Genomic DNA, 60,948 nt, shown 5'->3' with positions numbered 1-60,948 from the left:
TAATTACATTCATCAAATTAATTAAAATTCCTAGTTATAAAAATCAACAAGTACAACTAAGATCAGCTGTAATCATTTAGAACAAAATCCTAACTCTTGTCGGTTTAGTTAATTAGCCACATAATGAAAAAACAATCAAATACTTAAATAATCACAATGATTATAATAACTCAAACTTCTTGTTAACCCCAAATATGTAATAAACAAATAAACAAAACCCATTAACCTTGAACTTCTTCATGGATTGGCATGCATGACTGTATACTATATAAAGCTATAAAAATATTTAGGCAACAAACACTAATTAAATCAATAATTAGCTAAGATTAATTTATTGATTAACAAAATTTGATTAATCATTTCCTAATCTTTATACCAAAAAGCCTAAACCCTTTACTCTCATGAACATCCAAATTTGAAACTTTATTCTCCTTCTTCTTCTTCTTCTTCTTCTTCTCATGATGATCATCTCTCAGTTCTATCTTCGAATTATAGCTGACATTATTATTTTGCTCCAATTGTAGTTGAGTTTCAAGCCCTAATTCACTGTGTTTTATCACATCAATTAACAAGAAATACTGCCCTTCTTTTTCCTTTGTATTATTTGTGCATTCACAATGATAAAATGTAATTATATCTTTTTCCTTCACAAATCTATTCCACCCTTTGTAAATACAACTCTTGCTGCTCCTCCAAAAACAATACCTGAAATTCCATGGCCTCATCTGTTTATCAAAAACCATAATTCCACATCATCAACTCCTCCATTTAGGGCATTATTTTCTTCTAAATTTTCATTAATATATGGGAAATATTTCACTGCATATTGCTTTGGAATCACCAGTCTATTTAGCTTACCAACATCACTTGGAGTCAATTCCTTCTGAAATAATTTTCTACAAGAGAATTGTTCATCTCCATGTGCCATTATTTGGCTGAGACTTGTATTTCCACCAGCACTGTAATTTTTATCTTCTCTTTGAGATTGAATTAGGAGAGAATCCGAAAATTTCTGCTGGTATGTTCCATCTTTAATCATGTTTAAAACTTCTTCAGTGGTGAACTGGTTTTGGAAATTCGTCTCCTGATTGTTGCTCTCTGCCCACGGGAAATTTCGGTGCGAATCGCCGCCGTGGATCTTGATTACTGCACTATCATATGCCATTGCTGCTTCTGTCTCTGATTTGTATGTTCCTAGCCAAATTCTTTGGTTTTTCGCATATATTTGTGCTCCCCAATTTCCATTTTGCTGTGGCACAACTCCTTTAAATTTCACCATTGATACTCTATTATTATTATTATTATTATTCCTGTCAGGGTCATACTTCATGCGCTTGCAAGGAGGCAAAGTTACATATGAGGTGCTGTTTGAATCCGAAGTTTCACCATTTATGTACATTTTTGCGTTTGAAACCATGCTCGATGCATCTTCTTCCATCGAAAAATATTTAAATTTATGTAAGAATAGTAGAGAGATGCAGAGTTGAAGTGAAGCGAAGGACAAGACGATTTTATATGAAGAGGAAGAAATTGAAAGAAATATAAAACTATTTGAAATCTGGTTATTAGAAGATTGATTTTTGTTGCATGAAAATGGTAATGTGTTTCTTTTTGGGAGGTGGAGAGTTCAATGCAACAAAGAAAATTAATTAAACTGACAACAAAAATTGAAACGAAAAATTAGTATTCAAAATTGCTTTCATTCAGTTAATAAGAGAAAAAAGTTCAGAAATGTTGTCGTATCGTTAACGGAAAATTACAAATCCTTTTTTTAATAAATAAAAATTTCTCATATAACTCCTAAAATTTTCTTTTAATAAAAAAGGGGATTTATGCATAAAAAAAATATAAGTTTAAATATTTTCTAAAGACATATTATGATCAAACTTTTGATTTACCTATTCAATAGTTATGGAGTTGGTTACTTAATCTAGAATTTGTCTTACGCGGTGTTGGCTTGGCCTAATGTGGCGGTCCGACTTAGATGAAGTTTCCCATTAATTTTTTTTCTCATATATTTTTACAGTTAAGTGTATAAAATTGTAATTTTATAAATTTCTTTTATTTATTTTCTTCTTTAAATTAGGTATTTTTTTCTTTTGGTTTAAGAAAATTTTAAATATAATCTAGTACATGTTAGGGATACAGGGAATAGAGTGGCATTTATAAGTTCAAAACTTTATTAAATTGAAATAAATTAGTCTATATTATAAAAAAAAGTCTATAATAATTGAACGAGATTTGGATAACCAAATCTAGGATTTGAACGAAAGTCAAAAAGGGAGAAGGGAGGAGACAAACGGAGAGAATTATGAGAAAACTATTTAGGATAATTTTCAGGCTAAAGGACTTATTCCCACCCAAGTTTTGATGTGTCCTCAAAGTCATACTCACGGGAGTTTGAAAAACCCAAAGTGCAACCTATAGGCCAACTGTCATTAAAATTTTTGGTTAGAGATAAAAGTAAAATCATCATTTTACTAATAATATTAAAAATATAAAATTTATTACATTTTTCCTATAATTTTTAAAAATTAACAACTTCACTTATGCCTAAAGTTTTTTAGCTTTGGAAAGTCACAATTTCTCCCCTAAATCTTAGGTTTTTTCCTTTACCCCTTCGACCACCATCTCCGACATTGATAACCTCCCCTCTCCACCCTAAAACATTGGCTAATGTATGATGGGACACGAAGACCTCACCTTCCCAGATCTCTTCATCTCGACAAAGTCTCTTCGTCTCTTTATCGAGATAAAGAGACTAGTTTCTTTATTGGAGATGAAAAGATCTCCAGATCTCTTCGTCTTTGATAAAGAGACTGTCTCTTCGTCGAAACAAAGACATGAAGAGACTGTCTTTTTGTTAGAGATAAAGAGATCTAGAGAGGAGAGACATTGACCAATATTTTAGGGTAGAGAGAAAAGGTCGTTGGTGTCCGAGGGGAAAAGAAAAAACCGTCGATTTGAGAGAGAAAGTGTGACTTTTCAAAATTAGAAAACTTTAAAAGAAAAATGTAATGAAATTTATATTTTTTTAATATTATTAATAAAATAACGATTTTACCTCTATCTATAATAGAAAATTTTAACCTTAGTTGACCCATGGATATAACTTTGGGAACGCATCAAAACTTGGGGTGAGAGATAGTCCTTTGGCCTATTTTTTATTGAAATTGAATGAATGGAATACACGTGTGGCAAGGCTTCTTTGTATAGTTAGCGGAACTGTTACAAGCTGTTAAATGAATACGAAAAACTAACGGAATAAGCAAAGTACAATAGTTTCCGTTAATGTCATCTTAACATCTCCTCTCCTATTAAGCCAAACACTGTCTGCTTCCATTAATTTCATCTCAACATCTCCCGTTAAGTGAACCCGGGCTCAGACATTATCAACTCTTATTTTTTACCCCAAAAAAAAAGATATCTCACTCTGTGGTCATCACTTGCTATATTGCTTAGCATTTGCATAATCCACAAATTAACAAATTAACACTTTAGCAAGTTGTTCTAAAACTCCTACAATTACGTTCCAAGAGCATTTTGGTCTTTTTGCATGTATTTTAGTTTATGTTTAATTGTGAAATGAGTTAGGATTTGAATTGGATTAATGATTAAATTTTTAAGTAAATGTATGATTATGCGTAAAATGTACATGCTCGACATATGTGTCATGTTACCTGAGACAATTCTTTTAATGCTGATCCATCGATTGGACAGAGATGAGTTGTCTTTGTCAAGCTGAAGAGACAAAGAGACTCTTCGTCTTTTTGTTGAATGAAGATAGTTCGTCTTTGTTCAAGAAACCTACTTCGGTGGAAAGGTCGACAATTGGAGAAGAAGATGTTAGGGTGGTTGGCCGGCAATGGTGGTTGATTTCTATCACTAGAGAATGAAGAAAAAACTTTAGGGAGAAGTGAATTTTTCAAACTTTTTGGTGAAAAAAAGTATTAGTTTTTTAAACTATTGGGGGAAAATGATATAAAATTTTAAGTTTTAGGATTTAGTAATAAAATGATGATTTTACCCTCTGTTTTGGTTAAGGTTAATAGCCTATGAATGAGTATTTAAGTTTTTGAAATCCTATAAATAAGACTTTAAAAACGCATCAAAACTTGGGTGGGAGTAAATCCTTTGGCCTTAAAAAATAAGAAGCTTGAAAGAATGCTTGGAAAGAGTGACAAAAAAATTCAACAGAAGGAGATATTTTAGTTTGTTAAACAGAACTAAATTATGTAGATAGAAGAACTTAATTCCTAATTAACTAATATTATTAATTGGCTATTCTTGTAGCAATTCCTAAAAATTGATATCCTAAATAATCAAGAAATAAATTCAATACTGAAGTATATCATAAAACATGAGGATTGGGTTGATTTTAAATAATCAAATCAGGATGCTAACTTTAAGTTTAAATTTAAAATTAAAAAAATGTTCTTTAATTCATCAAATCATTGGCTCTTCGAGAAATGACAATCTGGGCCCTAGTCATTAAGGAAAAAGGGTAGTAACAATTTCAATCATCATCTCTCCGAAATCAGGTGCTTATTGAATAATTTTTCTAACATTAGGGGTGACCGTGATTAATTAGAACTCAAATTAGGGTCTAAATAAAACTTTTTATTTGTTAACCTGACGGAACCCTTATGGTACATCCTCGAGAGTCTTAGACCCACAACTATGAATTGGATAAATTAAAGGGATAAACTTTATTGTGGTATATCACGTTGAGGTTATTCAAATCCTGAATATTTTACAAATGACCCTCGTAACCCTTCACCACTTAGGGTGGCCAACCCCTGGGGTCTACATAAACTTTCTAAAAACAATAGGTTACACTTATTCAATGATAATTATCAATAACATTAATAAAAAGAGTACAATAAAAGTATATGTACATATTTTTAATACACAATTTATATGTATAAATGATATGTCATCATGTGATTGTATAATTTTGAATGAAAGATAAACTAACATTTAATCATATGATGACATATTATTTGTATACCTAAATTGTGCATAAAAAATATGTATCTATAATATTACTCAAAAGAATAAAACTAAATACAATTAAAAAATAATTATATGTATTAATTATATAAATAATTAATACATATAATTATTTTTTAATTATAAAAGTAATCCCCTGCCTTTTGGTTAATTATATAAATAATTTTGTGAGTTAAAATAAAGACCAAATAAATGGTCAAAATCCCCCACTTTTCGGTGGAGTAAGACTAGCCTGGCGACTTTCACTGGTGTGGAGCTTATCATCGTAACAAACTGCTTATAATGCTCACCATCTTTATATATATATATATATATAAAATCCATGCAACTTACTTTTTCTCAAGCTCTATTTTTCACTTACCCTTGTTCTCTCAATCAAATCTATTTTCTGAAATTTTCACAATTATATTTTCAGAAGTTTATTGTGTTTCATATATTTGAGTGATGAGATCGCTTGTTTTTATCAGCTTCTTGCAGTGAGAATTTAGGGCACATTCTTTACTTGCTGTTTAGGGCGAATTTCTTGACCAAATTTTCAACAATAAATGACAAAAGTATTTCATTTGTTTTCTTGTCATTTTCCGGCGACGCTAGAGATTCTCGGGCCTAGTTTGCCTATTGAAATCGCTAACACTTGGTCTTCGCCTTCCCCAGAGACTCAAAACCCTAGTTTTGCCGTCACCAAGCTTTATCAAAGGCTAGTAACACTTGCAAATCAGTTCGCGTTTTGTTTAATTTGCTTTCACAATTTTCTTCACTGTTCGTTGTTACTATATATCTGTTTTTTGTTAGTTTAGTTTGTATTATTTTTGTGCATTTTTTGTGGGGGTTCAGTTTCTATTGATACTTTCGGGTTCAGTGATTGCAATTTCTTTTGACTGAATAAAAGGATGAAATGAAGACACTAATTTCTTCACTGTTTGAACAAATACTGTTTCATACTGTTCATAATGCTTAGTGATGAAATTGTAAGAGCTTGCAAAAGGGTGATATTTAAGAGAGATTATCAGAATCAGAAAAAGGTGCCAAATTTGGGTCAAGGGAGAGAGAAATTATAATATTAGAAAAAAAGGCATTATTTTCATATGAAAGGTAGCCCCACTCCACTTCCACTAAGATAAATGCAAGAAATGACGGAATTTGTGGTTAGAAAATTTTCTTCAATGACCAGTATACAATTTTTTTGAAAATGACCCCCCTTCCCTCTCCTATATATTTGAACTCTCACTCTCCATTTTTCATCACCCACAAAGCAAAACTCATATTATTCATCTCTTTGTAAGTTTATTTCTTAATAATTTCCTCGCTCTGACGAGGTTATTAAAAAATTACATAAGCCTAGTATTTGTCCTTTTGATCTAATTTAGTTATTTGTCATCTTGGTTATTAATATGCTTTATGTTATGTTCCCTTTCTTATTTTCTTATATTATTTTAACCTCTTTTATTTTTTTTTAAATAAAGAGCTAAATGTTATTGCAGCTATAATTTGTTTGGATTTTGATTGATTTTAGCAGATTTTCTGCTATTTGAATGTGATGGTTAATTTAAAGTTGTATTGGCTATTTCTATTTAAATCAACAAAACTAGATAGTTTTTTGACATTGGTTAATTAATATTTAATTTATTTGCAGAAAACAACTCCAATGGCTTCTATGGATTCCACCGGTGTCGCCAACCTTCAAGATGCCCTAAGGGTTAGTAATTAATTAATTTATTACTAATCAGAAAATTAGCAAAAAATTGTTTAAAATTTAATTATCTTCCAAATTAGTGAACTATTTTTTTAATTATTTTTAGCTGATAAAAATAGGTGACAGAAGAAAAAGTTGACTTTGTGGACGTAACTTCTGGCACAAGTAAGGAAACCCTTATCAAGAAGAGAAGAGGAGGGTGGAAATACGCAATCCTTTTGCTTGGTAAGCACTTGAAAGATAAGCACTTTCCCATTAGAATCGCTTAATTTCTTCATGTTCGCACTGTAGAAACTCATTTCATTTGATTGAATTTTACTTTGTGCAGCTAATCAAGGCTTGGCAACTCTAGCCTTCTTTGGCGTTGGTGTCAACTTGGTCCTCTTCTTGACCAGAGTTCTCGGGCAAGATAATGCTGATGCTGCAAATAATGTCAGCAAATGGACTGGAACTGTTTATATGTGCTCCCTTATTGGTGCATTTTTAAGCGATTCTTATTGGGGTCGTTACTTAACTTGCACAATCTTTCAGATCATTTTTGTTTTGGTATGTTTGCATCTAGAATTGTGAAGCTTTATCGTTTAAAATGAATATCTGTTCATTTACAAATAAATTTATATGTATCTTAATCAGGGTCTTGCTTTGCTATCGGCATCCTCTTTTTTCTTGCTCAAGCCACGCGGTTGCGGCGACGGCAAGATAGCTTGCGAGCCAGTTTCATCAATCTTTGCTGGTGTTTTCTATTTTTCAATATATATGGTGGCTTTTGGCTATGGTGGACATCAACCCACAATAGCAACTTTCGGTGCTGACCAATTTGATGAATCAAGCCCTAAAGGAAAGGAATCAAAGGCCGTTTTCTTTTGCTACTTTTACTTTGCATTGAATGTTGGCTCTTTATTTTCAAACACTATTTTGGTGTATTATGAAGATTCAGGGAAGTGGACTCTTGGGTTCATTGCTTCCTCGGCTTCTGCAGTCATAGGCCTTGTTTCATACTTGATGGGGAGTTCCGGTTACCGGTATCTCAAGGCCTGTGGCAATCCATTGCCACGTGTCGCACAGGTGTTCGTCGCTGCGGCGAGGAAATGGCATCTTCCTGCTGCTAATCCTAGTGAATTGTATGAACTTGAAGGATCAGAATCCGCCATCCAAGGAAGTAGAAAAATTCTTCACAGTGAAGACTTTGAGTAAGTACAAAAATTTCACTTTGCATAAATGCTTAGATTGTATTTTCGTGATTTTAACCAACAATTATTTGTATTCTTTTAAAACTAAATAATTTATGATTTTAAGGAAGGATGGTCCTCAAAATCATGTTCATCTCTATCAATTTGTTCAAAAGATCTTCGATCGAATTAATGTTAATGTTTGTTTGTGAAAACTGTGGTCAGGTTTTTAGACAGGGCAGCAACAAGAACAGAGAATGATCTCCAAGGACCACACAATCCATGGAGACTCTGCACTGTAACTCAAGTTGAAGAAGCCAAATGTATATTGAAGATGTTACCTATTTGGCTTTGCACCATAATTTACTCTGTAGTTTTCACCCAAATGGCTTCCCTCTTTGTTGAACAAGGAGATGTGATGAAATCCAACATCGGAAACTTCCACCTCCCTGCTGCTAGCATGTCTGCCTTTGATATCTGTAGTGTCCTCATCTGCACCGGGATCTACCGCCATATTTTAGTCCCCGTCGCCGGAAAACTCAGCGGAAACCCTCGAGGACTCACCGAGCTTCAAAGAATGGGAATAGGACTCGTCATTGGGATGTTGGCGATGCTTGCAGCCGGCGTCACCGAAATGCGAAGGCTCAAATATGTGACTCCTGGAGAAAGAACAAGTTCATTGAGCATTTTCTGGCAAATTCCTCAGTATATTCTTGTTGGTGCATCAGAAGTTTTCATGTATGTGGGGCAGTTGGAATTCTTCAATGGACAAGCCCCAGATGGGATCAAATCCTTCGGGAGTTCGCTGTGCATGGCATCGATTTCGCTCGGGAATTTCGTAAGCAGCCTGCTGGTGAACATGGTGATGGGGATCACCGCCAGGGGCAGCAACCCCGGGTGGATTCCGGATGATTTGAACTCCGGCCATATGGATAGATTTTACTTCCTCATTGCGGCGCTTACGGCTGTTGATTTTGTGATTTACTTGTTCTCTGCTAGATGGTACAAGCCAATAAATCTTGAAGGGGATGAGAAGGAATTGATTCAGATGAAGGAAGCTCAAGAGGATGATGTGATCGGGAAAGTTTAGAATAATTAATGTTTGCTTGTTTAATTACTTGGTTTTAATTATTTCTAGAAGTACGGCTAATAGTAAAAAGCTTTAGAATATGATCGAGAAAGCCAGACCTGTTCTTTGTGAGAGTTGCAGTTCAGGGAAATAATTAACGTAAAAAGGGATGACTGCTTTCTTGTAATGAAGTTTTCAAGATTTGGTAGTTTCTTCTCTTCTTAATTTAAGCGTCCAGTAATTGTTCGTTATCAAGATATTTCATATGAATAATATTATATATATAATTAAGTTGTGTAAATTTGTACAGATGAAATTAATAATTTAGTGATTCGGTAATTTGATTTTTCTTTTTTCACTTCAAAATTTCCTCATGGCCAAACGACTATTTCCCACTTAAACTATGTTAAACTCTCAAAATTCCCCCCATTAATTATGAAAATATCGTTTACCCATCTATGAGCAGTTAAAATTAACGGTGGTAAGGGTAAAATTATTATTTTTTCTATAATATTAAAAATAAACTAAAATATAATCTATTTTTACCCTCCTAAACTTTAAAAACTAAAATTTTCCCCCAGCTTAAGTTTTAAAAAATGGTAGTTTCATCCTAGGGTTTCGTTTTGAAATCTCTGACGACATCTTCGGCTCCATTGCGGACGACCTCTCCCTCCCGAAGCATCCTCTCCTTCCGACGATCTTTTTCCTCCCATTTAGATGCCCAATCGACGTCAGAGAACCCTTAGGAAATGAAGTTCTTCGTCTTCCCAGACGAAGACGAAGCTGTCATTTTCCTAGAAGAAGACGAAGTTTTCGTCTTCCTAGAAGAAGACCTCTGGGAAGACGATCGTCTTCCCAGACGAAGACGACAACTTCGTCTTCGTCTCCCAAGACTTCTCCAACACCAATCGGACGTCCAAATGGGAGGAAAGAGATCGCTGGAATGAGAGGATGTTTCGAGAGAGAGAGGCCGTCGGCAATAGAGCTGAAGATGTCGTCAGAGATTTCAAAACAAAACCCTAGAGTGAAACTGTCATTTTTTAAAACTTAGGCTGGGAAAAATTTTTAGTTTTTAAAGTTTAGGGGGGCAAAAAGAGATAAAATTTTTAAGCTTTAGGGTTCTATAAAATTTAACCAGTCATGGGTGGGTAAACAGTATTTTCATAGTTAATGAGGAGAATTTTGAGAATTCAGTATAGTTTGGGTGGGAAATAGTCCTTTGGCCTTTCCTCATCTATAGTTTTTAGGAGGATGTTGTAATCTTCCCCACCTAAATTTTATAACCATGCATCCACTTGCTTATTAACCTAGTTAACAAAAGTACAGATTATTCGTGTTCCTAATTAATTCACATTTTAAATATATTATTCTGAATTTTTGAATCTAACACATATTAATCATATATTTTTGTCTTTTTTATATTTTATGTTCTTTTATGAAATTTTAAAATATAAAAATATCTCTAATAATTTTAATTAATTATTGTAATACCGTAACAACATAAAATAAAAAACCCAGTTTTTTGTCATCTAAAACCTGAACACATATTTTATATTTTCAATGGCTTATGAATGTATTCTATGAATCTCTTATACACATTTAATTTTCTTAACTCAAACATCAATAAATCATAATATTTTAATAATAATTTGATAAAAAAATTCATAAAATGATAATTTAAAGTCTGCGTAATAGTCAATTAGATACTTTATATTTGATAAAAAAATTCATGGACAGATGATTTTTTGTAATGATTGAATCTTGATTATATATTATATTAGGTTTAATAATCAATTGTATACTTTACATTTAAACTATTATATTGATTTTAACCAAGCGATCTATGAAAAATGTTAAAATTATTATTGATATTTTCGTATTTTTAGAAACGTATTATTGATAATATGTTATATTAAACTCGTATATACATGTTTCATATATTTTTAGTATCTGAATTTTTTGATTATTTTTTTACAAATGTATTTTTCACCATTTGTCACATTATACTCGTATAATTCTCATATTATTTTTTTCGTTTCTGTATTTACTAATTAAGTTTATTAATTCATAATTTTTTTAGGAGGCGTTTTGTTAAAGATTATCAAAAATTACTTCATTAATCAATAAAATAGGGGTTAACCAAACATACTCTTAAAGGGTAATCTTGATTTTATTATAATTATATTTTTATTTATCAATTTTTTAAATAAAAATATTATCATTTTAGTTAATGTAACAAAAATATATTAAATAATTATATCTAAAAATATTTTAATAAAATAATATATTAATAATTTTATTATTATTTTTAATTAATTATAATAATTATTTATATAATTTTTTAAAATATAATAATAATTTTTTTTTATGATTTTTTTTTTAAATAAAACACGAGTCAAACCAAATGCAGCCTTAATGTATTAACATCAATGGGTAGCCTTACAAACAAAAAGTGGCGAAAAAAGTGGTAAGATACATCAACCCTCCCGAAATTCTGAGCAAAAGATCGTCATAAGTCAGTGTCCTTCTCAAAGGGCCTTTCAGATTCCACATCAACAGTGTTCGTTGTCGATATGCTGGCACTAATAGAGTCCAGTAAAATATTTTCATGTTTTGATCCAAAAATATTGGTCGTTTTATTAATCATTAATTTCGTGATTTCCACCATTACATAATTAACTATTTATTTTCAATATTATCATCTGGCGATGGGTCATATTTTTCTTCTTAGTGTTTTCATATCAATGGGGAACCTTGTACACAAACAGTGAAGAAGAGAGCCATAAGACACAACAACCCACTTGAAATTCAAAGCAAAAGGTCATGGTAATTGAGTCACCTTTTAAATGAGCCTTCAAGATTCACATCAACAATGTTTGTTGCTGATATGCTGGCGCTAATTGAGTCCCCCACATAATTAATTGTTTTCTTATAATACGAAAGTCTTTGCATTTGTCTAAAACAATCCTTAAAATTCTAATATAATGACGTCTATGGTATAAAATAAGCCATTGAAGGAGTTCTAAATTATCCAAAGCAAGTAAACCTTAGGTTTTGCATATTTTATCTGGACAGGTAACAATATATTTTTTTTTTTTGTTAATTGGAGAACTTGTCTGGTGTCATCGAATAAATAAACTCTGGGATATAGTAATCAGACCCATAATTACTATACTAGAGAAGTTAGAGTTTCACAAATACGATAAATGTTCAAATTCAAATATTTTTCTTAAAAGTTTTAATGTTTTTCAAATTGTGCTAACCCTTGGAGTTAGCAACTGTATATCCTGACCGGATGAGAACAAGTGTTTGGTGCAAAAGGTCCCAAGGAATTTTAGATTACATAGCTCAAGTTGGCAAATCAAGTAATGATATCCGGTTGGCTACATATAAGCCTCCTTATCCCACAAATGAATGGCTTCCCTCTTTGTGGAGAAGGGAGTTGACACGTAAATTCCAAGTAACACTGTTATTTATGCTAACTTTTCAGTTTTTGGTATGCAGTACTACTGTTATTGCAATGGAATATATGCCACCAATTCTTGGTTGCTTAGCTTGGACCCAATTGAATAAATATTTTCTGATTCCATTAAGGCGGATTCCATTTCCATGAATTAAATCAACACTATTCTTTTTCTACTTTGTCGGCCTTAATTTTTGGCGGTATGCAGGAGTTCTAATAATTTGCATTGCAATATACTAAGAATTTAGACGTGATCTAAATCTACATGTGATACTTAATGGGTTTTGAATGGAGCTGCCAAGAATGCAAATTAACACCGTAGTTTGTCCACCTTTTGTACTACTTGTCTTAGAATGCGTCATTTAATTTAGACCCAAACCCAAGTGAATCAACCCATGACACTGAAAAATTTCGAAAAGACTTGTCTACCTTTGATATGCTTGATAGTACTAATTATTTTGCACTAGAATATTCTTACTAATTTTAAGGCCATTTACTTTAACCCAAATCAATCCAACACTGACACTTAAATGATTCAAATTTTAAGACATTTCGTTATGATACCATGTGTTAAAGAAATTAATTAACTCAAAAGCTTAAACTAGTTTCATAACAGGAATAATAAAATATGAAGGTATTCAATTATCACTTTTTTTTTTTTTTTAATTGAAGAGATTAAATATATATTTTTATTAAAGAGACAAATTATTTAATTTTCTTATAAAAAGAACCGAAATTTCAAATTTTATTATAAAAAAGATTATACTTTCAATATTTTTTTTAAAGAGCCGAACACAAATATGATTATTTGTTTTGTTTTATTTTGAAAACAAAATGATTAATTTAATATATTTAATAAAAATATAATAAAAGTTTAGTTTCTTTAAGTAAAAAAAATATGAAAGTTTAGTAAAAAATTTTGAAAGTTTAATCTCTTTAATAAAAAAATAAAATAAAATTTCTTTCTTCAAATATAATAAAAATAATAGTTTGATGCGTTAAGTGTTGTTATCAATTATTTTAAAATCAAAATTCTCCTTCTAGTTTTTACTTCCCCCCATTTACATATATATTGCAAAATAGATTCTAATCAAATTAAATAGTGGTCAAGTCTTTTCTCTTGATATAATCAATTCAAGAATGAACGAATATTATGTGACAACACTGACAAATTTAGTCAATTTCTACCTTTGAAATCGTCACCATCATCTCTCATTTTACTAGGAAAAAATAGCACAACATACTTTAACATGAAATAATTCAAACCAGAAGATTGTAAATTAGAGGTTTTCAAGCACGAGACGGCTTTTCCAAAAGCAACGAGAAGTCTCAGTTTGCATATCAAATTATCATGAAAACTTGGTAGCAGATCTTTATTGACTTAATGTTTGGTACTATTTTCATTGCGCTGTAGGGACTCAAAATATTCCTATTTCTAAGTAGTCCAAAACCATGATGTGAGATAAGAGATTTGTTTCATGTATTTTTTTTTTATCACAGGCCAGCTAGCTACCTTAGAAAGTTGACCAATTGGCTTATCAATCATGAATTAACACATATAAACCCACCTAGCCAAGACAGAATATTACTGCTGTATGATTCTAATTCTCTAGTGATCAGGCTATGAATTTGGTCAATGAAGCTCTTGGCTGGAAATTCAGTGGACTTGTGATGCACTTTGGAAGGTGTTTTATCCACTGTGTATCTAATCCTAGATATCTTATCGGTAAGATGATCTTATCGTATTATTGAAAAGAAAAAAAAAAAAAAAAAACAGAAAAACTTCCGTCTATCTGATACACGCATGATCAACTTGTGAAGATGCATGTGCATGTTATATGCTTCAAAGTAATATATCCTCATAGACTAGCTAGTTGTAAGTGCAATGGATGTCAGATCCATTTACATGAACAAACAAAATCAATTCCAATCCATAAGATTTATGCACATGTTATAAAATATAAATTGAAAACTTTTGGGTTATAGGTGAATAATTATTATTAACAAAATGTTATATAATATATAGTATTTACAATATAGTCTAAAGAGAAATCTCAATCCTATAAGGAATCATAATCTTATGAAATAGAAAAAATAATGTACAATAAATCATGTGCATATCAAATCAGAGTTAGATCGAATCAAATCAATTAGAATTGGATCAAATCAGAATTAGACTTAATAGGGAATTAAAATTTATTGACACTCGCCCACAATTGTAGTAAGAGCTCTCAGAGTTGCAATTGGAGGCAAAAGTTGATAAGTCAATGACATTATAGTATTAGCAAGAGATGATGTCATTACCGAAAAACCAAGAGGAGGGTTCCCAGAAGTAGAGGTAGTGGTGATGACAACAGTGGAGAAAGAATCAACGGTACATAAGGAAAACCATTGACGAGAGAGAGACGAAAGTAGGTGCTCAATCTTGTGATAGACGAGATAAAAGGTTCAATTATGTGAGAAACGAGAGTAGGGGCTCAATTGTGTAAGAGACGATAGCAATGGCTTAATTGTGTGAGAGACAAAAGCAATGACTCAATCGTGTGAGAGAGAGTGCTAAAAAGAAAAAATATACAGAGGCCATTATTGCTGCGATTAGAGAGAAGAGTCTGTCCCATTTGTTTGGCCAGTATCAAGTTGGGGAGATAACAATATGCAGGCATTAGGTGGCATACAAAGTGTAGCACCAGAGTTTAAAACCCAATTCACGTCAAATGGAGCATACACGAGCATAACAACAAAAGAAGTGGTTACGACATCTACTGTATAGGCAAGAATGCTTTGTTGTGGACAAACATGAGTGAAGTGCCAATGGTTATCACAAATTTGACAAGCAATTGGAGGAAGAACACCAATTGGAGAGGGGAGCAGAAGAGGCTGGTGTGAGAGTTCTGGTTGTTGTCGATGAGTAGATTGTAGTGAGGATCGAGTGGCTACCATAGTAGTAACTACAAAATACATACCCAAGTGTTTTTGTTGAAAGTGATCCTTTCGAAGGAGAAAAATCATACAATTCATTTAAGGTAATGGATGGGTGAAAATGCAAGGAAGTGATGAAAGACTGATACTCTGGACCTAAACCATCAATGACATACTCCACAAAATTAGCATATGAATTGGAAAGTGGTTCCAACAAGGGAGTCAGATATAGACTTGACATCAATGAGGTAATAAACCATTGTCTAATCAGAAGCATTTCATAGAGTGCACAATTTATCATAGATAGATCGAGGTTGAATACTAGAAATTGGATTTAGATGTCGATCAAGAAAAGACCATGCTTCAGTAGCGGTAACACAAGGCAACATGAAAGATTGAACAATTATGGGCGGTACTATCAGTTTAATCCAAATCAAGACAAAATTGTCAGCTCACAATCAATGAGAATGAGTTGGATTAGGAGTACAATCAGGAAGGAAAGATAGTGGAGGTCACACATCACTGATAATGAAATTTTGTATATTGTTAATGGCGAGAACATTAAGAAATATTGATTTTCATGCAGGATAAGTATTGCGTACTATGAAAGGAGAAAAATAGCTTACAATGTTAACTATTGTAAGCAGTGGGGGCAATGGTAGTAAAACTAGTAGTAGTGGAATTAGCGACAACAGATGGAAAATAAAGTTGTCATATTAGGGTTTCGAAAAGGTAACCTAACCAATTTATAGTAGGTTATTGGAAATCTTCTCTCCCTCCCCCTCAAAGGTCTAATAAGTCTTAAAGTACGCACTGATGTTCTATACTTAGATAATAACTTTTAAGTTTATTGAGTTTATCTTAATTGATCACTTAAATTTATTTATAAATTGTTATTGAATTATTTAGTTACCTGATTTTATTAAACCAAAATTATAATTAATGTTAGACAACATTAGAAAAATTTCTAACAATGGATGCATTGAAGTATGTCTCCAATCCATGTAGTTATCAAGTAAATGCAAAAGAAGGCAAGCCAATCTATCCAAATATTAAATGGAGTTATATATATGATCCACATTGTTATGTCAAGAAAGCATTATGTTAACATACATCCTAAAGAGAATTACCAAAAAAACAAAAAAATCCTAAAGACATATTAAAAAGGAATTTTAGTTGGAAAATTGTATTAAGGAGAAGAGTTGTCCATAAAGCACCTTGGAGTGAATATTCTCTCACTCTTATAAGAGAGAAACGAAATTCTTTGTATTAATTTGGGAGGTTAAGGTTCATCTAAATTGGGAAAAAAAAAAAAGTGCATTTCAAAGAATCAAGTCGGACCTATTGGGCCAGGACTATGGTTTAGGATTGGCTCATGAAGCACAATCTTTTGAGGCCCTAAGGAGTTGGAATGAAAATGATGGCTTGAATTGTGCTTCAGTTTGTTTTATATCTTGAAGTAAGTCGGTAAGAAATAAACACTTGGACAATATGACCCATCAAATATAAAATGACCTGTTCGATGATAGAGTTGGACCTTTTTTCCAGACTGACCGTGGGCCAATTTTAGGCCTAGATCAGCTAAATGTGAAACATTTATGCAAACCCATCGGTAAAGGTTGACCACCTTGTAGATGGGCGGGTGAAGTCTCGGACCATATGTAGCAGGCTCAAAATATTAAGAATTTAGGCCTCTATTGACTTTTTTGTCCAAGGAATTTGACCCAAATAAGCAAGCTCTACCGGGTTTAGAGTAGCCTCTAATTGAATTTAAACAAAAACTAATTTAAGTTTTTCTCGAATCTACTGGTTTGAATATTTTTGTAACTTTTTAATTTATTAATAAATAAAATCATGAGTAAATAAAACACAAATAAACAAAAAAAGATATTATAATCATATTTGTAGTCATAATTATGATCCCAACAACTTCTCTTAAAAATTAATGGTAATTCAATAAATTGTGACCATAAAATAGTACATAACACACCTTTCATGATGCCATTGAATTATAAATGAATGCACACACAAGTTACAACAATATTCAATAACCATATATCAAATTATTTCAATCAATTAAAGATATCTTTATTTATTTATATTTATAATATAGATAATAATATACTTTTAAAATTGAATTACAATTTTATTTTTCTCCTTTTATATATTAAAACCTTTTAAATTATTTTTGCTTCTAGTATTACTAAAAATTGTCATCACTCTTTTCACCACAATAAACTATTTTCACAATATAAAGTTATTAATTAAAATGATTTTGAGAGATTATAATAAATGAAATTCTTGAAGTAATAAATAATTACGATCAAACAGCTTCAATAAATATCATTTTACCCTTATTCTTAAGGTCTCTTAAAAAACCTTAGAAACAAAAAACTTTCAATCCTAGCTATAATTTTTTTTTCAATTTATTTCAAAATATATTATAATTTAATTCTATGTTAAATTTTTCGGGAGAAATCTTTTCATAAAAAAACATTCAAAAATTTATAATATGCAAACCGAAAATTAGTTAATATCACTAGTCTAATAATTTTGTAGAAATCACCGTCCGCCTTAATCCATAGATTAAAAGAAAAAAAAATCATTTACTGGATCAATTAAAAAAAGAAAAATCTTGAACCTCCTTTGATGATAATGAACGTTGTCTTGCACTTTGTGATGGGAATGACAGGGTATGGATGAATATCTTGTCCCCGTTCTCCTCCCATTCTCAAATAATTAAACATTTCCCTATCATAGATTTATCCCCACGTTGAAGATGATATGAAATTCTTTTTTCGTCCTGTGAGGAAATAATCATTCACTTCTTTCTTTGTCCTTTTTACATTGCTCGCCCTTAATACATAAAACCAATCATCCCATAACTAACATAATTTTGCTTAAACAAAAATAAAATTCATTGGGGATGCAATACTCAGTGGAGATTGTGTGTTACTTTAACATCACTCGATGCAATTTTAATGTTACAACTGATAAGCCTGACTCTAAGAGATGATTTGGATAAAAATAAACAACTTAGAAGAATCTAAAAACTTCTCAACTCAAAACTATTAACAACAATAATAACTACATATAAAATCTTTTATACATTCTTAGGAAGATCATTTGGGTATGTTCCTAAAAAGCTGACTAATGTGAAAATTAAAGATTTTACTATTGATTTTTCAACCGTTATATGTAAAAAAAGAAAGTTTGGTTATGTTTTGATCTTTTGGTGGGTTGTTTTGACTGCTTAGGGGTTATAGTTAGTCTTTGGTCTCGTTGAACTTTAAAAAATGGAGGGATGATGGGAGAGAGGTGTGAAGGATTTTATGCCTGCTTATAGTTATTATGGGTAAATTTTATATATTAATCTCATTTTTGATAATTATTTAAAAATACAATAAATAATTTAGTAAATTTAGTAGGGTAATTGGTACCTGATGAGATGAGGAGATCTATATCTCTGATCATATTTACGTAGGTTTTGTTTATCTTTATCCATACATATTTTCGGGTGGGATTCGTCTAGACAATTAGATATAATATAATTGCCATCCTTACTTTGTGACGTTACATTATAGGACTTACATTATAATAAATATTTCTTGAGGGTCTTTATAATGTAGACATTAAGGAAGGAAAATGAATTCACTAATCACACGCTCACACGTGACGTGGCCTCGAATATCCCTCAGCATTTAACAGTAGCCAGCAGACACAACATCCAAAAATTGCTGACATCGCCAATAGCCACACAATCACAGACTCGCGCACACTTAAATATGACGTGGCTTACAATATCCCTACTCAACATTCGACACCAGCAAATAAAAGGTAAACTGGCGTTACCGCCCTAAAAATATTCATCGAAAGTATGACACAACAGCCACCAACTCACACCAGCACACGTGACGTTGCCTTGATTATAGCTCACATTATCAACCGCATTTAAACCTCAGTTTCGATTCCGACTCTCTCTTTCAATTTACCGAAATTTAATTTAAAAAATGTTCTCTCTCTTCTTCATTCGAGCCCTACCTTTCTCTCTCTAGGGTTCTTCTTCGTCGCCTGCGATATTTTCCCTCCTTCGATTCTTTTCTCTCAGCCTTCGGATCTAGGCGCGTCCCACACGTGCGTTGATAATGGACCTCGGTGGTGGCCGTAAGCGAGGAAGGCAAGACCATGCGCTGAACGGCAATGGTGGGATCAAGAAATTTAAGCAAGGTTAGGGTTCGTTGCGTTTTTTTTTTTTTTGTTTCCGTTAGTTTTACGTCCTCGTTTTGTGGATTTATTTTTGAATTTCGTTGTGCGAAGTTTTGCTGTACTTAGTAAGTGTCCGGTTAAGTAGAAAAGGGGTGAAATTATTAAAGTTTAAAACCTTTTTATTTGCCGAGATAGTGAATTGAAGGTTGAAGTTGAAGTCTGGATTTGTTAGTTCGGTTGAGAATGTAGGGGGTTGGATTGTATTTTTGAATTGTTAGATTGATTTGATTGTTAGATCTTGGTAATGTCATGGATGCCTTTTTTGTAATGCGCAACGTCATATTTCTAGCACTCTTGGCATTTGTTAGGTTTAGTATTCGTTGTGACAAAATCATTTAGAAGCTGCTCGCGATACATATTATTCTAAGCTTATTTTAAAAACTTACCTTTCTGTTGTATGACCAAAGATTTAATGGCTTGAGTTTTGACTAAGAAATTATATTTTTCTCAAATGAACCTATGGGGTACGCTATGTTTTATGCAAGTGCTGTGGTTAGCACTTTGTGCTGACATATATGGGGGATAGGTTCTGTTTATAATGCATACATGGTCTGAGTCTTGCCCTTTTGAGTTAGTGACTGAGCACTTTAATGATTGAAGCCTAATTTTGTAATCCATGGAAATTTTTATGTAGATGGTCTGAGTCCTGTCCTTTGAGTGAGTGATCGAGTACGTAAATGATTAAAGGCAAATTTTGTAATGGGAGAATGACTATGAGCCACCCGAACTATGTCAAAATGACAAGTTTCCACCCTTAAAATTAAAGAAAGACTAATTACCACCTCCCGTTAGATTCTAATAATAAATAATGTTACATTTTAGGGTAAAAACAAGAAAAATATGAAAATACCCTTATGATAATTAATAATAATATCAAAATGTCAAAATTATTCTTTTGTTATTTATTTCACAAATCTGCATCTTCTTCCTTCCAATACACTTTTTATAAAAATTTAATTAATTTCTTTTACATTTTCTTTCCATTCCAACATTTTTCATCAGACATTACCAACAAACTCCATAAAATCTTAACACAAACCTATAGAAATTCAATATATTTCTTTTAAATTTTCTTTCAATTGCAGCAGTTTTCATGGCCAACGCTTCCAACAATGCATCACCGACAAACTCCATAAAATCTCCTCCTCAATGGAAAACCTTTGTCTTCTACAAATCCATTTTCTTTTCTACTTCTATGTAGAAATATCAATCAATTCCCTTCAAAGTCACTAACAACCTTAACCTTATTGCTTTCAAATTCAATCTTTTTAGGGAAAAAAATTGGAATAAGAGATGCCGGTGTTGGTGTTGGTGTAGGTGTAGGTGTAGGTGTAGGTGTTGGTGACTTTGATGGTTGTGGCACTAGAGTTGGTGGTTTTACTGTTTCCGGTAAACATGTGGTTTTGCTGTTTCCAATGAAGATGTGATTTTACTGTTTTCGGTTCGTGCTGATGTTGGTGTAGGTGTAGGTGTTGGTGACTTTGATGGTTGTGGCCCCTGGAGCTGGCAATTTTATTGTTATCGGTGAAGATGAGATTTTACTTTTTCTGATTGGTGCCAGTGTTGGCGACTTTGATGGTTGTTGCAGTGACATTGGCACTGGCTGTTTTAATGATGTAGGTGCCAAAGGTTTTGATGGATTTAGTGTTGCTGGTGCCTGTGAAGAGGAAGAAGGGAGAGAGGAAAAAAAAATAAGAAAAAAAGAAAATTTTGAATGGAGGGTGGTATTCTGTTGTTTTTCGACTTTAAGGGTGGAAACTTCTTATTTTGATATGGCGCTGATGGGAAATAGTCATTCTTCTCTTTGTAATCTATGGAATTATTATGGTAGATGTTCCAAGTCTTGTCATTTTGAGTGATTGGCTGAGCAAGTAAACGATTAAAACCTAATTTTGTAATCCATGGAAATTGAGACCATGGGAAACTGGGTTCTTAATATGCTGTCTTTGTTTTGTTTAAAAAAAATGTGGGGACAAAGCTCTTTCTTTGGAGTAATTTCATTCACCTGAAAAAATGTAGCTAGTGCAACCTTTCTGTGATGGAATAGAGTAACTAAATGTTTTTTGTGTTATTTGAAATTTATATGCTTACTGTTTGTGAGTTTAAGCAAGAAGAAACATAAGATTTGAAAGGTCTTTTGTCTTCACTTTTTTTCCTTGAAATCTGTTCTTTGCCATGTTCCATCACTGTTGCTATATGGTTTATATCACTGTGAGATGCTAATTTTGCTGAAGGTAAATTTTAGGTATCATCACATGGCAGAAGTGTCTTGTTTGTGATCGATTATGGTCGATTTCTTTCCTTTGGTATTTCAATTTTCTGTACTTATCTCATCTTCTAGGTTGCAAGCTTTGAGTTCTCAATACTATGCTTACTTTTAAGTTGAGTGGGAAGCTAAGTCTTTTAGTTGCATCCTTTCTAGGTGAACTTTTAGCAGTGTTAATGGTGTGTGGTTTCTCTGGCTTTTAGTTGGATTGTTTTCTTCCTTATCTTGTTCTTCTTATTCTCATGGTTTTCTCTGTTAATGTTGGAATTCATTTCTTAAATGTTGAAATCATTGATGTTCAATTTTATTTGATATCCTGTAATCTATGGTACTATATTGTACTTTATGTTACTTGTTGAAGTTTGATACTGTAGTTTGCACGGAGATGATGTAAACCGATTTTACTCTGAGCAGATTATTGAGAAGTAAAAGAATGTGCAATTTTTTAACCACCTGCAATTAGTTTCTTTGAAAGCTGAAAACTTAACACAGCCAAGTTACTATGTATAAGTTAGTTGGGTGGTTTTAAATTTGTTTCCTTGGGAACCAAAAGAATAAAAAACATATAATTTAAATATTCTTTTTTATTAGTCCCTTAAACTACCTGCAGTGAAACACAGGCAATTTGTAAGAGGCCCATAATCTCTTAAAAAGCTCATTCCCTCTAGGACTTATTATGTAATTGTTCTTTTAATCTTTTAATTCTAATGAAATCAGTGGTATATTTAATATAATATTGACTGATTATTAAATTTTAGAGAGCATTACTTTGTCAGTAAGTTTGAGAAATTTTGACATGATATTAGATATTTATTAAATTCCAAGATTAATAACTCACTGAAATTGTAACTGAGAGAATTAATTAATGTTCTGCAACAGAAATGGAGTCCACTCCAACTGGTATAGGAAGCAAATCGAAGCCATGCACAAAGTTTTTCAGGTTCAAATCTTAACCTATCTAAAATGAGTAATGCGAATGCAGTTCTGTTTGTAATATTTATAATTTGTAAAGAAAAATTTCTTACACAATCTTTGCAAGTAAAATTAATGTGATTTGGACTAATGAATTGGGAACTCAAGTTGTGGTACAGGTCATACTTTTGTTCTAATCACGAAAACAAAGACTATTGAACACAGAAATGGTTGATTTCCGAGACTACCATTGGATTAACTACTTGCAGGGCTTTATGTAAACTGAAAGCTGTTGTTTGGGATGCTAAATTTGCCCACTGTATCATGATAATATATGGTTTATTGCAATCTTTTGCAAGTAAAAGCCATGAGATCTGGACCAATGAATTGGCATCTAGAGTTCAGGAAAAAGGCTATTAAATTTGTTTGTGGTAACACTTTTTGAGTGAATGTGGTTATTGTTGTTACTGTGTCTTCATTTTTTTTTTTTACAAGGGCTTGATTGACTTGCTTGGCGCACAGAGTTTGTTTGCCATGCTTTTTGGGTCACTGTGTATTGTTTTTGTATTTTTCTTCTCTTTTTGTCTTTCTCTCAATTACTTTGCGTGTTTTTACTCTTTCTCAGCCACACTATGCTGCAAAACTTGATATAAATCACAATGTTTGGACTACATTGAAACTGTGTATCAAACAAAGATTTATTTCATATCTTGTTTTCAGTTGGAATAGTTCATTTGTAAAATTGCTCTGCCCGTTGAAACGTATTCAGGTTCTATTTATTGGGTCATGAGATTATTGTTATGATGCAATCACAATTCCATTTGGAAAATTTGTACCCTATTGATTACTATAATATCATCTTGTTTTTGTTTTTGAATTTAAGATAATCTTCATGTACAATGATCCAGGGTAGTGTTAATGAAATATTCACATCTCTTGCCTTAGCTACTATGATAATTTTTAGCCCTTTATAATATGTGTACATTTTAAGGTTTTCTCCTATAAATATATTCCTTGTTCAGTACCTCTTTATTTGAAAATTCTATACCTTATCATTGATTAATGGATTCCCTTGTGAAGAGCAAAAGTTATGGTTTGATTTGTCAATTGCCTTTCAAGGTTTTGCCAGCACTTTTTGTGATGAAAACCCGTTTTAGCACAATTTCTTTTTTTCCTTAGTCTTGGCTGAATCTTTTCTTAATCTGTGCTTATATGATCATTTGTTTTGAGCAATGTCATGAGATATGGATTTCATTACTTTTGGGCTGTCTAGGGAGAATTATTCTTTGCCTTCTATAAAAAAAACCCAAAAAAATTAAAAATGTTTGCCTTGTCTCTATTCACCCTTGGAGATCATTTAGACAAGAGGGGATGAATTGATAGGTTTTCATTTGTGGTTTGATGATTTTTCAAACTGAAGGAAGTTTCTTTCATTTGTTTGGCTAATATTCTGTTAGTCTACTTATATTATGGACGGTATATTCCAGCTAAAAAGAAAATGTGACTGCTTCATTGTTTCACTTTTTATTCCAACAAGGTTCTCTATGCCATCAATGTAAAAGCTTTAGTAGTAAATTGTTGATGGCTTACAGGTTCCACAAGGTGTAGAGTGAAGTTTGGCATTGGATTAATATCAGTGTATTGGCTGTCTGGAGTTTTGAGTTTATTTATATTTTGTTTCTTTCTTGGGAATTTCTATATGCATCTGTCTCATATGGGCTCTAATGCACTGCTTTTGTATGTTTTGCAGTACTTCTGGGTGCCCTTTTGGAGAGGGATGCCATTTCTTGCATTATGTTCCAGGTGGTTTCAAAGCTGTGTCTCAAATGCTGAACGTAGGTGGAACTCCTGCTCGTCCTCCAGCTGCTAGAAATTCTCAAGTCCCACCATCCTTTCCGGATGGCTCATCGCCTCCAGCTGTGAAAACTCGATTGTGCAACAAATACAAAACGGCTGAAGGTTGCAAGTTTGGTGATAAATGCCATTTTGCCCATGGTGAGTGGGAGCTTGGCAGGCCAACTGTTCCATCCCATGAAGATCCTCGTGCCACAGGACCAATGGGCGCCAGGATGGGAGGTCGGGCTGAGCCTCCTCCACAAAGTCTTGGAGCTGCAGCTAGTTTTGGAGCCTCAGCCACCGCTAAGATTAGCATTGATGCAAAGCTTGCTGGAGCTATCATCGGCAAAAATGGTGTGAACTCCAAACAAATCTGTCGCCTTACAGGAGCCAAACTTTCAATCAGAGACCATGAAGCTGATACCAGCTTGAGGAACATTGAGCTTGAGGGAACATTTGACCAGATCAAGCAAGCCAGTGCCATGGTTCGTGAGCTAATTGTAAATATTGGTTCTGGCTCTGGACTTCCAATGAAGTCGAACTCCTCGTCTCAATCAAACAACTTCAAAACAAAGCTGTGTGAGAACTTCGCGAAAGGTTCCTGTACCTTTGGCTACAGATGCCACTTTGCTCATGGAGCGGAAGAATTACGCAAATCAGTGATATGAATGGTTTAGGGTTGGATGATGGGCATGGCCGGTTTTCTCCTTGTTCCCTCTTAGGACCATTAATTGTTGTTATAGCTTTTGTATTCGGCGTGTTTATTATTAAGTTCTTTTTATTATTATTATTATTATTATTTTTTTTTTCGGGTGCAGAGAGACAAAATTGCATATGCATGGGAGTTAGATTTTTCATTTAAATTTATTAGCGAGGTCATATTTATGGCTATGGTTCTGGGCTTATCTATTCAGAACCTTTTGAAATGGCTGCCTTTGTTAGTGAGACCTGTACAACCTTTATAATGTCCAATATTTCATATTTGGGAAATTATAGGAATATTATGGTTGATTCAAGTGGCAGAAAATAGTAGCATACCAAGTAACATGATATATATTCTTAGAGTGTATGGAATCAATAAAACTGTATATTTATTTTTAGTATAATTTAAATATATAGATAATATGTAAAATAATATTTAATTATATAATGATATTATTTGTGTATAAAAAATACATCAAAGGATTTATTTTCACTCATGGTTTGATGCTTTTTTAAAATTTTACCTGGGAAGCTTGTAAAACCTAAAATCCCACACTTTGTGTTATATTAGGCGAAAATTGTTAGTAAAAAGGGGGTAATTAATTAAAATAAGCAAAATTTTAAACGTTTATACGTTTTTAGGCCATCCTAGAAAAGTTTTACCAAAATAAGCAAATCATATTTTTTTTACCCTTTTTACCCTTATATTGAAAAACCAAGTAAAAATATTTTTTTCTGAGAATGTGCGTCGGTTTATGATGGTTAGGGGTTTTACAGTGAAACCCTAAATATGTCGAATTATTTATATGAATGTTTTTGAATGTTTTTGAATGTTTCGAACGCTTAAAATGATGTAGTTTCGGTGTTAATGGATGTTTGGAAGTGTAGCCGTTGAGAGACAAAAGCGCATAAATTTACAGTGTCGCGCAAACTGCGTAAATGTACAGTGCTGCGCAAACACTGTTCACACCGTGCAAATACTGTTCATACCGCGCAAAAGTAGATATTATAATCTGTGAACAGGATTTTTGCGCGATTTTGGAAGCGGTTTGCTCAGTTGAACAGTGTTTGAGAGGCATTGTAAATTTGCGCAGTTTGCGCGACACTGTAAATTTGTGTGCTTTTGTCTTTCAACGGCTATACTTCCAAACATCCATTAACATCGAAACTACATCATTTTAAGCGTTTTAAACATTCAAAAACATCCATATACATAATTCAACATATTTAGGATTTCACTATAAAATCCCTGCCCACCATCGTAACCATCATAAACCGATGCACATTCTCAAAAAAAATATTTTTATTTGATTTTTCAACATAAGGGTAAAAAAAGTAAAAAAAATACGATTTGCTTATTATAGTAAAACTTTTCTAGAGTGACTTAAAAACGTATAAACACTTAAAATTTTACTTATTTTAATTAATTACCCGTAAAAAGGATAATAAAGTAATTACATTTCTTGTAGAAAGTTTAAAACGACTAAAGAAGTTGTTGGACTTACAAAGTGCAGATAGTGCTTTTCAGAGAGTTTATTTACGTAATTTTTTGGCCGTCAGACACCTGGGCGTTTGTTTTAAGAAACTATTTTTTTGGCACTTTGTGATGAATGGGTCGGCGATTAATGGGAAAATCTTGGCGTGGTTGAATGTGTTTTTGAATATGTGTATCGCAAAACTTTCACAAAAACTCGTTTAAAAAAAATGGTGGTGCCAAATTTCCCCCAGATGCAGTTTATGTCAGGTGGCTTTAATGCGACATAATGTATGTGATCAATGGCTGGAAAATTTTAGCGAAAATCAACGGTTGTGGATCATTTATGAATGCTTTAGCTAATAGAGTTGTGACATCTGAAGTGTTCTTTTCTCATTTAACGCTCAAATTTCAAAAATTTGGACGAATTTTTAATTGGTTATTGATTTGATAACAAATGAGAATGTGCCACGTATTCCGAAAATTTAAACGAAGGGTGAAACAATAAGAAAGTATTTGGCCTTCATTATCGTTTCAATAGCCGAAAATGAGAGAGCTTTTTCCGTAATTTTTTCTTCATAAAGTTATGCAAAAATCAGTGAATCATCTGTGGCAATAACAATGACGATGAAGACAATAGTATTGACAACGTTGGAGAATTTTTTAATGTGCTTCATTTGTTGTTTAAACAGTTTATATAAACTTTAAAAGCATTGACGACAATGATAATAGTTTCATTGTGTGGGTTTTAATAACAACGATAACGAATTTTTTTTTTTTTTGGATGATATGATGGAGTTGGGTTTACATGAATGAATTTTTTGGAGTTTGCCTTACATAAATGTTTTGGGGTTGCATGTTGTCCGTTTGAGATTTAATATTTATACTGTTTTAGTTTCAATTTTTCAGATTATTTATTGGAGTTAATTGACATGTATAAATTTGTTGGAATTGGTTTACATGTATAAATAATTATAATTATACAAAGATATAATTATATACAATCAATTAAAATTTTAAATTCTTACTATAAAAATATAACATATAATTATAATATTAGTAAAAACTTTAAAAAAAGTTTATAATTTAATTAATCAAATCAAATTCTTATTACTTAACAATAAAATAAAATATTTAAATTAAAAAAATAATAATTAAAATAATTATAATTATATAAAAATATAATTATATACAATTTATAAAAATTTTAATTACTATTGATATTGTCTTTTAACATTTCTCAAATAAATTCTATTAAAATTAAATTTTCAAAAATATTCGAATCGATTCGAATTATATCAGGTTACTTTTGTATGGACCCTAACACTATCTGATTTAATTTCAAGTCATATCGGATTACCCTAAAATAAATTTTATGTTAACAAACTCAACTTTAACCTAATATTTTTGTGTCATATGTTAAGAGGTGGTGTTGAAAATTATCAACTCTCTAAATAGAGAATGTTGTTGGAATATTTTGCTGTCTAAGCAGCTATGCAACATTTACCACCTCAAACTCACGGCAAATTCTGAGAGGTGATTGAGTTGAAACTGGCCTCTCTTCGGACCACAGCTCCAAATTAACTGTTCCCGTTGCCCAGTCAATGAAACACTTGTAAACCTCCTCGGTGTTGAACTGATTCACAAGCCCCACAACAGCGCACTCATCAACAAGAATTCATTGCCTGGAATAAAACCAAATGAATCAACAAGGACATAAATGGATCCGGTTTAGTGCCAGTTTCAAATTTCTCCAAGGTATGTCTAAAATATCTTGAGAAGCACATCCTAATCCTAACACACAGGGAAAACAAGAATTTTCAATGTTGATCCTTCTGTGGTCTCAGTTAATCCAAATATATTTTCTTCTAGCTGATTATTTACGCAAATTATGTTAATGAAAACAATGATAATAATAATTATAATAGGTATAGGTGAAAAAAAAATATCAGCACTAGGCAGAAGGTCTCCAAAAAACTGCTCCCCGGATTCTGGCCAAACCTCATGCTTTGACTCATCGACGGAGGTGAATGAGACAAAAGATTCTGTGGGATGCAGAAGGCTGAATGTTGGAAGGACTCTTATGCAAATCCGCCTGTAAAGTAAATACATCCAAATGAGTCAAAAATACATTGAAAACCCACCAGAACCGGCACCAGCTTTGTTAGCTTTAAAACTAGAATCAATTTGAAAGATCTTCGGATTATTTTTAGGGATGGTTAGCTTCAGCTCAAGAACCAACTCACCACCAATATCAAGTTCTAACCGAAGTACTTCCTCCTCTCCAGGAAAATGCGCAAGATCCCGCCTATATAAACATATAACAATAGAAAAACAAACATTGGAGAAAGTATCTACTGCTATTGGTTTAACTTTCTCCATTGCCAATCTAAAACAAAATCAACACGCCTTAGATCTACATGTTAACAACTGATACAAGTGTAAGATTTAATTTCGTATAAAGTAAGTAAAATCATGCAAGCTTAATTTAATAGGATCTATATACAAACTATAAAATATTGAATTAAACTACTTTAGGGTTGTAGGAATACCTAGATCACTATGTAATTTCAATCCGTAAAGCTGCCAAAATAACTTGTCAAGATTACCTCTCGATGTGAGACCCGACTTGTCTTCCACTTCAAAGTGCTCCTTGAATGATAGTTTTCAATGGGGCAATTTATACTTCAGGTTTTGAAGTGAGGACTAGCCAATATATATTAAGTTAATTAACTCTCATCAAAGGTCTAATAAATCTTAAGACCCACACTAATATTGTCCACTAGATTATAATCTTTATATGTATCAGATTTATCTTTATTGATTTTTTTAAAGTGCATCTGTAAACTGTCATTACACTATTTCATTATCCAATTTTATTAAATTAAAATTGTAATTAATGTTAATTCACATAAACAAATTTTCTAACATTTTTCTACTTGGGAAATATTAATTATTTTTATTTTATTTTATTAAAAAAAGAAAACAATTTTTGACTTCCAAGTAATCAACTTTTTAACTTTAAGTGGTTAATATTTTAGAAAATAAACTAGTTTAAAGATAAATTATATTATAATAATCAATCAGTTAATATGATCATCAATAATAAACTAAGACATTACTTATGTTCTTTAGCGACATAGGATTGTCATGATCACAATTACTAATAATTAAATCAATATGGATCAGATTTGGAAGTGTGACAGAAATAACACCTAACAAAGTGATCACAAACAGTGTTATATCTCTGTTAGCTCTCTTTATATTTCAAAAGAAATAAAAAAAATTCTTTCACTTCCAATGAAGCTTGTATGTTTTAACCTTATTGGACACTTATAAAACGTACATATACAACTTTCATATTCAAGAGAAACCTTATCTTGAGACACATATTGTACCATAACTCTCTCTCTCTCTCTATATATTATAATATAAACTAACACTAACCTTAAATATCAAAAGACCCTAAACACCTCATGTTTTCAATATGACGTCATGGATTATAGGTCTTATTCTTTTGATTTGGTGCTAAAATTTATATCATCTTTGTATTTATGTGTTTTACCTTAATGTTTTATTTCTTTATGAGGTGATAAGAGGCGTATGTGAAGAAGATAAGTCAAACTGATAATGCAACAATATGACATGCTTGACTGGGACATGTAGGCTATCAAATGCTACAAGTAGTTTCATCAAAAAATTGTTAGATGACTTAGCAATTATGAAAAATGTTCATAACAATGAGATTTGTCAAGGGTGCTAATATGACAAATACCATCATCTTCCTGTCAAGAGCTCATTAAACCACATATTAACGTTGTTCAAATTGGTTGATATGAATCTGATAAGATCTAAAGAACAACAATTAACAGTGGTTATCACTTTGATATGGTGTTGGTGGATGACCATTCTAGGTACACTTGGGTTTACTTTTGAAAAAGAAGGGTAAAACATTATCCAAGCTTATTGAGTTAAAAATTTTTATAAAAACAAAGTTCAAACAAAAAGTTAAATGCTTGAGCAATGACAATGACGGTAAATTCATGTCAAACGATTTCTATTAATATTTTGATAGTAAGGTATTCAATGACAAATGACCTATCCTATCACCTTTCAACAAAATAGGATTTCGGAAGGAAAGTTGACACATCTCACATCAACAAGTCTTTCATGGCTTCATGAGAAGAACCTTCATTGAGAACTTTAAGTGGAAACAATGCATAAGACGTGATAAATAAGTTACCTTCTTGAGTAGGTAAAGAAAAGTCTCCATTTGAGATTGTTTATAATGTAAAACCAAATGGAAACTAGTTTTGGTTGTTTGGTTCTATTTGTTATGTTCATATTTAAAACTAATGGAACCATTAAGTATGTCTTTGTTGGCTATGATTCATGCAAGAAAGGATGGATATGCATGGATCCAAAAACAAAGATATTTGTCGCATCTAGAAATGTTGTATTTGATGAGGTGTCATCTTGGTATTTTGCTAAAATTTAATTGTAAAAAATGTAACTTATGATGATGATCAAGGAAATTTGAGCAATTTCCTCAAACCAATTCACAAGCATCTTGTAATAATGATTCTACAAGAATCGATGAATATCCATCCCCGACGGACAAAAGACAACTATATTACCTTAAAGATTTTGAAATTCAACTTAATAACTGCACTATGATTGTATGCTTCTTTACTAGAATTTTTATTAAAAAAGAACCTACATGTTTTGAAAAAGCTAGGGGCAATCGAGAATGGAAAACAGTAATGTAAGAAGAAATTGAAGCTTGTGCCATAACCAAAAAATTGCAAGTTAGATACCTACAAGTGGATTTATTGACTGAAGAAAAAATTAGGTGGCTCAATTGGTAGACATAAAGCTCATTTAAATGTATGTGGTTTCTCTCAAAGATATGGATTAGATTATGAGGAGACTTTCAGTCTAGTGGTAAAATGGTAACTTTAAGAGCAATTTTTTCACTTGTTGCCTTTAAAGGTTGAAAGTTATGACAATTTGACGTAAAGAACACATTTCTTTATAGTGAGCTAGGTTGTTAAGTATTTACTGAACAACCTCAAAGATTCATCTTCGAGCAATTTCCCTAACATGTATGTAAGTTAAAAAAAGCATTATATGGTCTCAAAAAAACACCGCGTGCTTGGTATGTTTTATTATATGTGGATGATAGGATAATCATAAGAAAGATAAAGACAAAATTTTTGAGTTGCGATCTGATTTCTCCATTTGGTTTGAAATGAAAATTTTGGGTGAAATTGAATGTTTCATTGCTCTCAAACTAGAGAAATTAGATCAAAGATATTTTATATCTAAAAAAAGATTTGCTTGTGGCCTTTTGGAGACTTTTGAAATAGAAGAGTCAAGAAATGTCTTCTCTTATTAAGTCTTATCTCAAGTTGAAAAAAAAGGAAGAGGAGTTGTTAAAGGATGCAAAAAGGTTTTAAAAACTTGTTGGTAGTTTAATTTATTTAACTATTACAAGACTAAACATTGCCTACTAAGTTGGTGTTATCTTTCAGTTTATGCTAAGTCTAAGAACTCCTTTTTTAAATGTAGCAAAAAGAATCTTACACTAAAGATGACAATTTCTTATTGAGAGAATTTATTATTATAGATTAGACAGGTGATGCAATTGATCATTGTTCAACTTTAGGGTATTATTTCAATATTGGTTCAACTATTGTTTCATGGTGCAACAAGAAGCAATCTATAGCAATCTATTGTTACTTTATCCAATACTAAAGCCGAATACACGGTGACAACAATGGCTACACAAGAGTGCATTGGTAAAGTGCTTTATGAAGGACATCTTCTATAAAGTTGATTATATTGTGCAGATTTATTGTGATAATGCAAGTGCAATCGAACTTGCTTCATATCCAGTCTTTCATTGGCAGACAAAACATATTGAAGTTCATTATCACTTTATTTGAGAGAAGGTGTTGAACTAAGAAATTAAGTTGAAATGAGTTTCTACTAGTGATTAAAGTGTAGATATATTTACAAAAGCTTTATCAAAGGCTAGATTGAGAAATTTAGAGCTCTTACTAGTGATCAAATTGCAAATATATTTACAAAAACTTTAGCAAAGGTTAAATTGAGAATTTTAGAGTTGTTCTTAGAGATATTGATAGTAAGCGTGAACTAAAAGGGAGTATTACAAATTAATGCAACTTAATTGCTATCACTGTTTACTTTCTACTAAGTCAACTTTTTGTTTGTATTATTTTGGGTTTGGCCAAGTCAATAGTGAGGTGTAAATTAATAGAATATTTTACTCAGTTATGGTAGAATTTATGCAAATAGTTGGTGTCTTTTTAGGAGAGTCTATTATATTGAGTTAATAAATTCAAAACATTTTATGTATTTTTTTGGTATAATTAAGATATTCGACTTATTCTCCAAATATTAATTGTCTCCAGAAATTAATTAGTGTCTTTTCTTTATTTTAGGTTTGTAATTTAGGAGGGCCTTGGCATAGACTTGGCCATGGGCCGGTTTGGCCTATGAACTTGACTGAAACCAGCCCGTATTAACCCGAAACCGGAACCGGTATGAATCGGAACCAAAACCGAAATTTGAGGGTTTGGTTCCGGTTTCTCTATTTTTAAACCGTCGAACCGCCAGTTCATAAACCGGCTGTTGAATCGACGGTTCAAAACCTTGTGAACCGGAAATATTAAAATTTTAATTTTTTTTTATTTTTAAAAATTTAATAAAACCAAACGGTCCTTGCATTCCTTGCAAAGCAAAATGCAGGGACAACCCCTGCATTTTTAGAATTTGCAGGGGACGTCCCCTGCATAATTATACCATTTTATTTCCCCACCATTTTTTTTAATTTTTTCAAAATTTCTCCTATAAATATTCCCTTAATCTCTCAACTCTCTCTTTCAATCTTTCAAACTCTCTCATTTATTCTCATTTCTTATCCTCTCAATTCTCAATACTCTCTCAATCTTTCAAAGTCTTTTTCTCAAATTTAATTAAATTCTTTATTTATTTTTTATTAATTACAATTTTAATTTCTATTATACAATTTATAATTAATTATAGAATTTATCTCTATAATTAATTTTATTTATTATTTATTTTTTTCATTATCTTTCATAATTAATTATATAATTAATTTTATTTATTATCAAAAAATGACAAGTAGTGAAAATTTTTCAAGTAATAGGAGATTCAATCAATATTCATATATATCAAATGTGAATGAAAATCAATTTGTAGAAGATTTTTCAATACAAAAAAGTGGAAACCAATATGTAGAGGTGGAGCAATAGTTAAGATAGCGGAGGTGAATGATAAAGTAAGGGGGTACTGTCGGCTATCGGATACGTAAAGATAAGAGAATTACGTACGCTTTGATTCTTCTAAATCTCAAGAAGATACGTAGGAAACTTAATTGAAAAATTAAATCCAAGCTTTTTTTTTAATTTTTAATTATTATAATTAATAATTTAAAAAATAAATTAGGGTCGTGTATTAGAATTGACTGTTCAATATCGGTTTCGAATCGGGGTCATGAACCAAAACCGTCGATTCTAAACCGATGGTTCAACCAGGGTCATGAAACAGAACCGTCGGTTTCGAACCGGTTACAAACCGTCCTGTGACGGTTTCGATTTCGGGTTCTTATTTTTTTGAACTGTGAACAGGTGGTTTCGAACCAAAACCACCGGTTCATGAACCGTGACCAAGTCTACCTTGGCATGTCTTGAACGATTTTTATATTTCAGGACAAATGACTATTTCCCACCTTGAACTTTGATGAAATGACGATTGCTTATCATTATAGTTTGAAAAATCCTTTTTTTTTTTTTACCATTTTGTCAAAATTAGACATTAGTTTAACAATTAAAAGCTAGTTTTTTTTTCCTATTTTTTTATTTTTCAGTTGTCAGATAACACCTAGGGGAAGTAAACAAATTTGAACATGCTTAAGGCTTGTGTGGGTGGCAAGATGACCTGGAGTTGGTGCAAATGGTAAAATCTGAGCAAAACAAAGCTCATCACTCATAGAACTGGGTGAGAAGTGACAAATTTAAGTGAGATCTAACATATTTAAATCAAGTTAATAGTGAGCAAGAGTGATAAGGCTAGAGAGTTATAAATATGATTGTAGTGGGAGAGGAGTAATCCCACCGAATACTTATAATAATTTTTAGTTTTTATAATTTTTAATCAAGGGTGGATAAAATGTATATGAATTGTTGGCAGAAAAATTGTTATTTATATTCAATAAAAATGGATGTTATTTTTATCTTTTTATCAACTTTAAAATTAAAAAATTAAAATATTAACAAATTTACGACAGAGGAAAATTTAACTTTTCAAGCTTAAAAGATAGAAAATATTGTTTCATCAAAAGTTTGGTGGTAAATAGTCATTTGACCTAAATTTTATACATAAAATGTTAATTTTGTACTTTTGTACTCAAAAATTCAATTGAAGTTTACAATTTTTGACCCTTTAAATTCAATTTTCTAAACACATTTTATACTTTGGCCATCTTCAAATTACAATTTCATCTTCCAAATGTGATGTTTGGGTTTTATTGCCAGATATTTTATTTATGTGTTATAGGTAGAGAAAGACCTTGATAATCGGTTGGATATATTTTGAAGTGTTTGGTTTAGGGTAATATTTAATTACCCTATTAATTTATTTATTGTCATTGACATTGTCTAGTTTGATTTGATAGATGATAAAATATTTTAGTAATTTTTATTAGTAAAGTTATGTGTTAGATAATATATGAAATAATCTAAAAGATTATCGAAGTAATTTTAATTTTGTTACAATCTTATTTTTAGAATAAAATGTTCTTGTTTTTAATTAAAATAACAAATAATATAAATGATATTTTAGAAAAAAATAATATATACTTGCGATAGGATGTCAACTTAAAAATAATTTAATTAATTAATTTCATAATATGATAATACAAAAATATCTCAATATATTATTAATATAGAGAATATTTTAGAATATACACAAAGCAAATACTTTTAACATATGACATATTAATTTAACCAAACAAAATGCTAATTTACATGCAATCATCTTTTAAGGGTACTAATGTAAAATAATATTTTAATATATTGTTATTACTTTTAATCAAATGTAAGAATTATTTATATAAACAATTTTATCAAACATTATACTAATCTTTTATTTTTTGTAATAAAAAAATTATTGAATCAAATGCACCCTTCATTTGATAATGATCAAAACTAATCAATTAACTAAATGCACCCCAATGTCATCATCCATCTAATTCAACAAAATTATTAGGAGTACACATATCACTTTGATTGTATTTTATTTTTACAATTTCATAAAAAAAAAAAAATTAAGATTCAACCTAAATTATTGTTTGACTTTCGATTACTTGCCTCTTCTTTAGCTTTTCTTTTCTCCTCTTCTTTTCTATACTTAATGCCGCAAGCATTACAAAGTGTCTAATTAACAACAAAGAAGAGAAAAATTAATTAATATACTAAGTTAAAAAAATGATTTGATTTTTAAATAAAAATAATATATTTTATCTTAGTTACATACCTTGTGACCAAGGGGACCTTTGCGCCACATCGGGGTGTCATTGGTGTTGCAGTTGTAGTTGGTGCATCGTTTAAACGGATTGTTATAATTTCCAACATATTGTTGATGTTGCAAACCATACCTTCGAGAGCTTGAGGACCTTTCAAGTTCATTCATTGTTGCTCGCCTTGTTGGGATGTCAAGAAGTGTGTAGTTGTTCATGGTTGGTGGTGGTGGAAGCATTAAATTGGGGTAAGGGTTCATGTTGGAGTTGTTGTAATAATAAGTGTTTGGGTACATGGAAAATGTTGAGGGCATTGATGAAGAAGAAGAAGCAGCAGCTGAAAATTGGCCGAATCCACACCCATTTGGCCGCATATATTGTGGATGGAATTGGTTTTCCCGATTGGATTGCCATGCAAAATTATTGGCATTTAAGCTTTGTCCACTTGTAATGTTATTAGAATTGGCAATTTCATTTTGTTTTTGGCCCTGTGTAATTAACCAATAAAGATGTTACATAATTGCATATTCATATGATATAATTCAAGTAGAGGATTTAAAAAATAAGAACATATTTCGAAATTAATGTCTATCTGTTTGAAATATTGAAGAATAAATATAAGAGTTTAAAAGACAAAAATCTTATTTAAATTGTCTAGAAATGAGGGCAAATGTCAATTGATGGACAACACTTTCAGAAAGGGAGACAAAATTATAAAATTTATTGAAAATAAATGAACTCAGTAACAACAACAACAATAATACAATCGTGGAAAATGATAATAAGAATAAACAGAAAAATATTTGATGTATTATATTCAAGAAATTTTAACAAGGGAATAACCAAATTAATAAAATTAAAAACATTAAAAATTATTTTTTTCAAAATAATAATTTTTAATGAGATTATTTGTTACTCTTAAATTCATTAATCACAAAACGCGTATATGCACACATATCTATATCATCAGCTTTTTCTGTCATTACCAACTTTGGTAACGAATTACCGATAACACAATTAATTATGTACCTTAATTTCACATATAAAAAAATCAAGGCGTAAAACTACCAAAATAATAATCTTGAATTAAACGTTATTTAATAAAAAAATTGAAGTAAAGTGAAGTGATTAATATAAGAATAACGTGGAAATTAAGATCAACCATCAATAAATCTTCATTTCTCAACAAAAAATTTGAAGAAAAACGAAGATTAATCCTCTATCGTGAAAATAAATTAACCATAATTACTTTAACGTAAATTTCAAACCTTAACAAAAACAAAATAAATACCCATATTTATAAGAAAGATTTATACCTGAGGAGGCTGAGTAGTAAGATTTGGAGCCAAAGGAGCAAAATCAAATTGGATTTGTTTATTTTTCTCAGAATTATTAATTTTGTTTGGTAACCCTAATTTCAGAGTGAGGTCAACTGTGTCTTCAGCAATGTTGTTGGGAAGATCTTGATTATTCATTTGCTGATTGAACCACTGAGAACCCATAATAGGTACTGCGAGCAATATGAGATCTCGATGTGTGCTTGTTTCTCTACAGGAGTCAACACAATAAAGTAAAAATAATAATATTTATAAAATACAAAAAATTATAAAAATCCAAAATAATTTAGACATGCATGAAAAGTATTAAAGTGGAGCTGTAATCAATATAAAAGACAAAATTAAATGACCTGGAATACTGACACATTTCTAGCAAATTATAATGACTTAAACGCGTTGTTTTTGTGATGAGATTACGAAAATCATCGCTGAAAGAAGAAGAAATTAAGGTATTTGGATCCATTAAAAATTATAGTATCATCTGGGTTAATTTTTATCATTATGCTTATCTGATCATAGATCTAAGAGAAATTAAATAAGCTCTTTAATGATAAACGAAAATATATTTGTTTAACTAATGAAAAATGGAACATTTTTAACCATCGAGATCTGTTTAAAAATAAATGAACAAATAATAAAATAATATTTATGGGTTATATGTCAGTTCATTCTGTCTGTGAACATCTACTTCATATATACATCTCTGTAAATATCATCATTTACTGTTTCAAAAAAAAAAAACAGTTTGTAGGATTTCGATTTAAAATATTTATATTACAAGTATTCACGCATAAGAATTCATAGGATGGTAAATACATGAATATAGAATCAGTCTATAATCGTATATGAAGAACAAATTAGATATTAAAATGAGAAATAATAAATAAAAATGTATTGAAGCTATTGCTGGAGAAATCGAAGAATATTACCGTGGAGAGGGAGAGGGAGAGGGAGGGGAAGAGGGAGAGGAAATTAACAAGAGAGAAATTAAAGGAGACTTACTTCTTTCAACTGTATTGAAGGGATGATATGAATCACAGAGAGATGTTCAATTTATAGAGTTTTGAGAGTCAAGAGATTTCTTATATGGAAGTTTTGGAATTTAAGACAATGTTGCTGTACCAATTGTATAATTTGTGAGAATTAATTGTTTTATTTACACAATTTATAAGAACAGTTTGTATAAATTTTAAATTCTTTTGTAAAAAGTAATTTTGAACCTGAAAATAGGGTTGGCAACTATAATTGGCAGCTTTAGACAATTGGATAAACTCTAAATCATAAATCTTACTAAACGAAAAATCTAGCCAACTCCTAGGGTTGGGAGTAAGGCTAAGGGTATCTCTTCCCTTGATATTGAGGGCGAATGTGGTTGTTGGTCGAGGTGTACCTCTACGAAACCCTCAACCATCCTAATTTCAGTTTGAAAAATTGTTTGACTTACAAAACTATTTTACATCAATATATATACCTCAAATCTACATCTAAAAAATAGTCTTTCATTTATTATAAGACCCTTGTTTTTGTAAGGTCAAATTTTGCTCACACCAAAACTTGATTTTTTGGAATTTATATTGACAAATAAAATTATATAAGTTATAAAATATTTTTCTGAATTTATATTTTATTTAAAAAAACCTTTATTATTTCATGCATCTTATGTTTTTAATACAGAGAGATCAAAAATTAAATCCATCATCTGAAGATCAATCTATTAGTAAGATGAATATTTCTAAAATCCAAGTATTTTATTAAACTCAACATTTTTAAATAAAATAAAATGTACCATATTGGCTCAAATACTTTCTTAAAATGATTTATTTTTATGTTTGGCAATTTTATGATAAGAATTTGTCTTTTTTCTTTAAAAAATTGGGCTATGATATAAATAATTTTCCATAAATGTAAAAGATTATAATGTTCATTTAAGAATAAATGGCAAGTGAATTTGTACAGTAATGCTCTACAATGGCTTTGGCTTATGTGAAATCAATTTGTGTTTAATCTCTATTGGCCTATAAATTTCCTTTTAAGGTAAAATAGATGCATTATAAATATAGGGATAGGATTGAATTCATCTATCTTGTCCAAAAAATTATCAAAAGAGCAATGCTATAAGTACCTATTTTGAGTATATAAATAAATATATATTTGATGTGTGTTATTATGTGTTGGGTATTATTTTATTTTTAATTAAAAATCACTCAATTATTTACAAAAGAATTTGATGTGAGTACCTATTTCATCATCACTTTGTTTGAGAAAAAATATTGAAACAAGAACTTGACTTAAAAAGATCAAATTGTAGATATATTTACAAAAGTTTTAGCAAAAGCTAAATTTGAAATTTTAGAGTTGTTCTTGAAGTTATTGGTCATAACTATGCACTAAGGGAGAGTATTACAAATTAGTGTAATTTAGTTGCTGTCATTGTTTACTGCTACTATGTCATCTTTTTATTTCTATTATTTTGGGTTTGACCAAGTCAATAGTAAAGTGTAAAATAAGAGAGTATTTTACTTTATTTTGATAGAATTTTATGTAAAGAGTTGTGTCTTTTTAACAGAGTTTGTTATATTGAGTCTATAAATTCAAAATATTTAATGCATTTTTATGTTTCAACATGTTTTTTAGCTTATTCTTTAGATTTGGATTGTCTTCATAAATTAATTATTGTTCTTTATTTATTTTATGCTCATAGTTTAGGTATGGGAAGGCCTTGGCATGTCCTTTTACAATTTTATAGATTTTAGGCAAATGACTATTACCCTCCCCAAACTTCAATGAAACAAAAATTTCTTACCATTATAGTTTGAAAAGTTTATTTTTTTAATCACTCTGTGAAAGTTATCAAGCATTAGTTTAACAATTAAAAGACAATTTTATCACTTTATATGATATATAATAAAATTAATATCACTTACCTCCATAATAATAAAAACAAATTATATATTAACTCTTAACTACTTTATTTTTCTTTTCTTTTTTCCTTCTCATCTTCCATTTTTGTTCTATTTTCTTATTTCTCAAATGTTAGATATATGACATCTAGGGAAATCCAACAAACGTGAATATGCTTAGAGCTTGTGCGGGCTACAAGATGATTTGGAGTTGGTGGAACCGATAAAATCCAATCAAAATAGAGCTCATCACTCATTGGACTGGGGAAGAAGTGACATATGTGAGTGAGATCTAACGGATATAAATAACGTTAGCGGTGAGCAAGGGTGATAAGGTTGAAAGTTTTGCATATGATTGAAAATATGACTAGTGGGAGAGGAGCAATCCCATTGAAAACTTTTTATAATTTTTAGTTTCTATAATTTATAATCAAGGGTGGATAAAATTTTTATGAATCGTTGGGATGCAAATTGTTCTTTAGATTCAGTAAAGATAAACAATATAATCTTTTCATCAACTTTATAAAAAAAAATTATTAGGTTTTATTAACAAATTTAAGATTGATAGAAATTTTGACTTTTTAAATTTAAATGATAGAAAATCATCGTTTCATCAAAAGTTTGGGTGGAAAACAATCATTCCACCTAATTTTTATACATAAATTTCTAATATTTTGTTCCCTAAAATTCATTGAAATTTACACATTTTAATCCTTTAAATTCAACTGTTGTAGGAGAGGAGTAAGTAGAGCTGGATTTGAGTCGAACTGAGCTCAAGCTCGGCTCGGTTCACATAGAGTTGGCTTGAGTTTGAGCTCGAGCTTGACTTGTTTTTTGTTATCAAAATAACGTTGTTTTAATACATATTTATCAAAATGACATTATTTTGTATCCAAAATTTTAATTAGAAAATTTGACGAGTAGCTCAAGCTCGAGCTTGAGCTCGGCTAAGGTCGGCTCGTTTTAGGCTCAACCGGGCCAAGTTCAAATTCGAGCTGGCTTGGCTTAAATCCAGCCCTAGGAGTAAGCCCACTGGAAACTTTTTATAATTTTTAATAAAGGGTGGATAAAATGCTTATGAATTGTTGGGAGGCAAATTGTTATTTAGATTCAATAAAGATAGATAAAGGTTTTGTCGTTTTATCAACTTTATAAAAAAAAATAACAGATAACAAATTTAAGATCAATGAAATTTGACCTTTCAAACTTAAAGTGTAGATAATCATTGTTTCATCAAATGTTTGGGTGAGAAACAGTCATTCAACCTAAATTTTATACATAAAATGTTAATTATATGTACTTTTGTTTTTTAAATTTTAATGAAGTTTTCACTTTTTAACTATATAAGTTCAAAATTTTAAATACATTTTATACTTTGGTCTTCTTCACATTACACTTTTGTCCTCCAAATGTGATTTTCAGTTTCTATTATTGGATATTTTGTTCATGTAGAGAGAGAGACACTGATAACTAGTAAATATATTTAGAAGCATTTGGTTTGGGATAATATTTGATTACTATAGTAATCTATTTATTCTAGCTAACATTATCTTATTTGATTTGTTATATAATAAAAAATTTTAATGATTTTTTATTACTAAATCTAATGTACGTATTCGATAATATAAAAATAATTTGATTATTACATTTATTTTCGATATCAAAAGATTATTGAGATAATCTTAATTTTGTTATAATCTTATTCTTACTTATTAAAATTTTCAGACAAAATAACATAATTTTCAATTAAAACAACAAATAGTATGAAAAATAATTTAGAAAAAGAATATATTTGCAATAAAATGTCAATTTGAAAAAATAATTTAATTTATTAATTCATAATTTGACTACACATAAAAAATCTTAATACATTATTAGTACAGAGAATATTTTAGAATATACAAAAAAACAAATACTTTTAATATAAGATATATTAGTTTAATCAAACATAATACTATTTAATGTACAGTAATTTTAAGAGCATTTATATAAAATAGTATCTCAATACTTTTATTATTGTCAATCAAATATAATAATTATTTATACAATTAATTTTACCAAAAAATAGTTATAATTTATAATAAATAATATTCTATGAATCTATTTTTGTAGTAATATATCATTTTTGATAATGAAGAAATTACTTAAACTAAACACACCCTTTATTCGACAATAATCAAAGCTCCTCAATTAACTAAATACACCTCTCATCATCTATTTAATTCAAAAAAAAAGGAGTATACATATCACTTTGATTTGATTTTTTTATTTTGTACAATTTCATAAAAAAATAAGATTCAACCAGAAGCATTGTTTGAGTTTTGATTGCTTGGGGCGCCTTTAGCTTTCCTTTCCTCTTCTTTTCTATACTTGATCCCACAAGCATTGCAGAGTGTCTAATTAATAACAAAGAAGAGAAAATTCAATTAATATATTTAGTTAAAAAAATGATTTGATTTTAAATAAAAAGTAAAATATTTTATCTTTGTTACATATATACGTGAGACCAAGGGGACCTTTGCACCACATTTCAGTGTTAGTGGTTTTGCAGTTGTAGTTTGCGCATCGTTTATATAGGCCATACCTTCGAGAGTTTGAGGACCTTTTAATTTCGTTCATTGTTGCTTGCCTTGTCGGGACCATAAGAAATGTATAGTTGTTCATGGTTGGTGGTGGTGGATGCATGAAATTAGGGTAAACGTTCATGTAATAAGAAGGGTTTGGGTACATGGAAAATGTTGACGGTGGCTGTGGCCCCGGCATTGATGAAGCAGCAGCAGCAGCTGAAAATTGGCCAAATCCATACCCATATGGCCGCATGTATTGTGCATGGAATTGGTTTTCCAGATTGGATTGCCATGCAAAATTATTTGCATTTAAGCTTTGTCCACGAGTAATGTTATTAGAATTGGCAATTTCATTTTGTTTTAGGCCCTGTGTAATTAAACGATAAAGATGTTAGATTATTGCAAATTCATGTGATATAATTCAAGTAAAGGATTTGAAAACAACAGAATATTTCGAAATTAATGTCTGTGTGTTTGAAATTATTGAAGAATAAATATAAGAATTTAAAAGTTAAAAATCTTATTTAAATTGTTTAGAAGTGAGGGTAAATATCAATTGATGGACAACAATTTCAGAAAGGATACCAACTTTGGTAACGATTTATTGATAACACAATTAATTATGTACCTTAGTTTCACATGTAAAAAAAATCAAGGCATAAAACTACCAAAATAATAAAATCAAACATTACTAAAAAAGAAAGGATATTTGAGGAAAATTGATTAATATAAGAATAACATTAAAATTAAGATTACCATCAATAAATCTTAATTTCTCAACCAAATATTTGAAGTTTAATCCTCTAGTATAAGCATATTAAAATATTATGCATATTATTTATACACATAACCCTCATGAAAATAAATTAACCATAATTATAAGATTTATACCTGAGGAGGCAGAATGGTAAGATTTAGAGCCAAAGGAGCAAAACCAAATTGGATTTGAAGAGGCTGAATGGTAAGATCTGGAGCCTAAGGAACAAAATCAAATTGGATTTGAATAGGCTGAGTGGTAAGATTTGGTGCCAAAGGAGCAAAATCAAATTGGATTTGAGGAGATTTGAGTGGTAAGATTTGGAGCCAAAGGAGCAAAATTAAATTGGATTTGCTTTTTTTATTTTTCTCAGAATTATTACTTTTATTGGGTAACCCTAATTTCAGAGTGAGATCAATTGTGTCTCCAACAATGTTGTTGGGAAGACATTGATCATTCATTTGCTGATCGAACCACTGAGAATCCATGATCGATGGTGATCAAACTGCGAGCAGTATTGAGATCTCGATGCACTTGTTTCTCTATAGGAATCAACAAAATAAAGTTACAATATTAATATTTTTATATAGTCCAAAATTTTTTAAAAAACAATAATAATTTAGACATGCATAAAACTATGAAACTAGAGCCATAACCAGTATAAAAGGCAAAATTGAATGACCTGGAATACTGACACATTTCTTACAAATTATAATAATTTACAAAAATCATCGTTGGAATAAGAAAAATTAAGGTGTTTGGATCTATGGAAAAGTACACTCATCTGGGTTGATTTTTATCGCTATACTTGATCTGATCATAGATCTGCCAAAAATTAAGCTCTTCAATGATAAACAAAAATATATTTGTGTAACTCAAGAAAAATGTGAACATTTTAACCATTCAGATAAGTTAAAAATAAATTAAAAAAATAATAACTATAATAATAAAATATTATTTATACGTGACATCTCAGTTCATTTTTTCTGTGAGCGTCTACTTCATACATACATCTGTAAATATCATCATTTACTCTTTCAAAAAAAAAAAAAAAACAGTTCGTAGGATTTCGATTTAATATATATATATATATTCACACATAAGAATTCATTGGAATGGTAAATAAATGAATATGAATCAGTCTATAATCTTATATGAAGAACGAAACAGATATTAAAATGAGACTTCTTGAAAAGATTCAGCAATACAGAAAGAACCTTATATCTTTTATGTTGCAAATCTATATTAACCTCATTTCTCACTAATAGATGCCATTTTAAAGCTTAATCATATAGCTTTAAGAAAATAATGATTTCTTTGTGATTGTGAATTCATCTATATCATTGAAGAATACAAAAAAATTAAAATAAAATAATCATCATGCAAGTAGACTAATCAATCAACCCCATTTCATTTCTCACTTTAGATGTTATTCTTAAAAAGCTTAATTTTATCGATATCGGTTCATGCAGTTAAGTATTGTACATGAACCCTGATAATGAGAAACCAATATAGCCTTAAAAAATAAATGTTATCCCTTAAGAGTGAGAAAAAATAAGTAAAAAAGTATTGATGCTATTGCTAGAGAAATGGAAGAATATTATTGTAGACAGGGAGAGGGAGGGGGGTAGAGAGAGGAAATTAACAAAAGAGAAAAATTAGAAGAGACTTACTACTTTCTATTGTATTGAAGGGATGCTATGAATCACAAAGAGAGGCTCAATTTATAGAGTTTTGAGAAGCAAGAGATTTCTTATATGAAAGTTTTGGAATTTAAAACAATGTTGCTGTACCAATTGTACATTTTGTGAGAATTAATTTTTTTTATTTACAAAATTTATAAGAATAATTTGAAATTCTTTTAACGATCTCAGCTCTAGATCTTTGTTTTTTCTTCAATTTCTCAGTGAAACTCATCTCTAAAATGAGTTTCTAGATTGGTATTCAGTTTGGTTTTCTTTATTTTTCCCATTGTTTTCAATTTGAATAGAACATGTAATTTTTGACTTGAATAATGTGTTTTAAAGTTTGAAATTCGTTGCTAGTTGATGAAAATTGCTTATTCAATTAGCCTAGGGTGTGATTTAAGTGAAAAAAACTAATAGTGTTGCCAGAAAATATCGATTTTCCATTGGTAGGGCTTAAATTTTGAATTTTTATTAGCACATCAATGCTTTTTCTTAGTTAAAATTAGTTGTTAAATTTGAAGCACTGTTTATGGTTAATTTTTTGACTGAAACGATGGTTTTTGTCATAAATAAAATGGTTTTTTCTTGGTCTATAATGAATAACCAAAAAGGTGTGATCGTGCATACCTATTGTTTAGGAGACAAATTGATAGGTGAGGATGCCTAGTTTGGGACAAAGTGACATTTGTCACTATGCCTAATTATTGTATAGGGGTAAAATTGATAGGTGTGATGCTTAGTTTCTGTTAAGGGTTCTTAGAAACATTTTTTTCTTCAAATTTTTTTCATTTATTTTACTTTAACTTTTAGTTTTATTTGTTTTATATTCATTCCATATTTTTAGTTTGTTAGATTTATTTTTTGAAAGATTTCCCATAAATTATAGGAAAGTGGAATATAAATTCAACAAAATACATCAATTATCTGGTTGTACATGTTTTGGTAACTAGTACATGCATTGTTCCATATCATCAATATGCCTTTAAGCTTAAATGACACTATTTTAACTTAAAAACAAGAATATCTATGGATCAAAATAATTTTGATATCATTTGTTGTTTTTATGGTTGAAAATGGTTGAGAAAAAGACATGCATCAACTTATTCAATCATGCAAACTCATATGGATGAAGACAAGTATAATTGAAAGAAAAAGTCTAGTTTTTGTTCTTTCTTCTCTGCAAAAATTACTTAGTTTGATGAAGTAGAATACTTAAACACACAATCTCCAAAGCATTGACCCACCCTAGAGAGATATGAGAGCTTTTGCCTTTTAAAGGTTTAGAGAGAGAGAGCTTTTGTTTCAAATGACAAAACTTAGCTAAATGTGATATATTGTTGATATATATAGTTGTGGGCTAAAAGTAATTATTAATTTTGTGTGGAACCACACTAAATGATACACCTTAAGCACCTATATTATATCACATGACACTTTAACCTTTTAAAAGGTCAAGAATACATCCATGCAACTCTTTACATGATGTTGCTTTTATTATTCTTTGGAAAGTGTTAGTTATCCTTGAATAATCATTTCTCTCTTTCATATCTCTTAAACTTCTTAGGCTTATGGATGTGACCTTCTAGGTTCACTGTGGCCTAACCAAGAACCAATTTCAAATAAATCAAAAAACAATTTCAGAGACTTTTCAGCCATGGTAGTCATTTAGTAATGGTTTATAGCCCCTAAACCAAAATAAAGACATACTTCATTGAACCTATTTTTGATTTTACATACCATGTAGTAAAATCCCTCTGTTGTCGAATCTCGATCATAGACGGGTTCATGGCATGTCAAACCATAACCTTAATCATATATCGAATGTTGATAAGTATATTCAAAACACATCATCACGAACAACTTTCGTATGATTATCTTATACTTTAGTCAAAGATAACATTCATTCGGGACCTTGGATCTAGACAAATCCAAGTCAACAAATTTTATCTTGACTATCACTATTTCTACATACGAACAATGTATGATCAAATCGACTTATTGCACATGATATGATTTGTCTTGTACTTACATACCATATGAGAAACATGCATTCGTACCAAACACAATCATAACATCTTAGGTCTTAAGGATTAATAGTACACGAGTATGATCCTACAATGAATTATTGATCACTTATTAAATGTCAATATGATTCATTGTAATTGGTCACATCTGAAAAATAATTTCCTAACTATTAATCTATATTAATACTCTAATAATATGGTTTTATATCACCCACACCAATATCATTTTGTGATATTCAATATAAAATATTCAGTGTACTTACTATGCAATGTCATTGCCCAACTAATCTCAAGTACATAAGGGACACTTCAATGATTTGATCTTTTGAAGGTTTGTATCATCTGGACATTTCACATACACATAATTTATTTAAGAAGAAAATAAATTAACAAATAAAATTTGAAACAGTGTATGAATGTGAAAAAAAGAACTCTTTTATTATTACATATATATTATTACAAGATTAAATATATTAAAACTAACAACACGATTGGTTCTTAAAACATATACTAACATGAATCTCTATCGTGCATGTGTAAGACATAGAGATCCCAAGATAGAGAGAGACCTAAATCACCTATGAAAACATGACTTTCTCACACTGGCTATGCACATTCTAATAACATTACTTGTGGAAAAAGCTTAAATGCCAATCAATTTTCATGGCAATCCAATTTGGAAAACCAATTCAATGCACAATATATGCGGCCAAATGGGTATGGATTTGGCCAATTATCAGCTGATGCTTCTTCCTCATCAATGCCCTTAACATTTCCCGTGTACCCAAACCCTTATTATTAAAGCAACTCCAACACGAACCCTTACCTAATTTCATGCCTCCACCACCACCAACCATGAACAACTACACACTTATTGACATCCCAACAAGGTGAGCAACAATTAATGAACTTGAAAGGTCCTTAAGCTCTCAAAGGTATGGCCTGCAATAATGACATGTTAGAAACTATAATAATCCACATAAACGATGCACCAACTACAATTGCAACACAAACAACACGCCGATGTGGCATAAAGGTCCCCTTGGTCCCAAGTTATGTAACCAAGCTTAAAATTATTACTTTTATCTAAAAATCAAATTATTTTTCCTCTTCTTTGTTGCTAATTAGACACTCTACAACGCTTGTGGAATTAAGTATAGAAATGAAAAGGAGAAAAGGAAAGCTAAAGAAGACACTCTACAAGGTATGTAACCAACAATTTTGGTTATGTATTAATTTTTTTATGAAATTGTGGCAAAAAATCAAAGTGATATGTATACTCCTAATTATTTTGTTGAATTAAATATATTATATGAGATTGAAATGCATTTAGTTAATTGATGAGTTTTGATCATTATCAAATATAGGTAACACTTGATTCAAGTAATTTTTTATTATAAAAAATGAAATATTATTACAAAAATAAAACTTGAAATATTATTTGGTATAAACTATAATTGTGTTTTGTAAAATTGGTTATATAAATAAATATTGTATTTAGTTAACAGTAATTAAAGTATACTGAAATATTATTTTATATAAATATTTTAAAAATATTACTGTATATAAATTAATATTGTGTTTGATTATATTAACAGGTTCGGTTAAAAGTATTTATTTTATGCATATTAAAAATATTCTCTATATTAATAATATATTAAGATTTTTTCATGTTATCAAATTATGAAATTAATTAATTAAATTATTTTTTCAAGTTGACATTTTCTTGCAAATATATATTTTAAAAATATTCTTAATTTATTTGATATTTTAATTGAAAATAATGATATTTTATCCTAAAAATTTTAATAAGATAAGATTGTAACAAAATTAACTTTATCTAAATATTTTTTAATACCTAAAATAGAGGTGATAATTTGATTATGTGCTATATTACCTGATTTATTATGTTTGTAATAAAAAATTATTTGAAAATTTTATTATCAGATAAATCAAATAATATAATGATAATAATAATAAATAGATTATAAAGTAATCAAATATTACCCCAAACTAAACACTTTTAAAGATATCTAATTTGTTATAAGTGTCTCTTTATGTATAATACATAAATAAATTATCCAACAAAGGAATGCAAAACTCTCATTTGGAGGATGAAAGTGTAATATAAATTAGACCAAAGTTTAAAATGTGTTTAGAAAATTGAATTTAAAAGATTAAAATGTGTAAACTTCATTGAATTTCAGAGAACAAAAGTATAAAATAAAAATTTTATGTATTAAATTTAGGTTGAATGACTATTTCCCACTCGAACTTTTGATGAAGTAATGTTTTCTATTGTTTAGGTTAGAAAAGTCAAATTTTCATCTATTTTTAATTTGTTAATAAAACCTGTTAATTTCTATTTTTATAAAGTTGATGGAAAGATTAAAAAGTCATTTGTCTTTATTGAATCTAAATAACAGTTTGCCTCCCAACAATTTATAAACATTTTATCCAACCTTGATTAAAATTTATAAAAACTAAAAATTATACAAAGTTTCTGGTGGGATTACTCTCCCATTGTAGTCATGTTTTCAATCATGTGCGAAACTTTTTGGTGTTGTTACTCTTGCTTACCCCTAATTTCATATAAAACTGTTAGATCTTGCTCGGATTTGCCACTTCTCGCCCAGTTCTATGGGTGATGAGCTCTATTTTAGTTAGATTTTACCGTTTCTACCAACTCCCATCATCTTGTTACTTTTGCAAGCCCTAAACATGCTCAAATTTGTCAGCTTCTTTTAGGTGTTACATGACAAGGAACAACTAAGAAATGAGAAAAGAGAATGAAAAAAAGGAAGATGAGAAGGAAAAAAGGAAAATATAAAGTAGTTAGAGTGAAAATGTAATTGATATTAATCCTAAGTGACCAAACTACCTTCTAATGGTTAAACTAATGTCCAACTTTGACAAATTAGTTAAAAGTCAAACTTTTCAATCTATAATGATGAGAAATTGTCATTTCATCAAAGTTCGAGTTGGGAATAGTCATTTGACCTAAAATCTAAAGAATTGTTCAAGCCATGCCGAGACCTTCCCAAACCTAAACTATAGACCTAAAACAAAGAAATGACATAAATTAAATTATGGAGACAACAAATATTTAGAGAATAAGCTAAACATCTTAGAAGCATAACCATACATCAAATGTTTTGAATTTATTGACTCAATATAACAAACTCTCCTAAAAAGACACTAATTACTTGCATAAAATTCTACCAAAACATAGTAAAGTAGTCTCTTATTTTACACCTTATTATTAACCTTGTCAAACGCAAAATAATAGAAATAGAAAGTTGACTTAGTAGACAGTAAACAGTAAAACCAATTAAGTTGCACTAATTTGTAATACACCTCCTTAATGCATAGTTATGATGCATAACTCCAAGAGCAGCTCTAAAATCTTTTAAATTTAGCCTTTGCTACAACTTTTGTAAATATATTTGCAATTACTAGTAGGACTTCTTTCAACTCAATTTCTTGGTTCAAGGTGATTAACATCAATATGTTTTGTTTGCCCATGAAAGATTGGACTTGAAGCAAGTCTGATTGTGCTTTCATTGTCATAATTAAATTTACATAACATAATTAACTTTATAGAAAATGTCCTTCATTAAGCATTATAACCAAATGCAATCTTGTGTAGCCATTGTTGTCGCTATGTACTCAACTTTAATGTTGGACAATGCAACAGTATATTGCTTCTTGATACACCCTAAAACAATAGGAACAAATATTGAAACCATACCTAGAATTTGAACAATGTTCAATTACACACTTTCCTAGTTTGTATCAGTAAATTCTCTCAACAAGAAATCGTTGCCTTTCTTATACATAATACCAATATGCAAGAGAACATATTAGTTAATGTAAGATTCTTTTTCTAGCATCTAGATGAGGTGTTATTGGACTTTGCATAAACTGAGAGATAACATCAATTGAGTAGGTGATGTATGGTCTTATAATAATTAAATAAATTAAACTGCCAATAAATTATCGAAAGCTTCTTTCATCCTTTAACAACTTCCTTTCCTCTTTTCAACTTGAGATAAGATTCCAAAAGAGTAGTCATTTCCTTTAATTCCCCTATGTCGAAATGCTCCAAAAGGCTCTAAGCATATCTTCTTTGAGATAAAATATTTCTAGTCTAATTTCTCCAATTTGATGTGAAGGTAACATCTAATCTCACTCAAGATTTTCATTTCAAATTGAATGGATATATCATACTGCAACTAAGAAATTTCACTTTTATCATCTCTTATAATTATCATGTCGTTCACATCTAGTAAAAGATACCAAGCATGTGATGTTTGCTTGATACCATACAATGCCTTCTTTAACCGACATACATGGTGGGGAAGTTGCTTGGAGATGAATCCTAGAGGTTATTCCATAATACTTCATGATCTAGCTTAACATATAAATGCATTCTTTACATCAAGTTGCAATAACTTCTAACCTTTAAAGATAGTAAGTGAAAAAATTGTGCATACAGTTACTAATTTTACCATTATACTGAAGGTCTCCTCATAATCTAATCCATAGTTTTAAGAGAAACTACATGCAACTAGAAGAGCTCCATGTGTATTGATTGTGCCATTTGAAATTTTTTTCAATCAGTATATCCATTTGTAGGCGACTAACTTGCAATATTTTTAGTTTTGGTAAAAACTCCCATGTCTCATTTTTCTTTAAAGTTTTAATTTCTTCTTGCATTATTGTTTCCCATTCTTGACATTCAGAACATCTAGAATCTTCTTCATTAAAAGTTCTAGAAAGATGCATGAAGTCATAGTATAGTTATTGAGTTATACTCCATAATCTAAGGTAATGTGGTTTTCTTTTCTCCCTTATTGATTTTCAAATTGTTTGTCAACCATCTTATGAATTTTAAGCATTTTATCTATGTTGAAAATTAATCAATTCTTGTAGAATCATTATTATAAGATGCTTGTGAATTAGTTTGATGAATGACTCCAAATAACATTGATCATCATTGTAAGCTACATTTTTAACAATTAAATTTTGGGTAGAATTTCAGTATGACACCTTATCAAATACAACATCTCTAGATGCATTGAATTTCTTCGTTTTTGGATCCATACATCTTCATCCTAACTCGCACGAGTCATAGCCAACAAAGACACACTTATTTGTTTTTAGATCAAGTTTGGTTCGATTAGTTTTAGAGATATGAACATAACAAATAGAACCAAAAACCTAAAAATAGTTTACATTTGGTTTTACATTATACAAAATCTCAAATGGAGCCTTTTCTTTACCTAACCAAGGAGGTGGCCAATTTATTAGGTGACATTCACATTTAATTGCCTTTGCCTAAGGTTTTTAGGAAGTTTCTTCTTATGAAACTATGAAAGAAATGTTAATGTTAGACCTGCCAAGTTTATCTTTGCAATCTTGTTTTGCTAAGAGGTATTAGGACATGTCATTTGTCCTTGAATACCTTTGCTATCAAAATATTGAAAGAAATCATCTAACATGAATTCACCACCATTGTCACTCCTCAAGCATTTAATTTTCTATCTACAGTTTTTTTTATAGTATTGTTCAATTTAATAAACTTGGATAATGATTCTTTTTTTTTTTTTTAAAGTAAACTTAAGTATACCTAGAGTGGTCATCCACTAACACCATAACAAAGTGATAATTTGTAACACTCTTAGGAACATCCCAAAAGCCTTATTGTCCTTTCCATAATCCTATAATTGAATTTGGGGCAAATTGGGCCAAAAACAAAAGTTAGATATCCTATTTGGCTTGATGAATGATCATACCCATGTAAAGGTCAACCACATACATCATCAAGTAAGTGTATGCCTATACCTTAAGAGAGGTGTGATGGTATGTTTATAAAATTAGGGATTCATGATTTTTGCAAGAGTCTTAATAAAAAAGGGATTCTTATAAATATATATAAACTTCTTCTTTTTAGGCAAAAACCTTACTTTTGGCCTCTACATTCTTGTATTAAATCATAATGTGCAAGAAAATGATGACAATGGGAATTTTTTTTAAGCCAAGATAAGGACCCATCAGTGAGAAAGTGAAGAAATAAGAGAGAAGAAAGTCTTAAGGAGCCTATTATCAACAAAACAAGGTAAGTAAGATATGATTTCTTTGTTAGATTCAATTTGTTTGTTGAAATCCTTGAATGCTTAAATGTTTAAGGCGTATAGATTAAATTGCTCTTGGAAAGTGAATGTTTATCTTTGAATAGTATGATTATGAGATCAACTTTTGATATAAAGATCTTTACATGAGTTTGATTTGGTTGTTAGGTTTGTGGAGCCTTTTAATTGTATGAAATATGCATAAGGTTTAAATTTTGGATTGATTGAATGTTTGGTTTACAGAATCCAACCAAGAACTGGCTAGAATTATGCCCAAGGTGCCACATATGCCTATAACTTAGAAAGTCATAAGCATGTAGGCTAGAATCATATAAAAATTATGAGGGTGTATGTATATGCATGAATTCTTGCAAGCCTCTAAATCCCTCCATGAACACATAATACAATGGAAGGAAAGGAATAGTAAAACATAGGGGATGTACACCCGTACATCTTTCTACATGCACGTATGCTAGTGATTTTTCATGGGAATCACTGCACATGATATTGAATAAAGTTACACCAATCATATTGATAATATACACTTGTGCCTTAGTTGATTTAGGGAATATATGCTTGAGATTGGACTTGGGAGTGATCATGCATCCACACAATGCTACGTATGCCAGTACATGGCCAAAGGTATGCCCGTACATAGAAGAAAATGTACAATTATGATTTGGTTATGTTTAGGTCATATACAAATATAATTTTAATGATTTGATTGATATTTAAGGCTAGTTAAGGCGACGAGAGATACCTGAAAGAATGATTGGATATGATCGAAAAAAACCAAAGCAAAGATAAAACATACTAAATAAAAGTCTGAGAGTTTTAAGAGATTGAAAATCTCGATGAGATATGAGATAAGACAATACCTACAAGACATAGGTATGAGATTATAGGTTAGTTAAGGGAGTACCTGTGACCTTGGTAACTCGTAGATAAGATATGATTGATCGATTAGTGTCCTCATATAGGGAATTATTTGCTAGGATCATGTATCTCTCGATTGGTTATGACTTAACATGACATAGAGAGTCTAATAATTAAGGTCTATAAAATAATAAGTCGAGACCATGAGTTTATTGATTTATAATGAGATTGAACAACCAAGACTATATAAAAAGCCTAAAGAGTGGTCAATAGGGTAGGTACGTTGGTTCCCTTAGATTTAATCGAGATTTGACAACCTTATAGATTCTAGATTGAGAAAATGTAAGATAGATCATTCATGCTAACAGAGTATTTTGTACTCATTTTTTTTCTTTGCATTTTGCATGTGAGAAGATTAAAGGTAGCAACAACGAGGTGTCGAATCAATGATAAAGTGGTGTGTGAGTGATAGACTCATAAGTGTTAGCTTGATTAAGACATTATGATTTACTATAGACTTTATGATTATTCTAGTACATTAAATTGATTATTAGAGGTTTTATTATGCTGACATATTGATAAGAATTTGCTTTATTATTATTAGTAATAAAGTTTGATGTTGTCTAGAAACTTTTACATGTTTGGTTTATAGATAAGACCTATTACGGGTGGTGTAAGGAGTATGTACTTACAGTTGTTGAGGTTAGTGTCCTAGAGCCAATCTCTATGATGACATGAGTTTATTAATAAAGGTCATATCTATAATTTTTTGTGGCATTTTTTGTCCATTAAACATATTAAAATATGCTTAGAAAAATGCCCAAAGAATAGTTAAACCATGATGAGGGAATCAGTGCTCAGTACTTGATCTTAAGAATTCTATGTAAATAATAAAAAGTTATTCTTAAAACATCATTAACTCTAATATTACCATGACTAAAAACATGAGTAATAGTGATAAAGTTATTATAGTATTGAATGACCTTATCGTAAGAAGATGATAACTTTCACGTGTCAAAGTTGTTCGTTAATAACTTCATGCAATACAAGGGTGTATATTATAGACGTGTTCACTAGATTGACCCACCAAGAAGGTTCCATATAGATGGTTGTTACAGTATTTATGAAAAATATCCTTTTATTGAATGAATGTACATATGATCTTTAGACTTGAGATTACCAGACCATCTTGTACAATGATTAATATGGTTTGCATCAACCCAACGTAGCCCGATAAAAGGATTACTAGAAAAGTGGTTATTGGCCATATCAATATTTGTACAAAAACTATGGTAGATTAATAAAAAATTCGTCACTTTTGAAAACAAAAACTAATATTTCAATTAGGGTTTTTTAATGAATGTAAATGACTAATTAAATAAATGGCTATAGTGGGATTGAGTTGATGCTCAATTCAATCTGGTCATTGATAAATTTCAATCTATGTAATTTAGAGAGCCTTGAAAGAGACACTTCATCTATACCTTAGCATCAAAGAGATATTATATGACAAAAGAATCGAATTATATGAGTAACTGTATCATTGACAGGTTAAAAGAAGTTACATGTTGGTCTTTATTAATTAGGTGGTCATGATATCTTGCTAAAAACCAATCTTTGTTTCTGTCTAGACGAATGTCAAGTTGAAAGCCTGACACAAATTCAATCACTACCAACTTAAAGCCTATGTGTTACATACAATAGGAGTTAATGAACCTTAGAGGTGTGAGGATTGTCCAAGTTATATTTAATCTATATTCTAGATGGAGAACTTAGAGCCTTAAAAAGACTTATAGACCCCCAAAAAATTTATTATAATTTGGGATGTTAGTGTAATAATTCTGAGTTTTTAGAGTGTATACGAAAATCGATAAGATTGACTTAAATTCGCATTACTTAATTTGAAATTCAAATTAAGATGATACTAGGATTTTATCTTATATTCATTAACATTACAATCTCTTAATTTTGGATTGAATGTCAAAAATGGTAGAAGAGTTAATGAGATACTAATGAAGGAATATACACAATTATTACATTGAACAAATATACAACTCCCATGAGATGTCTATGTGTGGGCATGGGTAGGATGATTCCCACCCAAGCTATGCATGCCTGGGATACTCATTGGTTCTGAGCACGCATGGAAAAATCACCTAGGACATGTTCAAGTCTTGGATGGCACATGTGCATGTGTATAAATATATGTGCCTTTCTTGTTTTTAGGTGACACAACTTACTATAAATTATACACAACCTTAGCCATTATCAAGAGAGAGTTTCCCTTCTTTCTCACCATAAAGTTGTCATCGGGTTCTAGAAAGCCTTGCACATAACCAAGCCTCCACTGTTATTGCTTCATGTAGATATCATAGAGTAGGCTTACACTTTATTCTGAAAGCAATACTGCGTAACCTTTCACCATAAAAAAAGATGAGGGAGTCGCCAACATAGGTATATTGAATAAACACCTCATATGTTTGTGAATTAATCATACTACAAGGACGATCTAAAAAAAGAGGATTTTGTAGAATGCATGCATTGTTAAATTAAAATTTTATTTTTTTATTTCACTGTAGAAGATTGCAAAATCCCTATAGTGGTATCAGAGACACCCTTGAGGGATTAATTCACAAAATTTTATATCTACAGATTCTTCTGTTTTGATTTCATAATTTTTATTGATATCAATGGTGCTTTTAATTTTGTAATTGTTGTTATGAAATTGTTGAAGCAATTTTATAATTGATGTGAAAGGAACATAAATTTGTGTTAATTTATTGAGTTTTTAATCTCTTGAATTTTGCTAGATGTTGTCTAACATGTAGGTTGTTTAAAAATTTGGTTCAAAGCTGAATAGGTTTTACATTATTGCGTGAAATCACCTTCGTTATGCATTGTTATGCATTTTGTAGGTTGTTTTTGGTGTGAGAATTGGTTTATGTTTCATATTACCTTGCCCGGTATTGTAGCCTGCTAAAATTTGGAGATGTTTTGGCAAACTTCCTCATGACAACTTAACATAAACATACCCAAAACGTTTGTGCACTTGACCATGCATGGGCAACATCTAGTATAGATGCTTGTTGGAATGGATAACATCTTCTCCCAAGATTAAACTTTTCATGGAGATATCAGTCAGACATTTCTTGTGTCAGTCGTGCCCTATGAAGAATTCTAAGAAGTGTAGGCAACACCAAGTTGTTTCGCAAGCCGTGCACACTTTTGGAATTTTGATGGATTTCATAATCATGGCATGCATGGTTGTAATGCCATCCTACATGCCTAACTGAGGTAGAGTTTGTGATTTGGATCATAATTTGATAAATATGGACTATATTGCAATTTTTCTAACATTCTGGGATTGAATTGTATTTGTGTAAAATTTGAGGGACTAAAAAAATTAACACTTGAATAAAAATAATTAAAATTAATTTTTAATTATTATATGCATTTTAGTTGAGATGCATAATGTCTAGTATACAGTTAAACAACCTATATTGAATGTTATCAATTTGAGTTTGTAAATTTTAATAAAATAGGCCTGTGCATTTGCCTTCTCTTTAATTTTTAATATACTTCTTTTTTTACCTAACTTCTTTTGAATGTAACTTGATGTTTGTATTTTACGAATATAAAATAAGAATAGGTTTTACTTTTCTTAAATTAGAAAAATATAACTAAGAAACGAAACTATGTACTTGTGAAATTCGAAGACAAAGGAATTTTGAAGACCTAAAAAGTAGGACCTAAATTGACTAGTCAATTCTTTATGACCTAGGGAATTGACATTAGTCAAGATTGTATACTAGCAAGTTTAATTTATGTTCTAATAGGTATGTTAGGTTTTATTTTTTCAAATAATCACCTCGCATGCTAAATAACAAAATTGGTGACACCGTAATAAATCCCTTAAATATATTAAGTCGAAAATAACCAATGTCTTCCAATATGATGTGTTAGGACAAACTCTTATTCATTAGAACCTTGTTCACTAAAGTGAAAGGTATACTTCTACTAGGTGAAAGACCGAATAATTATTTGTATTGGGTTTGACTTAATTAGTACACCTAGCTTGTTCACCAAAGCGAAGGCAAAAAGAGAAAGGGAGAGTTAATGCAATAGGATCTCGGCTTGCTATGAAGTCTATTGTGAGTTCTCAAGTTCAACAGAGAGCCTTGTTAACTTGAATAAAATAGTGGAAACATTTATTTAATAAAAGACCATGTTAAATAAATATAAAATCAAAATATGACTTTAGTTTTGTTTTTTACAAAATGGACTTAAAAATCAATGCAACTTTTGAAAAAATATCCAAAAATGAGTTTGGGTTGAACGTTAGATATCTTGACTAGTATCGACATTTACAGACTATATCAAAAGAGAAGAAAAACATGATGCAGAGATGAGGGAATATGATGCTTTCGAAAATCACAAAAATGATGTAAGACTTGCTTTGAACATCATATTATTTTCGTTGATCCTTAATATGCAAACTAATGGTTTATCTGAAAAAGATACAATCAACCTTTTATGTAATATCTTTTGAGGTCATGCTCATTTAGTGTAACATGAGGTGATGAAACAAATCCTTAATCAGAAAATGAATGATGGAGCAAAGAATGGAACTCATGTTTTTAATATGATTAAATTGATCAAGAGATCCAATACTCTAGGCTCATGTATAACGAATAACATGACCTTCAACCTTGTAATCTCATCTCTAGTTGAACCTTACACTAAATTTGTTATGGAGTGTCTGAAGGATAATAAAGGAAAATCCATAAAATGACTGTTAAATATAGTAGTGTATGCTGATATACACATAAGAACGGCTAAAGTTGAAGCCAGTTTAAAAACGGAGAAAGAAATAAGTAAGGCTAAGGCCAAGTTGAATTCTGATTCTCAACCAGCACCTTAGGACACATTAAACCCTTATAATGGTGCAATTGGCAAGAGTAAGGTAACTTACTTTCAATGTGGTGAGCTTGACCACTGGAGCAAACACTTCAAAACCTTATCGGCTAACAAAAGGAGGAAAACCAAGTCTTCAACTTAAGGTATGATTGAGAATTGAACCTATTCCCAAAATCTCACTTTATTTAGCATGAGATTTAAAATTCTCGCATTTGATTGATGTGTAGGAACCAAAGCATAGTGGATGCTTGCCAAGAGAATAGGTGGACCTACGAGTTAGAAATACAACACGTGCATACCATATTAGTTATAGTTGTAGGATCAATGTATTCACTCTTGTCTATGGACAAGATGGAAAAGAAATAAAAGTAGTTGTATTATTTTTTAGAAATAAAACTTCTGCAAGAGTTATGACTATGATTATTCTCAATGGTATAAATTAATTGGACTATTAATTTGACACACAATGGACTTTGTCATGACAAAGTATTTTGAGTTGTTTGATTTTTGTCGAATAATGAATACCAGTTATATCTGTCAAGATAAAGATAACTATATTGAATTCTTACTAACTTTAGTAAGATTATTAAAAACTATTGAATGTTGTCTTAATGACGAGTATTATATAATGTTGTGTGAAATGACATGAAAAACTAAGTCATGTCTAGAATTTTGATTCATTCGATTTTTATTAAATGATAGATATTGCTTATGTTTTTTAGACAAAAGTGACTATATTAACCTCTCATTATTTTCAGTAGGAGCATTACTTAACTATTGAATTTCATCTAAATAATAAGAATTAATAGATAGTGTCGAGCATCACAAATTTTTCACTAGTAAATCCATATACATAAGTTGTTAATCAAGACACTATATGTAAATGTTAATGTTCAAATAAGTGAATTAAACATTGTATCAATTCCTCCATTACATCATAAACATAAAAAAAATTATATAAGACATTTTCCTTTTATCAAAGTTAGGAAAATGGCACGAAAGACTAAGTCATGGTTGAAATTTTGATTCATTCGATTTTTGTTAAATGATAAATACTACTTATGTCTTGTAGACAAAAGTGACTACGTTAATCTCTCACTATTTTTAATGGGAGTATTATTTAGTTGTTGAATTTCATTTAAACAACAAAAACTAATACTTGGTGTCGAGGACAACAAATTTTTCACTAGTAGATCCATATATATAAGTTATTAATCAAGACACTATATGTAAATGTTAATGTTCATATAAGTGAATTAAAAATTGTATCAATTCCTCCACTACATAAATATAAAAAAAAAAAAATTATATAAAACATTTTTCTTGTATCAAAGTTAGGAATGGAAGCTTGATCCGTTCGCCTGCTTTCCTCCTATGGTTCTTTTCTTTCTCTTTTGGTGA

At 30.5% G+C, this 60,948-nt stretch overlaps 3 protein-coding genes and 1 pseudogene across 3 annotated transcripts; 2 read left to right on the top strand and 2 right to left on the bottom strand.

The window, feature by feature from the left end:
- Positions 1-221: 221 nt before the first annotated feature.
- On the bottom strand, positions 222-1,438 carry LOC123226235 (annotated as a pseudogene).
- A 4,821-nt stretch (positions 1,439-6,259) lies between these two features.
- LOC123225388 (protein NRT1/ PTR FAMILY 7.1-like) lies at positions 6,260-9,197 on the top strand. Its single transcript, XM_044649327.1, has 6 exons — positions 6,260-6,291; positions 6,647-6,709; positions 6,826-6,931; positions 7,035-7,252; positions 7,340-7,896; positions 8,101-9,197. The coding sequence occupies exons 2-6, from the start codon at positions 6,659-6,661 to the stop codon at positions 8,963-8,965; spliced, it is 1,797 nt and encodes a 598-aa protein (XP_044505262.1). The 5' UTR covers positions 6,260-6,291; positions 6,647-6,658; the 3' UTR covers positions 8,966-9,197.
- Positions 9,198-19,195: 9,998 nt separating this feature from the next.
- On the top strand, positions 19,196-25,622 carry LOC123226219 (zinc finger CCCH domain-containing protein 14-like). Its single transcript, XM_044650754.1, has 3 exons — positions 19,196-19,553; positions 22,738-22,798; positions 24,521-25,622. The coding sequence occupies exons 1-3, from the start codon at positions 19,472-19,474 to the stop codon at positions 25,272-25,274; spliced, it is 897 nt and encodes a 298-aa protein (XP_044506689.1). The 5' UTR covers positions 19,196-19,471; the 3' UTR covers positions 25,275-25,622.
- A 10,402-nt stretch (positions 25,623-36,024) lies between these two features.
- On the bottom strand, positions 36,025-36,825 carry LOC123224837 (GATA transcription factor 29-like). The gene is made up of 2 exons (XM_044648562.1): positions 36,365-36,825; positions 36,025-36,264 (listed from the first exon to the last, which is right to left on the bottom strand). The coding sequence occupies exons 1-2, from the start codon at positions 36,719-36,721 to the stop codon at positions 36,163-36,165; spliced, it is 459 nt and encodes a 152-aa protein (XP_044504497.1). The 5' UTR covers positions 36,722-36,825; the 3' UTR covers positions 36,025-36,162.
- Between the last annotated feature and the right edge of the window lie 24,123 nt (positions 36,826-60,948).

The sequence above is a fragment of the Mangifera indica genome, chromosome 9 (genome assembly GCF_011075055.1).
Source record: "Mangifera indica cultivar Alphonso chromosome 9, CATAS_Mindica_2.1, whole genome shotgun sequence".
In the NCBI taxonomy this organism is placed as follows: Eukaryota; Viridiplantae; Streptophyta; class Magnoliopsida; order Sapindales; family Anacardiaceae; genus Mangifera; species Mangifera indica.
The sequence above is the reverse complement of the archived record's forward strand: the minus strand, read 5'-3'. Positions and strand labels throughout refer to the sequence as shown.

What these genes read in the sequence shown, in the direction of transcription:
- LOC123225388 (XM_044649327.1), top strand. Translation starts at nt 6,659, where the DNA reads ATGGCTTCTATGGATTCCACCGGTGTCGCCAACCTTCAAGATGCCCTA. An exon ending in ACCTTCAAGATGCCCTAAGG is followed by an intron (nt 6,710 to 6,825) that starts GTTAGTAATTAA and finishes TGATAAAAATAG; the next exon opens with GTGACAGAAGAAAAAGTTGA. An exon ending in TTCAGATCATTTTTGTTTTG is followed by an intron (nt 7,253 to 7,339) that starts GTATGTTTGCAT and finishes TATCTTAATCAG; the next exon opens with GGTCTTGCTTTGCTATCGGC.
- LOC123226219 (XM_044650754.1), top strand. Translation starts at nt 19,472, where the DNA reads ATGGACCTCGGTGGTGGCCGTAAGCGAGGAAGGCAAGACCATGCGCTG. An exon ending in GATCAAGAAATTTAAGCAAG is followed by an intron (nt 19,554 to 22,737) that starts GTTAGGGTTCGT and finishes GTTCTGCAACAG; the next exon opens with AAATGGAGTCCACTCCAACT. An exon ending in CCATGCACAAAGTTTTTCAG is followed by an intron (nt 22,799 to 24,520) that starts GTTCAAATCTTA and finishes TATGTTTTGCAG; the next exon opens with TACTTCTGGGTGCCCTTTTG.
- LOC123224837 (XM_044648562.1), bottom strand. Translation starts at nt 36,721, where the DNA reads ATGCGGCCAAATGGGTGTGGATTCGGCCAATTTTCAGCTGCTGCTTCT. An exon ending in AAGGTCCCCTTGGTCACAAG is followed by an intron (nt 36,265 to 36,364) that starts GTATGTAACTAA and finishes GTTGTTAATTAG; the next exon opens with ACACTTTGTAATGCTTGCGG.